Raw genomic sequence first — 72,089 nt, forward strand, 5'->3', positions numbered from 1 at the left:
TTGTTCCATGCTATACCGCGCATATTAACTCATCACTATGATTGAAAAATTGACATAGAGACACAAGATTCAAATTTAATTTTGGAGTTTATGATATTTTATGCTACGAAACGCTAAATCCGGGTACTATTGCAGGACATATTTGAAGACGATTACTAATATTCGCATGTTATGGCAATGAAATGAGTCTGATATGCGAGTACTTTTCATATTAGACAGACAAAAGTTGATTTGTTTTCAGAATTTTCCGAACGAACCTTAAACTATTATTGCAATCTGTGGCTGTATAGTCAGGATAGACATCATTTGTCAATCTGGTTCAAAATGACGAAAATACACATGGGACAGATATGCGAATTTGGACTGTATTTAACTTTGTAGATTATAGGATTATTAATTGGAAAATGCAATTGTGAGTTTTTTTACAGCTTGTGGTCTGAGTCCTTTTGCGTCGATTTTTCTTTAGAATGTGTGGGTTTCCGAAATTATGATTAGGTTTGGTTTGGAATTATTTTTGTTTTCGAAACTTAATTGTGAATAAATCGAATATGTTAAAGAAAATTTCACCTGATTCAGTCTAAAGAAGAGTCTGGGTAGACTAATAGCATCAATTTATCAATATTACTGTGAATTCTACTAAATATAATTAGAATGATCAATGATTAGAACGCAAAAACTGAATCAGAAATTATGTGCAGATTCAGTTTATACGTATTGATCTTTTTTAGACCGCGTGAAGTAAAAATTTGGTTATGTTCAGTGGAGTATCATGTAGTATGAAAAGAACCTATGTCATCATCATGTTTCTTTCATATGCATTATATTAACATCAAGTAATATTTGTTCTGCGCGATTAGTTCTTTCAATTAACTCAAGATATACCAACGATAGATTATATTTGATTTGAATTATAGGAGAAACACCTCGTAATTGCTATCGATTTAGGTGCAATTGACATTTCTAGTATTTATCGATGAGAAGAGTTAGCGTTGGGCTAAACGTAAAACGTATTATGAAAAGCAATGCAACACAACACCAATATATCGTCATGGAAAAAAATCATAGGAAACTGAAAGGACCGTTCGGTATAGTCAAGATCAAGGCCCAAGTTCATGACAATGCGCATCACATTATCACCGTCACCTATATAAGTAGTCCGGACAGCTGCCGGTGACGATTGTAATTTACTCAAAGATGTGTATAATATCTATAAAATTTTGAGTCCCATCACGAGGAGCTCAAGCGTGTGATGCTTATCGTAGGTAGATCCACGTTGAAGGCGAAGGGCGCATTTTATGGGATCAGCATTGGTACGGACTGGTCTAAATGAGATGATCTTGATGGGGCTAATCAAATCCGCCAGCGGAACTCGACGTTTGTTTTATTGGCTCGGGATATTTGAATTTAAATTTGTTTTGGTTTAAAGAAATTCATTGCCTAACCTATAACCGATAGAATTTATGGTTATTTGTCTGAGTAGTTTTGATATATTAAATATAAGTTACTAGAATAATCCATGGTGTAAAAATGTAAATGCTGTATGGAGTTAGCTAGCTTTTGAGCTGTTTTCGAAACTGAGGTAGTATATTAGCCTTTTGTAGCATTATTACTGCATAAGCTGTGCGATGGGATCAAAACAAAATGATAAAACGCTTGTGGCATACAACAATTCAAGTGACGGAAAATTTCATTTGTAATGACTTAATGTAGAACTTAAAGCTTACCAGCCCAGCAGATGTGTACTTATTGGGCTCAGTCGATAACCGGATGTACTTTGTGATCAAATGATTCTCGGTTCAAGTCGCCGCTGTCGTTAGCAAGTTTTATGTTTTTTTCATATGATTGAATTTTATGGCAAGGAATTTTCAATCCAGACAATATTATTACATGTTCTTGCACAAAAGCTGCGACGCTCCATTTATATGCATCTTATAAGATGTAAAATGACAAGGTTTTTCCGAACTGAGTAGTCTTTCTCGTTTCCGGCTTTACCGATGTTACATGAAAAATATTTATAGTCGTGTTGCCCTCATGGTAGAGGGAGGGATTCGAAGGTGGCAAAAACCAAAATAAAATTATTCTTATACATCATTCATATTATTTAATTACTCAGTAGATCTAGAGTAACAGTTCGAAATTTGAACATTTTTGAATGACATTTGAACTCAAAAATTATAAGTTCGGGTGCTTTGAGATATATTTTATTCCTTCCATAGAAAATGTTTTGTGGGTTGGGTTTTAAGGCCATCGTCCAAGTACCATGCGCGCTGGTGGTTTTGAGAAATTTTCGATAGAAATTTTGAAAAATTTGACAAAACCAAAAACTTACAGACCTTTGAAATACTTTTATCTCTCTACGGGGTGAAAATGACTGAAAATTCGGAGGATTTTCCGAGTCTTATCAAAAATAGCTCTGAAAAATGAGTGTTTTTGTGATCTTTCACAATTATCTGGAAAAATAATGCGATGAAATAAATTTTTTTTTTAAATAAACCTTATGATGGATACACAGATTACATTCGGACACATTTTTGGAAAAGCTTTTCACGCTTTTCATAGAAAATCCACGAATTTCAAAAATTTCCACGAAATCGGTTATATGAAATTCAATGATTTTTAATGAAAAGCGTGAAAAGGTTTTACAAAAATGTGTCCGTATGTGATCCTTGTTGCCAGCATAAGGTTTTATTGAAAAAAAATTTCATTCCATCGAATTATTTTTTCAAATAATTGTGAAAGATTACAAAAAAGCTCATTTTTTCAGTGCTATTTTTGATAAGACTCGGAAAATCCTCCGAATTTTCCAGTCATTTTCACCCTGGAGATAGATAAAAGTATTTCAAAGGTCTGTATGTTTTTGGTTTTGTCAAATTTTGCAAAATTTCCATCGAAAATTTCCTAAAATCACCCGCGCGCATGGTACTTGGACGATGGCCTTCCGTTCTGCGGACCATGAACCAATCTAAACAAAATATTAAGATATTTTGGATTAAACACAGGGAAATGAATTTATACGTTATTTTAAATATGATATAATGCAGAAGTGCGATTTAAGGTCAACAAAACGGGTGTAAACTATGTCATTATCTTGAATCAATTCTAATTCCAACGATATAAAAACAATTGAAGAAATTAATAAAATTAACCTTTCGGTGAAATGACATTTAGCGAGATGACCTTTTTGGCGTAATGACATTCGGTGAAATGACCCTGGTCCGTTTGCAGACTTTGGAATATCCAATACATATATACATATATTGATCATGAAACTATGCTCTTCGTTTTAGTTTACCACACAGTGTTGGTCATTTTGTCATTAGACAAACTTTCTGCATCCTCTTCTCTAAACAAACTCTTTTAGTCTTCACCTCTGGGATGCAAGATATATCTGTTTCGATTCTCATTTAGTTTGATAAAATTAATTAAATTCAGCTCTCTTTACTAAGAGCCTTTGCTACACCCCTCCCTCTCCAAAAATGCCCTTAAGATACTCTTTCAAGTGAAGGAAGCATGTATGCCAAACTTGATAGGAATCTGTTGAGTTATGCAGGAAAATACAAATAGGCCAAAATACGGCACTTCTTATATACATTAGGAGGACGACACTTTTAGGTGTATTAAACATTTTTTCAAGCATAACAAAATGAAAAATATATTCTGCGATATGGAATCAATGATAAAAACAGGTACTTATCTTCATATTTGGGGTTTTTGTAAACTTTTCTATGCGGTGGCATCACTCTGCTTTGGCCTGTAGTTATCGTAAATTATTTATATACTATGCACGCAATATTTTGATAAAAGGTGTAGTGTCTTGAATTTATTTAAACTTTTAACAGCTCCTAATGGGAAAACTGACTGGCAAAAGACTGACAATATGAATAAGGAGTGCATCGAAAAGTAGTTAGCAACATTGATTATTGAATAAAAAAGCGAAACAAACATATTTTGACATCAGTTATCGATATATTGTAGAAAAATTACATTTTTATGCATTTCACTGATTATATTGAAGAAAATCCTAGTTTCTGTGAAACGCTCGCACTGTGGACTTGACATTCTTCATTAAATTCTGCAAAGTTACTTTTGTGACTTTCCTGGTGGTAGCTGTCCAGATTTTTTTTAACTCCTGCATGTTTAGGGACACTGTACCTTCTTTCCGAAAGTGCCGCTTGACAATTGCCCAATACCTTTCAATTGGCCGAAGATCCGGGCAGTTCGGTGGGTTGATGTCCTTTTCAACGAATTGTACGTTATTTTTTGACAACCACTGTAGAACGGCGTTGGCGTCGTGGGCTGAAGCCAAATCCGGCCAGAAGAGAGGAGGAGCCTTATGCTTTCTGTACAGTGGCAGCATTCTCTTCTTCAAACATTCTTCCTCGTACACTTTGGCGTTAATTGGCCCTTCGTGAAGAAAATCGACGACCGCAAACCACAGGTACAAATTGCTTGCCAGACCAACACCTTCTGCCCAAACTTTTCCATCGCCACCGTGGTGTCAGCGTCGTCATGGTCCTGGTACACCGATTTCGTATAATATTGCGGTCCGGGCAGCGCTCGAGAGTCTTCCTTGGCGTAGGTTTTGTCGTCGATCAGGATGCATCCGTCTTTATTCTGTAGGATTCGGTTATACAGTTTTCGCGCTCTTGTTTTGGCCTGTACTGCTGTACCGGGGACTTTTTCGGCACCTTCTGTTTCTTGTACGTATTCAGGGAGTTCCGAACTTTGATCCGTTGAATCATCCTGATGCTGGCGTTGAAATGCTTGGCCAAATCCCGCGTCGACGCCAATTGGTTTTTCCTGATGTACTCAACGACTTTCAAGTCTCGGCCGGGCTGGCTGGGACCCGTTTTCCTACCGGATCGGGGATAATTCTTCATGGAAAGGGTCTTATGTTACTGAACTTCTCGATAATATTTTTGACACTGGTGTGGTGCACTTTCACCCGTTTTGCAATTTCGTTGTACTTGACACCACTTTTTGAGCACCAAGTGTGCAGAATTTTCTTTCGTTTTTCCGGATCAAATCGACTCATCATTGAAACGATAAACCGTACCGAAACCAATCGATTGCGCAGCTGTTATTGACATGTAAACAAACATGACACCGCAAAACACGCCGCAAAAAATTAAGCCATTTCAGAGTAATAACTGTTTGAATGTTGCTAACTACTTATCGATACACTCATTAGCAGAACAGAAAATTTACGAAAAAAAAAATCCACAGACACGGCACTTCGCCAATTAAACCACAATGCTCTGGATAGGAAAAGTTACGGTTCTCGTCTTTGTAGTAATTTTTTTCGTAAAATTTCCTCTTCTGTCATTCTTTTCATCAGCCTTTTTCAAGTCTGTTATCTTGTTGGTTACTGTTCCAATCGGGGTACAACTTGATATATTTTACTCGGGGCCTCCTATGAAATATTGGATTCAATGGAACCACCTATTGTAAATAATCAAATAAGTTTCGCCAGCACACAAAAAATGTTTAAATATCGTCTAAGTAAAAATTACATTTTGAATGGAGAGGCCAATGCGAAGGCAGCTCGCCTTAAAAACTGGTCATTGCCCACGACTTTGTCGTTCCTTAGCTTACTGATCTCCTCACTTATTTCTGATAGATCAGGTGCTGGAAAACTGTACTCGGAAGAGCATTCACCCAGATTGATTCCTGTGTCGTTCTCTGTATCTCGTCGTTGTACTGCTTTTACCTGTTGAATACCTCACATTCGTTCGTGAGAAGAGTACCACTGGTATATCTGCACATTTCGGCCTGTTGGACACTTTAGGTTATACACGGAGAATCCTTCGATCATAAAATTGCGATATCCCAGTTTTTGATTTTTGCGATAGTTGATTTAACTAATTTCTTTTTGATTCAACCAATATGGTTTTTGATTTGCATATATCCAAGTAGTTGAAAAATATGTTGTTTTGAATGCAGTGAAATGCCGGAGACAGTTGAAAGCAAAACAATAATCGCAATGCAAAATCAACAATCTTTTTAGTTGAAATCTGTTCGCGTCGCTTCAAAATGTCAATAGAAACAACATCGATGGTTAAAGCGTTTGGTGAAATTGTGTTCATTCGATTTGAGAAATTTATGATAACAAGTGTTTATCTAACAGCGGTGTTGTGATAAAGTTAACCTTGTTTAAGATGAAAAAGATTTGGTGACAAATTAGAAAATGTTAATGAATGATCATCTCGTAATCTTTCAGGTATGCGCAAAAATTTTATGCTTCAAATTCGATCATTGGTTTACTTCCATAGCAGAATGTTTTACTTCCAGCTGTTTGATACCGATGATGATGTACATGAATTTAATTTATAAAAGTAACAGGAGCGAAGGGTTTCAAACACACAGAACGCGCTGCGATTGAATGGCGCGTTTGAATTGCCGTCACAAAACTCCAATTCCCAGCGGTTGATGCACCCAAGCTCATACAAATTGACTAAAATTATCAGTGCATAACTTTAGTTCAACCGTTTGAAGGCATTATCTTTCAATACTCATTTTAGGTTAATTTAATAATTTCGCTAATTTACTCGCCTCTCCGGGCACTTTTGCTGATTGAAAACGTTTTTCTACATCAATCATTTCCGATCGAATCAGAAGTATTTTTTTAGAATTTAGATCTTTACTGATCTCGAATTGACATAAACATGATCATACAAAAATCAAAATCACTTAGAGATCAGTTCTGATTTCGTTCAGAAACTTAGCGATGTTTCCTCCTGACCATGCTGGATTTTCTACGTGAGTATGCAGTTTTTTCTAGTCTTCCGCGTTCAATACCATTTTATATTGATTGTGTGCATGAATTCAAATGAAATTTTCATCGCTGAAAAAAAAACAAACGTTTCGCATCATAACTCTGTCAATAATTTATTCGAAAAATGATGTTTTCATAGGAATAAATGTGTCCGAGCAATCAAATATTGTTCTTCAAGTTACGCTCAATGAAAAAGTTTATAGAGTGCTACTTCCTAAAAGTAGCCATTTTCGAAATAAATGAGAAACAAAATCGAGAAAATTGATATTTCATAAGAATACCCCTTTTTGCCTTTCTCATATAGGAAAGTTTTGCAATGACTGTGAAAACCGACTTTTGAACCGAGGTCTGCAGGGCCGAATTTCATATACCATTCGACTCAGTTCGTCGAGTACGCAAAATGTCTGTGTGTGTATGTGCGTATGTGTGTATGTAACGTTTTTTGCACTAACTTTTCTCGGAGATGGTTGAACCGATTTCCACAAACTTAGATTCAAATGAAAGGTCTTGTGGTCCCATACAAAATTTCTGAATGTTATTTGGACCCGACTTCCGGTTTCGGAGTTATGGGGTAAAATGTGCAAAAAAAATGAAAATATGTGTTCTAACTTTTCGCATGGATGGCGCGACCGATTTTCACAAACTTAGATTTAAATGAAAGGTTCTGTGGCTTCATACGTAATTCCTGAATTTCATCCGGATCCGGAAATATAGGGTAAAGTGTGTTACAAATTTTATACCATCACTGAAAAGAGTGAAAAACCGTAAATACATAATATTAATCGACCTCAAATCTTCCTCGACCTTAAAATTGATAGTTTTCATCAGTAGACGGTCAAACAAACTGATTTCGGTTATTCTATCAAGAATCAAAGAAATGAGAAAGGCATCATTACACCACTAGGTGGATTAAATCAGGTTTTTAAAATTTAGTCAGGGTTCTTCATTGCCAAATTCATTGTTTTTGTAATTCTCATGAAATGTTGAATGAATTATTCTTTAACATCAAGACGATGCGAGCAGTTTTTTTCGAGATATTTTGAAAACAAAATCGAAAAAAATGACTGGTTTATAAAAACACACATTTTTCATAAATTTTGTGTGGTTTTCCTTAAGCGTACTCAACAAATATTTCTTCGGGAAACTTATAGAAACTTCATAGATCATTTCTCTAGCTGTCTTTGAGATTCATTAGTTGCCTTGTAACTCGATGTTTTTCTTGGTATGAAATAAAAAAAAATCTTACTATGGAATAACTAAGAATTTTGAAAAAATAATTTTTTTGATTTTTCCAAAAATCAGAAGCTATTTTATTTTTGTGGAAGTTCATTTGATTGCCTACAACTTTTTCTAAGAGTTAATTTTCGTTGAAGCAATAGAAATAACTGTTTTTGAAAGAATGTTTTTAAAGCACATACTTTTTGCCTTTCTCATATAGAAAGGTTATGCAATCACTTGAAAAACCGACCAGTGAAAATTACCATTCGACCCAGTTCATCGAGCTGAGCAATGTCTGTGTGTGTGTATGTATGTGTGTGTGTATGTGTCAAATAATCTCACTAGGTTTTCTCGGAGATGGCTGAACCGATTTTGACAAACTTAGATTCAAATGAAAGGTCTCGTGGTCCCATACGGAATTCCTGAATTTCATCCGGATCCGACTTCCGGTTCCGGAGTTATAGGGTAAAGTGTGTTCAATATTGTACAGCGTCACTTAAACCGACGAAACAAATAACGTAAGAAAATTTCTAAACTGGTCTCAAAACTACATAAATCGATAGTCATTATCAGTAGGCAACTAAACAAACCGATTCCGGCTATCCTGGTTCCCGGTATCCGGTTCCGGAAGTACCGGAAATAGTGGTCATATATACCAAAATGGATCTCACTCACTTTTCTCAGCGATGGTTTGACCGATTTTCACAAACTTAGATTCAAATGAAAGATCTCGTGGTCCCATATGGAATTCCTGAATTTCATCCGGATCTGACTTCCGGTTCCGGAGTTATTGGGTAAAGTGTGTTCAATATTGTACACCGTCACTTAAACCGGCGGATCGGCCTAACATCCAATGAAAATCTTGAGCGATTACGTAGAAATAATGCAATCATAAAAATATTCGAAGCGAGAAGGGATTAGCAAGTGTTCATAACCACGGTAGTCCGAGACATTATTGATTGGATGTGATGAGGAACGTTAATTCTTTACAAGCACATATACTTTTTGCATCTCAAAGGTGACTAAGAAGATTTTTTGAAAAAAGAGAGATGTTTAAAGTTTCCTTAATAAAAAGTATTTTAATTGACATAACTATTTCCAGAATCTTTTTGCAGTCTTGTCTTTACGAAACATCTCCGAGTAACGCCGGGTAACTCAGCTAGTTAAGTATAAATTAATCAAATTTGCTTATAGAATCGAAAAAAAATGCTGGTAGAATCAGCTAAAGTTTACCTTATGACTTATCTCATATTATTCCAATTAGGTACATGTTTTCCAAAGTTCTGGACTTCTGCGATGCAACAACAGAAAGTTCCGGTCCGTTCGTTGTGATAACCGGACCATTCCGGATTCCAAGCACGAGCGCCCACTAGCCACATAAGGCTGGCGCCGAAAATGTTTATTCGTTAGGATTTAAAATTCCCCAACTTACTCATAAATTTTCGCGCTTCGCTTTCCTCCACTCATTTGTTTACATTTTTTCGCAAACTATTTTGACGGGAGGTAACGAGGGCGGTTTGAAAATCGCCAAAAACTGGCAACCGTAGAAGAGGATCCAGTTTCGTGTGCGTTTCGAGGTGCGCACACTGATTGGACTTGATGACGTCGATGTTCTGGTTGTTCATCCGCAGCAGCATCCGCCAAGAAAATTGCGAAGGCTTCTCCATCCTGATAATGATCATTCGTGTGGAACTGGCGGTAGTGGGGCCGGTTCGAAAGAATGCGCAGCCGGTCGGGGCTTGGTGCGTCACCAGCGTCGGCGTGCCGCTGTCGTAGCCGGGTGCAAACAAAAACAAAATTCATCGATGCTGATTTTCTTCTCGCGATCAAGTGGACTTTTTTGGACTGATATTTAAATAAGAGCGTGATGCGTGAGCCGTCGTATAGTCGATAACTGTCAGGCAACCGGCGCGGGGTTTCAACAAGAAACTAAAACATCGATCGGTTTGTTTAACTTTTACTTAGGTGTTGCAAACATTTCGAATAGAAGAATTTTTCGGAAGGTGTCAAAAAGAAGTGATCTAGACGTAGATAAATAAAGACTTTGAAGATAAATACGATCAAAATAAGGTGTTGTACCAGAACGTGTTGTGTGAATATAATTTTGAAATATTGTACAAGATGAAGCGATTTATTCTTATGGTAAGTAATTTGTAATTATAACATACATTAGTTTAAAAGTTTAAATCGGTCAATAAGTGATTGTAAGAATAGGAGTAGAAATGAACATTTACACAAATAGCGTTCTTAAGAGCCTACTGAACATCTTATTCAAATAAAAGAGCACTTAAATACAAGCAAGACTCTTTGCCAACATTTCGATCAGAAACATGAAAATTTTAAGTTTTTTATGCCGACTATTAAATCGAATCTACACACGGCTGTCCTAGGATCTTTTTTGCATAGCTCAACAATCTTGGGTTTAGGAATATGTTTTCACTGGGAAGGAATTCTCGGATTTTTGGAATAGACTTTGAAAAGCTGCTTAGAATCAAATTTCACATAGTTATTTAGTTTAAGGTAAAATTTCCCCATTTCAATATATAAAAACCGGTAGCTGTATTGAAGTATATCAAATTTGGCTTAAGACTACCAATTAATCATGGCGTCCATTAGTGACAGTTTGTTAAAGTATTGGTGAGCACTATTGACTTGTGGCAAAATATGAAGATCATCCGGATAAATTTTAAATGCACTTTCCCACATGTGCAGCTCGGAATGAATTCCAAATATTCTTATTCGGAAGTCTATGTAGAAAGCATTATGAATTCTGATACCATGCGGACTTCACTGTTACAAACAATTCTGAACGTAATTAATTTTGTCTCAATTTGGTTGATTCGGAAATATGTCCGTAGTGATTGAGAAAAAGCGAACAGAATTGTCTATATGTTTCCCTCGTCTTCTTTTTCTGCGATGTTTTGTTAGGAGTAAAATAGGTAAATTAAATATTTCAAGTTTTCAAGGCTGTATCTGTCAGAATGATAAAATTTCTGCAAGACTCTGGCAATGAGGCAACAATCGTTTCCCGCAGATAGTTTCGTCTAGCATTTATTAACGGCTCTGTTCTAGTCTGATTCTTGAAAATTAAGACTAACAGATCCGTTTTAAATCAGTTCGACACTACCAACGCTTACAGCTACAAAAATTTATAGCAAAATTTGCAAATGTTTAAATTTTTGAACAAATATTCAAACACTAGAATATGATTCTATAGATCAAAATCAATAAATTTGCTCATAATAAACTCTCTTCTGGAAGTGCCCTCGAGATATTTAGAAATAAATTCAAAGAACTCAGATTTTTATTGAACTGCACATTTTCAACAAGTTGTAGGTAATTGTACATTCAAATTAAAATAACTGTTCTTGCATATGTACAAACACAATTAACTTTTTTGGCTTAAGCTTGGCATACACTTTTTCAAATTTAATACATATTTACATCGTGACGGTAATTGGCTTCTGACAGCCTGTTACATTAACCAATTTGTAACTTCGGAGCCGAAGTTCTAATGTAGACAATATTCAATAGCAATCTGGAGATGCAACTTTACTGTCGATTGAATAGAAACTGAGAAATGTACACCACGTACATTATTCAAATGAACATCCCGAAAACGCAGTTAGTGCACCATTTCTTTGAATCTCACTTTGTGAATATCGATTTATTCTGCACTTATAGACTTTTTATTCGATAGAAAAGGCACACACATATGTACGCAGTAAAATTAAACCGATTATCGGATTTTATTGATATTTTGAAGGAATGGTAAACTACTAATGAGTTTTGTTGTTTATATCCAAACATTCCTCAATTACAGTTGTGTTTCAATAGTTTTAGGACGTTTGCGAAGTTCCATCTTTTAAATGGCCCAGAATTTTTCAATTGAATGAAATTCCAACTGGAATCTACTTGAGAATTTATTACACTGTATTATTCGCACTTTGTAAGGGGTGTATGCATTTAATTAGGGATCTAATTACCGGCAGATCTACGATGCGTCGGAAATACGGAGGGTTTTGTCTAAGTGGGGTCATTTTTCATCCGATGGGTAATCTGATAGTTTAAGCAGACATTTGGCCCCAGAATTTCGGAATTTGATTTCTCAACAGAATGGAAGATTTGCATAATTTCCTACGTATAGTAACTTGATAACTTAGTAACTTGAATATAATAAGTTTTATTTCAACAAGTCTTGGAAAACAATAATATCTTCACTAATTGGAACTAGAACTGCTAATGGAATGCAAAATGAAAGTACTAATTCGAAATACCATTAATATTATATTCGTAAAAATACGAAGCATAACAGACGTAATAATAGTACAGATACGTATTTCGGATGTTAATTACATCCTTCTTTAGTGGTACTATATAGAAGATACAGACTTCTAAATAGCATCACTGAAGAAGGAAGTATTCAACATCCGAAATACGTATTTCTTTTAGATTTTAGCTGACAAAATAGGTCACTGCTCGCTAGTAAACAGAATTTCAATCATATATAATTGGCAATACGTGGCTTGATACATTCAAATTGAAACTTGGAAATATTTCCAATCAAATGTTGAAATAATATTATTAATTGATACAAAATTGACTGAGCTGTAAGTTTTCAAAACCTGATACATTTCTACGAGTATTTTTCCAAATTTGCACACCTATAAAGAAAACAAAGATGTGTTCCACATCAAAACAAACCTCCTCCCGTTAAATAGATCTATCTCAACCATGTACTACGCTCTGTTTAATCGAATTATTTTCTGAGATGCGTTTCATCACAGCCCAGGATAGATAAAATGGTTGAACAGTTCCGGTGATTGGAGAACATTTGCAAGTTCGAGTCCTGTTTCTGAAGAGAGCTTTTTTCTTATTTCGAAATTTTTTCTCATCGTCCAGCGATTCCCAATTTGTCTTTTGTTGAAAATTGATTGAAAGTCAAGCTAAATTAAGGATTACTTTACGTCATAACGAGGCCCGAGCAGATGGCAACCCTAAATAAGCAGCAATTTTAGCAGTGAAATAGTTTCTTACGGGCACTTCAAATTCTCCAGTAAATCTATCAGTATTCATAATTCTCAATGTACACAAGTCAATGCGGAATTGAATGCGGATTGTAATAGCAAATTTAGTGTGGCCTCCTTTAGCATCGAATTCGGTTTCCAAGCCACGAGGCATTGAGTCCACTAGTTTCTTTGTACTAGATGCTGGTAGGTTTTCCCATAATATATTTATTTTCTGTTTTAGCATGTTTTGTTTGATGTGTTTGTATTCTTCAATTTGGTGACTGTGGTAGTGTTTTTGCCTTTCCCATATAGAAAGGTTATGCAATCACTGTGAAAATCGACTTTTGAACCGAGGGCCGGATGACCGAGTGTCATATACCATTCGACTCAGTTTTTATTGCATGGGAACGTTATATAATAACTTTTTTGATTTGGATCATTGTCCTGATAGAGACAATATCCAGGCGACAGTCCATTTTCGCTTTAGGATATCCATATACAAAATTTTATCTATATTTCGGTAGATAAACTTCTTACAATCCTACAACATAACATAACCACCACCATGCTTCACTATTGGGCCCAAATTTTTAAATTTGAGCACTGTATTCGGTTCTCTCCAAACAATTTGTCTGCCATCAGACCCGAAAAAAAATATTTTTTGAGTGTATATATCATGGTTTCGAAAGATAGAGAAACTGTCATTCGCATCGATTCAACCCCTTCGAAACCACATGTCAGAAAAAAATATTTTTTAAAGTGACCGTTACAATGACAAATTTCTATTAGCGAAATAATTATTAGGTAAACTTCAATCATAATGAATTCATTTTGATAATGCGTATGAGATCTGCCATCGGCTACAATTTGCACGGATATTTCAACCGTGTGCTATTACCTAGATTTTTTAACTGCAATGACCTCAATCCACCAGCCGATTAATTTTTCTTGTGGCTCTAATGCTAAATAATTTGAATACAACAGACAACGAAGGGGTTAAAACAACTGTCCAAAACTCTGGCAACGATGCCAGGTGAAATTTTTGGGGGTTTGCGTACTAGAAATGCCCCTATGCGAGCTAAAAATTTGAAAGTATGACGAGAAAAACCAAACAAAAACCCTACGGTAATAGAGAGAGTCATTAAATTGGACGATTGTTTATAAAAACTGCTACCAAACGAAATTGCAAATTTACATACCAATCTGAAAACCTGGCATCTGTGGTTCTAGCGCTCGTTATTTCGCTATTCTACGACGATTCCGTCGCATTCTATGTCCAGCTGAAAACCACTATACTGCTGAGATAAATAGCTTTTTACGATAATGCAGGTTAGAACTCGCGAACAATTTCTGGTGAAATAGGTTGGGTAATATCTCGTGACACAGACTCCGTCAATTTCGGTATCCTTATTTTAGGGTTTTTACGTACTTCACATGCCGTAAGCCGATCCGAAACCGATTAACTTCCGATAGGATTCCTTTTCTTCCCCTTTCTACCGCGTAGTTTGCTCGTATTTACGGTTGACATGTTGTACAATGGAGTGTGATCGTTTTTCTTGCAGAAATGTCAATTTACTTTCTTTTGTCTTCCATTGCAGAAAATAACGGTTTTCTCAGTATTACAGTTTAATAACTCGCAAAACGGAAGCTAAAACGAATTGTTGTTGTTTACTCTAGCACTGACAGTTTACACAAAAACGAGCTCATTGCAAATCGTTCACTATTAGTGTACACAGAAAATAAAAACTACACTATACTTTAATGAAGCATAACAAACGTTACAATACAGATACGCGTATTTCGGAATGTTATTTACATCCTTCTTCAGTATATCGGTTTTATAACTTATAAAACCGATACACTGAAGAATGATGTAAATAACATTCCGAAATACGCGTATCTGTATTGTAACGTTTGTTATGCTTCATTAAAGTATAGTGACTTTGTGAAAGTGTAATAACGTGACAGTGAAATAGTGGAATTAAATGGTACATAAATAGTGACACTATTATATATTCCGCTAACAGCTCCAAGTGAAAAACAGTTCGTTTTATTAGTTATTTTTGAGTTGTAGCAGGAACCTTTTCTTTCAATCGATATAGGCATTGTTGTCAAAACACAAATAGCAAAACCACCCAACGGCGTGAGTTTCGTTCAATTACCTAAAATTAGGTAAACCGCATTTAACAAGGAAATGAGTGAATTTAACTCACTTGCTGAGTAAAAATAACTTATTAGTAATTAGATATAATTTAGTTCTCAGTATAATTTTGCAACTGTTTTATGTAAACTACTTAGTGCACAGGTGGAAAGTACTTAAAATTAGGTGCTGTTGGTATGGAGTCGAAATTGAACTATTTTTATATCCTTATATAAAAACATCTATGATTGATTCACGGTTTAAAAAAACGGCAATGAAAAACGATGTATTCATGCATTCCTAAATTCGATCAAAATATTCCAAGAATGAAAACGTACTTAAACGAGTTAAAAGAAGTATTTTTTTCACTTAAATATTTGAAAACTCTACGCTTACTCTAATGTATGAACCAATCCATACTCAAATTTCGACATATTGCTTTAAGTTTATGAATTTGAGTAATCGCAACTCAAACCAAGAGTTACGTTCAAAGAGCGCGTATATTTCTCGATTAATTGATTATTTCTAACAACAAAATACTTGTCATCAAATTTTTCATTCAGTTATGCTTGAAAACAATTTTCGTAGCAAAGTAACTTTGAAATTATTAAAAAAAAATCGGTTAGTTTGAAACTGAAATGAAATGTGACATAATACTTATGTGCGATCAATTTTGTGAGTGATTGTGTACTAATTAATTCATTGTAAAACCTTTTGCTCCATATTTTGTGCCCAGCAGTTTTTGTTCTGTAACTTGAAAAGAAATCGAGTGCGGTCTACTGAAATAGCTTGATTTTATGTAAAAATGTCTAAAATACCATAAAATGGAGGAAATGGGGGTAAAATAGTCATCAAAACGTTTCGTGCGACCAGTGTAGGTTCTTCCATTCGATTCTCCAGACTTTTTTAAAAATTAGATAAGCTAGATTTATCAAACTTGCCAAAAGTTTTACTAAGATTTTAGGACGATTTACAGTAAGGATCTCATGAAATGGAGGAATTGGGGTAAAATAGCCACCAAAACGTTTCGTGCGGCCAGTGTGGGTTCTTCTAATCGATTCTCCAGACTTTTTCAAATGAAGGTAGGCTATTCCAGAATACCGCACTCGACTTCTTTTCAAGTTACAGAGCGAATGTTATAGGAAACCCTAAAACTGCTGTACATTTGGGATAAAACGAGCAGGATTGGCGATTCGTGCGGCCATTGTAAATCATTCCATTGAATTCCTTGGACATTTTTACATAAGAAACGCTTTAGTTTGTTCACCTATCTCAATTAGTTCATAAGTTACATAATTCTTTGCGGCTTTTCATAGATTTTTTCCCACTGTGTGACGGTTTGAAATTGCTTTGGAAAATTTTAAAATGAAACTACGTTGATGAAAATATTTAATCCGCTTACATAAAATAGAATTCTTGAAAAATAAAGTAACTATTACGTCGTATGTTATGTATGGACTGATGAATACTCAATCCTGCCGTAACTTATCATTTACAAGAGTGCATTAAACGTTGACATTGTTTCTTGCTATATAGTGGTTTTCAGCTGGACATAGAATGCGACGGAATCGTCGCAGAATAGCGAAATAACGAGCGTCAGAACCACTGATGCCAGGTTTTCACATACCGATCTGATTTTGCAATTTTGTTTGGTAGCAGTTTTTAGAAACAATCGTCTAATTTAATGCCTTTTCCTATTACTGTAGGGTTTTTGTTTGTTTTTTCTCGTCATACTTTCAAATTTTAACTCGCATAGGGGCATTTCTAGTACGTAAACGCCCAAAATTTCACCAGGCATCTCTGCCAGAGTATTGGACAGTTGTTTTAACCCCTTCGCTGTGTGCTGTATTGAAATTAATTAGCATTAGAGCCACAAGAAAAATGAATCGGCTGGTGGATTTAGGTCATTGCAGTTTCAACTGGTAATATTCCTTAGCGACAAATGTTATTTCATTGTTCATTGAAAGCATCAACCAATGTATATCTGTCAATGACGACCAACTTTTTAGAGTGGACTATTTACGATTTTGTGTAATAGTTTTTTTTTATAGTTAAAATTAACAATGTTTCGAATAAAGCACGAGGTTTTGAATACCAAGGCGTCGATTAATACAAAATATGAATGAAAAGAAAAAAATACTAAGCACAAAATAACATGTCAGATAAATAGCACATGGTTGGAAAATCCGTGCAAGTTGTAGCCGACGGCAGATCTCATAGGCATTATCAAAATGAATTCATTATGATTGAAATTTACTTAATAATTATTTCGTTAATAAAAATTTGTCATTGTATCTTTCGCTATCTTTGCGGCATTTTGTCGCTATCTTATCGCATCGCAATCTTTTCTAGCCGACAGTGGAAATTACAATACCATAATATGTACATTGTTTGCATTGCTGTACCATACTGGCTGCACGATGATGTCCTCCGCCTGGTTGTTTCCATTCGTCCACTCAGCCTTGCATTGCGTTTAGTTATATGGGCTTAGATACCCCGGAGAACAAGTCAAAATCGAAGCCGGTTGAAGCGGAGGTTTGGTTAACAATTAGCAAACTAATCTTGCCAACGAAGCTTTGGTCTAGCTGTGGGGAAAATCAAACGCAATTATCACTCGGCGCCCTTGCTGGCGCTATTTGCTTCACCATCTAAATATCAAAGTGATTATCAACCAGCGGCAAAATGGCTCAAGAAGCAAACATTCTCGGATCGATCTGCTGATAAAACAGCTCCGCCCAAGGAACCGATAAAACTAGATCAACTTGTCTCTCTACCAGCGCTTGGCATATTGATTTAGCAAATTAATTTGTAATTTGATGCGTTCGAAGAGGATGAACCTGATAGAGAGAGAGAGAGAGAGAGAGAAAGAGTGCAGTGAGACAGACAACCATTCACCGTTTTCACTAATGCTGGGGATCGACAGTCAGTCCGCAAATGATCACGCGAAGGTCATTGCTGGCCGCAGTTGTGCAGAAGAAGACACACGACAGGAAATGGTTGACGATAAACTTGCTAATGGACCAGGTCTGTTTGCGGACTTTTGCATCTACTTTGCTGGAGAAATGGATACGGCACGGCTCCTACCAGTTCGGCACGTTTTGAAGACCGTAAACTGCCGTGACAGTAGACTTTAATTTTGTAGATATTTCATCAGTTTAGATCTCATGATTAAATCACGTTTAGATGTCAAGGGATAGTGACAAAAAAAGAAATTTGAATTGTTATGAGCTTGGTATGGAAGATAAGAGTATTCCCTCAATTTGAAGCGTTGGTTGATTACTACAGAATACTTTAACAGTTTGTACCTTTATTCGTCCGGCTAATGATTGTGAAATGTAGTTATGTAAACAAGTATATGTAAAATGTTGAAAAAATGATGGGTTTTTACGCGCATTTGATGAATCTCAAATTGGATTTCCCACTAAACCAAAACTTTATTAAGATCAATCTACATCAGATGGAAGAAAAATTGATAAAAAAAATCAGAATGAGAACGATTAAGTTCCTTTTTAGTTCCTTTTAGATATCTTAAAACTGAAAACAAAAATTACTCGATTCTACCTAAGGGTATAACGATACCTTCCTTAAATTACCCTTATTCTCAAAAATATATTACAGTTGAATTCTTCAAAATGTCCCATTTGAGACTTAAATAAAAACTAGAAACCTGGTTTGGGCATCCCCACGCGAACCTACAAATTGGAACAGTGTTAAGACCAATTTAGATCTTTTTTCTGCGTTAAAATGACGGTATGAAATTTTAAACACTTACCACCTTGCAATTCCGGAACCGGATGTAATTGGGGAATTTCGATCAATACTCAAGTGGGAGAAAAAAAGGAGTGGAATGAATTCCGGAGGTTTGCAATATTCTATCCTGTTTTTGAAAGATTGTTTTGTGTAAATTTTATTATCGCTTTTCCATTTGTTCATGTTACTCATTCGGCTTATAGCTAGGTATTACTAAAATCTTTTGCTAAGTTTGTTCAGACTTTACGACATGATGAAAGGAATTTTATAGTGTAATTGGAGCATGGCATAAATTAAACTAGTGATTGAGAGCTCTGCAATTTGTTACCTTTATTGAAAATTAATGAATCTACAAATTGTGTGTGTGTGTGGTTGAACCGATTTTGACAAACTTAGATTCAAATGAAAGGTCTCACGGTTCCATATGGGCTTCCTGAATTTCATCCGAACCCACTTCGTTTTCTAATGGATGGCCTAACCTGAGAACTGTTTCATTCTATATGTTATACTAGTTAAGGCACAAACTCTCTTTTTCGTTTCAATGTTTTTTTTTTCAAATAAACGGTGCAGTTTAATTCCAAAATCTTTTTCAAAGAAGCGTCTATAACAATATTTCAGTTTTGTCAACTATGAACTTTTGGTAAAACAAGTCCTTGAATTCCGTAAAAAATCACATTTTACCTTCATTTTCCTAGGGTGTAATTGTATTCCTGAGAACGTTCAACAGTTAACTAATGAAATTACTTTCCAAGAAGTAAAATATGCAACGTGCAACTCACTTGCAATTTTTATTTTGATTCGATTCGTTTTTTGGGATCAAAGATGCATTTATTTCAAAACAAAAAGAATTCAAAGATTAATCAAAGTATCGTCCAACGCTAGTTACTACTTTTTCCCACCTCTCAGGTAATATTCGAATTCCATCTCGAAAAAATGTCTCGTCTTTCAAGGTGATCCAAGTTTGAAAACTAATTTTCGATTTTTGCGAAAGAAGTAAATCGATGATCAACCAGATCGTGCTGCATCCGTCGGAAATTTTAGGAAAACACGCGGCGCGTGCGGCAAAATGTCCCACTGGGGCATTTCCAAAAAAAAAAATTCACGATTTTCGCGACTTGAGGCCGAGCGTTGTCATTCTGGAGAATAACTTTATCGTGTCCTTGCTTGTATTCCGGTTGTTCTTCTAGTAATGCACGCATCAAACGCATCAATTGCAGCCTATACCGATCGCCCGTTATAGTGTCGCCTGGTTGTAGCAACTCATAGTACACAACACCCTTTAGGTCCCACCAGATGCACAACATTACCTTCGAACCATGAATATTCAGCTTTGGTATTGATGTTGAGAGCTGTCAACTGTTAATTCGATCTAAGAAACCCTTTCTTTGTTGGCTTTGAATCAGCTGCTCGCAAGTGATTAATCGCTGTTCAATGTCTCTCGGTTTCTGTTCATAAGGAACCCAACTGACTTGCTATTTAACCATTTTCATGGATTTTAACCGTACAGAAACTACATATTGATTCTGCAAGCTTCTCTTGCGTTTGACTCGGATCTTCATCGAGTCATCTCATAATGTCACAGTTTAGTTGAATCGACTTTGATTTCCATTACGCATTTCGAATCGAGTCCCTCGAAATGATAAAGTTTTGAAGTTGATTCAACTAAACTGTTACATTATGAGATCCTAACTTTAAGGTTCTGGTGTCACAGGTTGCTAATTGAAATTTCTGATCCAACTTCTCAAGCAGCGTTCGTTATTATACTTCGGCTATTCAGTAACTTATATGAAACAAATATATGGATCACGTTGAAACAATAGGAATAACGAATATTGGATTTGATATAGTGCACATCAGTCACATTGAAACAGAAAAGTATAAGTTTGTGTCAAGAGGCTGTTTGTTCATGTTGCTTTGCATTAGACATCTATGACTAAAGTTTGGCAACTGTTTAAGTTGACCAAACGAAATGAATAATAATACATTATTTTTATTTCAAAAATAACGGTAGCCATGTGAATAAGTTTTGTCAAACATACACTGTCGTAACAATGCTTACATACACTTTTTCTTGTACTGACAGTCAAGGATGGCTTTTATCGTATCAAAGAACTCTCCCTGGCAACTCTTCACACGATTGAATCAGTGCCATCAAAGAGAGACGGATATCATCGCAACAACAAAAACTCGGCATGGCTCATTTAACATAGAATCGACACTAATGCGAGAACGAATTTCTCTCGATGACATTTCTGAGAATCAAAGGTTAGCACGCTGCTGTGAGGATCCTCTCTGAAGCAACAAACGGACGCTTATTCTCGTTTCGCGATCCGATTCTGTATGAGCAGTTGATAATTGCGATAGAATCATTTCACTATTGCCGCTTATTCTAACTATGTGCATATAACCTTTGTCTATGAAAATGTATGTGAATGCTTCACACAAGGGTTTTAAAATATTGCAACCTAGTATGAGAATCATCAAGTTGAATCATCGATTCGATCTTCTGCGATAATTGTCAACTTGCGATTCTCTCTTGGGAAATTCCACACAGCAACGATCATTATCAGACTGTAAATTTGTTTAAGGGCGTGAATTACTCAGAGTATGAAGTGGAGCGAAGAAATGTAGCAAAATTCTCTCATGGTTCATGCATTGAGACACTCGAGTTCTTGTAGCATCTTCTACCGGATTGAAACTGTTGTATACAATATACCTTATGATCAAAAAAGAACCGGAATTTTCATTTTAAAATTCCCGCGCTAGTCCAATCGGTAAACTTTTATTCTCTCAACGTTGGCAACACCTTTATACACATTCTGTCAAATTTGATGCATATAGTACGATTAGTTTTTGTTTGGCGTCTATACAAAGAAGTCTGAAAAATTTTCGTGTGGCGATTTTTATAATGGATGAAAATTTAGAACAACGTGCGTGCATCAAATTTTGTGTTGCAAATGGATTTAAGTGTTCCGAAACGTTGAAAATGTTAGAAAAGGCCTTTGGTGAATCGTGTCTAGGAAAAACACAGGCATACGAGTGGTATAAACGCTTCAAAGGTGGTCGTACAAGCTTGCATCATGATGAGATCCCTGGCCGCCCAACAACATCTCTTACTCAAGAAAACATTGAATCGGTGAAGCAAATCGTGTTGCAAAATCGTTCTGTACCGATTAGAGAGATTGCTGTGTTGTGGGGCATTTCTTATGGATCAGCCGAACACATTTTAACTGATGTTTTGGGTTTGAAACGCGTCGCTTCTCGGCTGGTGCCAAAAAAGCTGAATTTCACACGCTCACACAGCGTTGGTTTTGTCACATTTTTTGGCCAAAAACTCAACCAATATCATCAACCAAGCACCGTACTCTCCAGATATGGCCCCGTGTGACTTTTTCCTTCTCCCCAGATTTAAATTGCCATTGCGGGGAACGCGTTTTGAGACCATAGAGACCATAAAAGAGAATTCGCTGCGTGAACTAAAGGCCATACCTTCGGCGGCCTATAAAACTTGTATGGAAAATTGGATTAAGCGTTGGCATGCATGTATTGCCGCAGGAGGAGAGTACTTTGAAGGCGATAATAAAGAAATTTATTAAAAATTGAAATTTTGCGTTTTACCTTTTTTATAAATATAAAAAATAGGTATAGAATTCGCTCAAACTTTAGAAAAATTTTCCGAGTCCCGGAGGGCCGAATATCATATACCAATCGATTCAGCTCGACGAACTGAGCAAATGTCCGTGTGTGTATGTGTGTGTGTTATCAACTAAGAGGTCGAGATCTCAGAGATGGTTGGACCGATTTTGATCAAACTGGTCGCAAATGAAAGGTCTCTCCATCACCCAGAACGCTATTGAATGGATTTGAGATCGGATGTTTACTTTTTGAGTTATACGAAGTTTTATGTCAAAATTTTCAGTTTTTTGACAGTATCTGTCACAATTGACCTTGAAAACAGAATATATTTTCAGACTTAGATTCCGCACGGTAATACCTATCCAACAAGCCAGAGATTGTTAAAATCCGTCCATTTTTAACGGAGATATCGAAATTTTTGTGTAAGCGACTTTTTATCCTATTCCAGCAGTAGAAGTTTTGAGCGCTGTCTGGCAAAGAAATGCTTTGGAGCAACATAAAACACGATTTTTATACTGTTACATACAATTGTTTCTAAGTATCCAAAAGACTGTGTACAGCATGATATTTTGTCTCGGACCGATTTTAGCACGGTTCGGTTTTGGCAACATAATCATTTGAATATGCCATATGTAAACCAGATAATGGCAGAATTTTCGAGTTGAAAGCAATTCCATAATTATATTGATTTAAACTACTTACAGCAATAAATGCTGGAAGAACATAACAGCCATATACCATTCGAATCAGTTCGTCGAAATCAGCAAATGCGTGTGGCAAATAATTTCACTCAATTTTTTTCGGTTTTCTTCCAAACAAGGTTCCTGAATTATGTTTGGTTCCGACCTCTGGTTCCGGAACTACAGGATGATATGTGAAACGAAATTAAAACTGTGTAACTCATGTTTATCGTAGATGGCTGAATCGATCTAAGATTCTAATGAAATCTAAGAATCATCTAAGATTCAAATGAAAAGCTTTAAGATTCTATAAAACATCTTGTTTTCCAGTCAGATCCAACTTCCGGTTTCAGAGATACAGGGTGATTAGTATAAAAATGTCTATTTCACATAAATTAATTAGGTTTATCGGTTAAGCAAATTTGGATAGTCGATAACCAAATAAACTTATTTCATTTTTGGTTGTATTGGCACCCAAAAAATTAATTCTCACTACGATTCCTCGAAGATGTCTACACTGATTTTCAAACATTTTGAAACAAATATAAACTATACAGCTACCAAGGGGAGAGTCGCTTAACACAAACTATATTGTGCCTCCAAAAAAACACGTGAAATACTGCGAGTCTAAGTGTGCCATGCTGTGCCCCATGAAACAGCTACTTGTCAAAACTGAGCCCTTTGTGTGTCGCAACTGTGCAACTGTATGAAAACGAAAGTGCCAATATTGATAAATGCACCAACGCATTGTGTTAATGTGTGATTGGCACATTGCTCTAAGCGTCCTCCCCTTGACAGCTACTCAGGTGAAATTGTCTGACTTCGGCTACACCGATTTTCGAATTCCGGTTCCAGTATAGAATCGTTTGTCAAAGCTCAATCGTTTTCTCAAAAAAGCCATCGAATTTCAGAAACAAAAGTTCAAATTAAAATCAATCTAATTTTATCCAATTCTGACTTGCAATCCAATTTTTAAATTTTTAAAATTTGAATTTTTAAAATTCAAAGCGATATAGAAGATGACAATCCCGAAAAGCTTTAAAGTTGGACTCAAAAATATTGCAATTTATTCGTCATATGGCCATACGAATCGGTTTGGGTTATGCTGGTTCCTGAATACCGGCTCTGGAAGTACCTTAAACTCTAAAGTGGAAATAACTTCGACATAGCATGGAATGTTTAAACGATTGTTACACTTTTAGATTCAAATTCGATCCGATTTGCAGTTTCGACATTCCAGAGTTCACGGACATTACGGACATTAGAATAATGTCATGAAAACTGAAACACCGAAAAATATTCATGCAAAAAATACATGCGGATTGATAAAAAAAGGTATCATCTTACTGCTAGGTGGATTAAGTACGTTTTTTAATAAAATTCCGGTTCTGTTTTAATCATAAGGTAGATAGCAATATAGCAGCTTCTGTCAAATTTTCGGCAATCACCAACACTGCTGACAGTATACTTCTCTAAAAGCAAAGTTTGTTTCGCTGAAATGTTGGCAAAAATTCTTTAGAATTTCAATTGCATTTTCATATAAGCTCAGATTTAACCATACCCAATATCTCTAATTTACTTTACCATCTATTGTGTCACTTTTTCATTGTTACATTTTTTCACGGTGACCAGTTTGCAGCCAAAAAACCTCAATAAGATTACGGTAAAGTTTCGTTGTGACATATTGTAACTCAGTATGGTGAGAAGTGAATTCGTAATATTATTTTGACTTCATTGTCACAATTATAACCCGACTTGTTTCGCTGTGTCCATCATATGATCATTATTCGGATTTTCTTTTTTCTCTTTTTCTTGAATATGTTACAGGTGCTACTTTGGTTTCTGGACCGAAATCATCATGAGTGTTAAAAATATTTAGACTGTTTCCACTTGTATGTCATATTTTTAAGCATCTCAGTAATATAAGTAGTATGGGACAGGCATCACTACACCACAAGGTGGTTTAAAATAGGTTATAATTATTTTATCTCGTTCTAACTTTTTTCGTTTACAGTTAAGGAAGCTACACGTTAACTACCTAATTCCTTAATTTATGGTTCTCACGAACACTTGCGTGGGTGCTGATATATCTTTTTTCAAATTTTTTGTTTGTTGAGCCTCTACTGGAGCGGTTCGACAAAAACATGAACTGGTAAAATGAAAATATACTAAATCGTTTTGATGGTAGCGGTCTACTGATTGGAACATTAGGATGCCACAGAAGAACAGCATGCCAAAGGTGTGACAATATCGAAAGAAACCTACGCATGAATGTTTGTAATGGTGGAAAATTGATTCTTTGAAGGTACTGCGGCTTATGATCAATGAGGCAGTTTTGGGTATCATAGTGCCAGCACTAATAGGTATAACCAGTTAAGGGAGGTGTGCTCACGTTTTCCTTGAAGATATTTTTGTGACTGTAGTCAATCAAATGTTGAGGCCATAATAATTTGGCCCGATAGTGTATTACGCGGGTGATAATTTAATTTTCATTTCGTATAAATTTATGAAGGTCTGTTTCGCATTAATAGATAATGGATGAAAGATTCACGATCCGTGGTTAATTATGTACATACTTGTACATAAGGTTGTATTTATTAAAACCAACGTTATTCATTTTCAAAATTTTTTAAACTTTCAATCACAAACAATTTCAAATATTATTTGAACTCTATTTTTTTAAAAATTTCTTCAAAACAAACCATTAAAGCAGATTAATCGTTTAATAAAAGTCAATTCAATAAAAGCTTAGATTTGTTTTTCAAATTAGATGTTCAATTTTAAAACTTTATAACAGATTACTTTACTGTTTCCAACTACAAGTAAAGTACGGATAAACGGGAGAAATTCGACCAAGAGAAGATGTGTGTTTAATAACCACATAAAAATAACTCACGCGCGACCTTCGCGAATGCCTGTTATTTTCTCACGAATCAAACAGGTTTGTCTATCAAAACTCCATTAAAACTAAGCCGACCGGCAACGATAAGGATGCTCTCTAGCCATCATCACACTCCGCTGGTGATTGCTGATGTTAGCGTAGGCGTCAGACCAATCTCCGACCGATCTGCGCCATCTGTGCGGACACGATCGATGACTAAACTGGGCTGTCATAGTTCTAAATCCGTTCGCTCCGTTGTGCACCACCATCTGTATGCTAATTCTAATCGTTTCAATTTCAATCGCTTCCAAATTCTAGCTGGCCTTTGTCACATTGACCCAGGCGCTCTCGATTGACGATCGTTCACTGGACATCAACATCAACGTTGAGAAGAACTCCAATCTCTACCACCATGGGCAGCTTCGGCAGGGCGCTTTTGAGTATGGATTAGACGTGATGAAACAGGTGGACAATCATTTCCAGCACAAGGTCAAGGGACTAGACGGTGTCACGTATGGATGCTACGGATTCGTTGATCCCGACGGAAAACCACATCTGGTGCATTATGTGTCCGATCTGAAGGGATATCGTGTTGTGCCACCGGATCATGCTACGAAAATATACATTGCCCGATTGGAGAAGAGCATGTAACAAACGAATGAAATTTGGAAATATTTTCACACCAAATAATGATGTCTTATTTTTCTAGTACCAATGTGTATCAAGCTTCTGTGGAGAAGGATGTACAATGGAAAGACCTATTCTTCCCACCGGCATGCAGAACGTTAAAGGCGGCACTGGATAAAACTACACGGCCCACAACTCCACGACCGACCACTCCTCGGCCGACGACCCCCAAACCAACAACAGCCCGTACAACACCGCGCCCAACTACAACCGCTGCCCCACCGGAGCCCGAATTCGTCGATTCAAGTAATGTGCACGCGGCCTACGCTCCCTGTCCCGATTCCGGCTCGTGCTCCAGAGTTTGTGACGAGTTGAAAGTGGAACTGAAGGAAATCAAGGCCAAACTGAAAGTGCTGGTTGATAGTCTGGCCGGACAACAGCAACGGAAGAAGCCAGCGGGAGGAAATGAAACCTTTGCCTACTTTCCAGTTATGTTAAGCGACAGTCCTCCGGAAGGGTTCGATGCCCGATCCGGGAAGTATGCGTTCCCGATATTTGCCCAGCCGCAATGCGGCAGACAGTAGGACGGTTCCTTGGGGTCAATCTGTGGTACGAGGGTACTATTTTGGAGTGCAATGAATAGAAATAATCATAATTATTAGAAATAAAAACCAGCGAACTTTGAATGTGATTAGTATTCTAGTTATTTTTTTTAACTAATAGTGCGAGAAGCAGGAAATAAACGAGGGTAATAGCAGAAAGAGAATCAATTAGTTATCCAGATGACTGCTATACAAATTGTTGTTTATTCAGACGATTCGCTTGAACCCCAACGGGTTTAATTAAAACGAAATGAAACGTTGTATCATCCTTGTTTGTGTGTGTAAACGAAACAAAATCACTATTGGAGTTTGAGTTTGCAATATTACACAGTGGTAACAAATTGAGGTCAATAGATTAGTTTACATTGGTATCAAACACATTTATCACGATGTCGGCGTCATCATTTGTACACATTGGGCTTAAACATAACACCTAAGAACAATACTTGAAGCTGGTGAAGTTTTATCAATCAATTTGGTTATCGTTTAATGTAGCTATGGGTTCCGAATGATTAACACAGTGAGACTTGAATGAACATTACTGGTAATTTCAGCACCTATTGAAGAAGAAATATTAACCTGATACTAGACTATTACTGTTACTATATACTATGTGCCTTCCACCAGATCCAAATCCGGAAATATATAGCAACTTTAGAAGTAATATCGTTACTACTAGTTCAGCCTAAGATGAGAACTGAGAGTGAATTGAAAATTGCAAAGAGCATATAAGTTTGTAATTTGTTTTGATCAATAACTTATTAATATATTATAATATATATAATATGATTGGTACGAAATTACGAAGTTGAAGTTGAGAAAACATGTCGTTTAATGCTTCAAACATTGAATTTAAGTAATGAAAACATTATAAGCCGAAATAAAGTATGATTCGTGAATTCAAGCGATGCTATACATTATTTGGCTTGAATCTTTTTTTGTTCCATATATTAAAGTTGTGATTGTAAGAGGTTTTCTCTGCTCGAAATAAACAAATAAATGAAACAAAAAATGAGAGTTAAGTCCAACGAAGAAAACGATAAATGAAAGCCTGTTTCAATCTATATAGTGATGCGATGATATCTTTCTCATATTACTCATATTTATATACATATTACAAAGGGATTCTAATAAAATTTCATAGAATAAAAACAAGAATGAAGTTAGCTACGTTTTCAGAGTTTTTGACCATTATTTCAAATACTTCCGAATAAGAGAACTAGGGACTGATGTAGCTGAAACCGGTTCGTTTGGCCAGTAACTAAATAAAATAAACCGATTTTCGAACAGAGCCTCGGTGACCCATAGTGATCTATACCACTCGACTAAGCTCGAGAAATGTCTGTGTGTGCACCTTTCAACGAATTTTTTTCGCACTAAATTTTCTCGAACATGGCTGAACCGATTTTAACAAACTTAGGCTCGTTTGAAAGTTACTATTGGGCTATTAATCAAATGACTGTGGCTTCTAATTCCGGAGATATAATGTGATAAGTAACGTAACCGACAAAGCGCACTTTTTTTCTTTCCACTCAATTGTCTCGGGGAATGCTGAACCGATTTGAAATCGGTAACTAAGGCTTGTTTGAAAGCTACTAGCTAGGCGTTCACATGACTGTCACTAGCGGTTCCAGTGATATAATGGCATAAGTGACGTAAATATTGCCGCTCAATTTTCTTGCATGTGGATTAACTAGGATCAATAATTTATAGTTCGTTCGAGACTTGAATTGGGCTGTGGGTCGATTTCAAAGACCATATGGCTAACATTTCAGTAACTAAATAACATTTCAAGTTTCAGAGATATAATCGTAAAAGTGACGTAATCAACAAAATATTTTTCTTCTATCCGTATAATTATTTCAAATAGTGACCTATGATCACATTCAAATCTATTATTGCTGATATGCTTGGTCTGAAAAATGTTGTCGAATATGTAACATTAACGCTGAAGAATCTGGATCTGAATGAATTGGTGTCAAAAATGAACCCAAACTACTGTCAGAAATTATCTCATTATAAAGGGTAAACATATTTTAGTGTGCCTGTACTGATGAAAGAGAAAGGCTTTATCACACCACTAGGTGGATTACGAATAGGTCTTTTTTGCATCTAAATGATGGTTTGAAATTTTGAACACAGTTCATTCTGTAATTCCGGAACCGGACGTCGGATTCGTATACAATTCAATAGCAGTTTTTTGGACTATAATATCTTCCACTTGAATTTAACTTTGCGAAAATCGGTTTAGACATGTTTGAGAAAATAAATATGTTCCATTTTGGAGATTTCTATTACTATTTCCGGAACTTCCGGAACTAGGAATTGATATAACCGGAATCGATTTGTTTGGCCAGTAATTAAAACGAATATCATAGTCATCAAAACATTTCGTGCGGCCAGTGTAGGTTCTTCCATTCGATTCTACAGACTTTTTTACATAAGATAAGCTAGATTTAGTAAACTTCCAATAAGTGTTACCGAGATCTAAAGACGATTTACAATAAGATATTATGAAATGGAGGAAATGGGGTAAAATAGCCACCAAAACGTTTTGTGCGGCCAGTGTAGGTTCTTCCATTCGATTCTCCAGACTTTTAAACATAATATAAGTTAGTTTTCGTATGCTTTTAACGCGGTTCGTTTAAGACTTAAGGGGATTTAGATGAAAGTTTCACATATTGGACGAATTGGGGTAAAATAACCACCAAAACGTTTCGTGCGGGCAGTATAAGTTCTGGCATTCGATTCAACAGACGTTTTTACATAAGAGAGTAAACTTCCAATAAGTTTTACCATGATTTAAGGCCGATTTACAATTAAATACCATAAAATAGAAGGAATGGGGTAAAATAGTCATCAGAACATTTCGTGCGGCCAGTGAAGGTTCTTCCATTCGGTTCTACAGACCTTTTTTACATAAAATAAGCTGGATTTAGTAAACTTCAAATAAGTTTTACCGAGATTTAAGGACGATTTACAATAAGATATCATGAAATGGAGAAACGGGGTAAAATAGTCATCAGAACGTTTCGTGCGGCCAGTATAAGCCCTGGCATTCGATTCTACAGACTTTTTTACATAAGATAAGCTATATTTAGTAATCTTGAAATAAGTTTTACCATGATTTAAGACCGATTTACAATAAAATGCCATAAAATGGAGGAAATGGGGTAAAATAGTCATCAAAACATTTCTTGCGGCCAGTGTGGGTTCTTCCATTCGATTCTACAGACTTTTTTACATAAGATAAGCTAGATTTAGTAAACTTCAAATAAGTGTTACCGAGATCTAAGGACGATTTACAATTAGATATTATTAAATGGAGGAAATGGGGTAGAATAGTCATCAAAACGTTTTGTGCGGCCAGTGTAGGTTCTTCCATTCGGTTCTACAGACCTTTTTTTACATAAAATAAGCTGGATTTAGTAAACTTCAAATAAGTTTTACCGAGATTTAAGGACGATTTACAATAAGATATCATGAAATTAAGAAACGGGGTAAAATAGTCATCAGAACGTTTCGTGCGGCCAGTATAAGCCCTGGCATTCGATTCTACAGACTTTTTTACATAAGATAAGCTAGATTTAGTAATCTTGAAATAAGTTTTACCATGATTTAAGACCGATTTACAATAAAATGCCATAAAATGGAGGAAATGGGGTAAAATAGTCATCAAAACATTTCGTGCGGCCAGTGTGGGTTCTTCCATTCGATTCTACAGACTTTTTTACATAAGATAAGCTAGATTTAGTAAACTTCAAATAAGTGTTACCGAGATCTAAGGACGATTTACAATAAGATATTATTAAATGGAGGAAATGGGGTAGAATAGTCATCAAAACGTTTTGTGCGGCCAGTGTAGGTTCTTCCATTCGGTTCGGTTCAGACTTTTTCACATATGATAAGGTAGATTTAATAAACTTGCACCAAAACTAATTTTACCAAGATTTAAAGACGATTTACAGTAAGGATCTCCTGAAATGGAGGAATTGGGGTAAAATAATCACCAAAACGTATCGTGCGGCCAGTGTGAGTTCTTCTTATCGATTCTCCAGACTTTTTCACATGAAAGTGGGCTATTCCAGAATATCAACTCGACTTTATTTCAAGTTACCGAGCGAATGCTATAGGATACCCCAAAACTGTTGTACATTTGGGGTAAAACGAGCAGGATTGCGATTCGTGCGGCCATTGTAAACCATTCCGTTGAATTCCTTGGACATTTTTACATAAGAAACGTTTTAGTTTGTTGACCTATCTCAATTAGTTCATTAGTTACAGAATTTTTTGCGGGTTTTCATAGATTTTTCCTAATCAAATATGTTTATTTGTGATCATTCATGGAATAATAGGGCCGGACATAACAATTGTCGACGTGAGGCACAACAAAATTTATCCGATATATGCATGATTACATGATTGGGTTCTTTTATTTGATTTAGTATATAATTAGAATCATCGACGACTAAAGAAATCATATTTTTGAATGCAAACGATGCTCTGTGAGGTAAGTGAATAGGAATTTTTTGCAATGTTCACTCCCTATAGACGGCAATCAAGCTACGAATGTGCTTAGAGATGTCTTCTACTATTTCAGATGCATGACCATTTAACAACAAACAACAACAAATAGATCCCAAAATAGATAGCACTCAAATGATAAAAATTTGTTGGTGTTTGTGATCAACCCGTAATCGATTCATCTTTCGATATTCAAATTAACCCACACGTGATTGAGCATAATAAAATTGACTCTTCGCAGTAAATCAGTGTGCTACAGGCTCATCTTTAGATGCGTAGTGCGACCAATAGTAAATCGAGGACAATTTTTAAACCATTTTGAGTCATCGGGGCACGCTTGACATACTAAACATTCGTGTCAATGTTTAAGATTTATCCCAAACATTGATCTGATATTTTTGGAATTAATGTGACAAAAAAAAGTTGCATTTCTTAATACAAAATCAGTCTAAAATTTTGAATAATTTTAGTCTGAAGAAACATACAAACTACTACGCAACTATTGAACATACAAAGCCAAACGGAAATCACTCCGAAGAGAAACTTCTGTTCGCTCTCTATAACAGCAAATTTAAAATTCGATTTAAATATTGACTGGCTTTGCGGTACCACTGTTGTTTATTCAGGTAAGAAACTTGGATATGAGGTATTAACGTTCTTACATCGAAGTTGGTCCTTCTGGTTACGTTACTGTAGTTAGCTTCAATAAATGCGAATATATTACTAACGGAGATTTAGTTAGTTTTAGCATGTGAATGTTAAACGATTTCCTGAACCAGTCTCTCAGATGGAACATAAAATGTTTGGCTAACGAAGCCGAAGCATAAGAGCAGACAGATGGGAGAAATTGAATCCGGTACAAACAAGTCATATTCAATATTATTTATTCGAGTCATCGGAATGCAATCGTTATTATCTAAATAATTCTGTGTTCTGTTTGAATACGTAGTTCTCACAAATAATTACCGAATAGGAGGCGTGACGGGTAAGTCACACAGCTTGTCTGAGTTCGACGTACGTTGGACCAGAAAGTACTCCTGGTCCAAAAGTTCTAATCGCTGACAGAAATCATTTTCCCACTTATATGGACATAGTTTTCAATGTATAAATAAAAACTCCAAACTTTCCACAAAACGTCTGATAAATTATTCCGCAAAATTAATATTATAATACACCAGCATTTCGATTTCAGAATCCATAAATTATAAGCTTGTAGGTTATTCAACTTACCCTTCTTTCTTGCACACTAATGAAGAACTGCATCACCGATCTCGAGTTCCGGTTCAAAGGAGTTGGAGTTTTAACATGTCTTTAGCGCATCAAGGCCGTTTTGTGCAGCGGAGATAGTGTCGAATAACAACAAACGGAACATTAATTGACCCATCGAGAACAGTTTAATTAATTCGACAGTTTCTGTTCAGTTCCGGTTGCTTATTGTTTGATGACGGGCAAACACTTAAAAAGAGTTTCAAATTTGTTTACTGGCAGTAAAAATTATACCGAAATAAATTCAGATTTATTTAGCTTAGCAAAAGGAATGTTTGAATTATTAAAACTCAAGAGATCAGATGATTCAATCATAACATGTTGTCAGAGTCCGTTGGAACTATTTAGTTAGAGTATATAAAAAATGCCATGGAAAAACAACACCCGATGGTGAAACAATAACAATGGAAAAATCCGTCTTTATGTCTGTTACTAGAATGATAACGCCGTCGTTCATAAACGCATTTGGTTGGGATTATTCAAATATTTGTTTTGAAACTAGAAATCATAACCAACACAAAACTAAATCCAGCAGATGTCGCTAAATGTATCAGAACTCAATTCATCCTGACTTGTTTTTTTTTGTGTTACCAAGTCAGATCTCATGAAGCCATAGCTGAGAAAACCAAATGCTTATTGAGAGTGACGCTCCACATTCGAATGGAACGAATTGTTTAAAGCCAAGTATGGCTAGCTCACTGGAAACGATTGGCGTCTGGAAGATTATTTCCATATGAATTTCCATAAGCTGGCACCATTGTAGTTGTGATTTCGCGGTTTGTAACCGGATCGAAGTCTACTGAGATGTTGATCCAAAACTAGTTCTACTTAATCTGACCAGAATTAAGAATTCAAAAACAAGAGTTTCGGAAATATCGATTCTTTTCAGAGCGCTTTTAATTAATGTCTGGTCGGGAGCCTGCAGCATAATCTGGGGTGTTTTGCATATTTTGACATGATTTTTTATGCGATTCAATTTACTTACCTATTGTTTCAGGAAAACCAATGAACAGTCACGAAACCGCAAAGTTTTTGAATAATTAATTAAACTTTAACGAGATTATTAACTAAGATTGTTAACTAAAAGTACAGAGGCACAAAAAAGAAAAAAAAGTAAATCTGGTTTGTGCAATCTTAATCAAAAATTTAAGGAATATAAAAGGTAATTCTATAAACACATCATCTACTCAATATTTTCGACGGAGAAAGCCACAAACCAGAGCTTTTAATACTACATTCAGTCTTTAAATAGGGTAACGGCTCTCTATTTCACCTGAGCTCTTAATTCCATCTCAGCTCTACATTTCATAACTTTGAACATGAATCATATCTTTCAACGTACCTGAACCAAACTGTGAAATGTTTAAAAAGATTTTTGAAGTTTTTGTCACAGTTTCGCATTAAAAAAATGGTTTTTAATCCTTCGGTGCTTGTTTTTTCCATTCAAAAATAAATTCACTTTCCAATTTAGGAAACATTTTAGTCTCGAGTTTCACAGTTCGTTATGTTTCTAAATATATACTAATTGATTCGTCTAAAAGCATGATCACTGTTTCACATGATTACACTACTATTTAATGTTGGATGGCTTCATAATTAGTAATGGTTACTTTTTAATTGTTTAATCAACGATTGAAAAATTCTAAAATTACCCGCTAAGCAATAAAACTCCTCAAAAAGATGAGATGAAAATTTGCACTTAATTCACTTGATTGTGCTTTGTTTTCATTTCTTTTTATATCGCAAGGTTGCCAAGTTTTATCATAATGTTATGAAAAAAAATACTTTCCTTCTTTAGGTTACCGTTAACATATATTTTTTGTATCAGTGACGTTAGTTTTATTATATTACTGATATTTATATTTCAATAAAACTGTTTCGACTTTGAATATAACTAGAAAGTGCATGTTAAATACCTTTGAAATAATCATTATGGAAAAGTGTGTTAAGTGTGTGTGTTTAATCGGCTAAGCATTTGTTTTTTTTTCATGGTTTTAAATGGGCCAATCCAGATTAATCTTACAGTAAAGATTTAAATGAAAAACAAAAGGAAACAAAAACGACCCAATAATTTTTAAAAGTCGTATTGATTCGAAACTGGTTCTAAAAATATTGTGTGTTGTCTAACAGTTGGTATTAGGCCCTTTAAGAAGAATTCTGATATTTTGAATCTGAGAGTGTAACAGTGCATTATTTTGTTTTGATTGCTCTCGCAATTGCCAATTAATAGTATGAATATAGAACCAACGATAGAATAAATAAAAATCCATTGAGATGGAATTAGGAACAGAGTAGTGAACATTTCAGAAGTGTTTTTTGCTGTTTTTTGAATATAAGTGTAATTTCCAAGACGTGTGAATCGGTTCACAATGTGGAGCAATTGACGGTGTTGTTACTGCAGCAAGTCTGCAACCGATGATTTACTTAAAAATGCAGTTGGTCGTTTCAAAATTCTATGTTTGAGGGAGTTAAGATACTCGAGTGCAAGCAATTGTACACAGCATCTATTGTTGGTGGAAATAAGTCTTATCGTCCCTCAGATTCGTTTCGAGCAACATTTACCGGATCTGCGTTGTCTAGCCATATCTATATCGATAAAATTCGTCTTCCTGTTTGGCTTTTCGTAGCGCATGTTATGAATTGCACGAACTGTAAAAAAATCGGACATACAGCTATTTATTGTAGTAATAAATATAAATGTATAAAATGTCCAGGGCCCCATAAGGATAATCTTTGCGATAAAGATATTGAAAAAATGTGTTTATTGTGGGGAGAGTCCTCATGATCTCAGTATGCGCTGCATTTAGGTTGCGTAAAGATAAAATGAAGCTTTCTTTGAAAGCACGGTCTAAGCGCACATATGCAGAAATGCTTAAAACAATTATTGATGTCCCCTCACTCGAAACAAAAAACGGGTATTCAAATCTAGAGCCAGAGAAATCTGACTCTGATGAAAATAGTGAAGTCACTTTTAAAGGATCTGTTAAGAGGAGGAAGTCCTCCTCCAAATTACCAAAAAAGGCACACCTTCAAAAAAAGTGTTAAGTCTAAAAAGCCAAATTTAAAACCAAAAACTATGCCTCCTGGTTTGTAAAATTCACAAACCAATCCAGGAACTAGCACAATAAAAAACAATAATCCAGTGGGCTTCGTTTCACATTCACCAACAGGATTACTGCAGTTTTCAGAAATTGTAGAATGGATTTTCACAGTATTCAATATTTCTGAACCTCTAAAGACCATCATAACGGCATTCCTTCCAATAGCTAGAACTTTTTTGAAAAGGTTATCAGCTCAATGGCCAGTTCTCTCAGGATTTGTATCATTTGATTTAAAATTTATCATCCGCCGCAAATGATTCAATCACTGTCCTGTAGTGGAATTGTCGAAGCATCATGTCAAAACTTGATTCATTTAAAGTTTTGTTGCTTAGTCAAAAATGTGATGTATTTGCTTTGTGTGAAACACGGCTTACATCAAACGTAGCCTTAAATTTTAATGACTTCAACATTATACGTCTCGATAGATACGCTCCGTATGGCGGAGAGCTTTTAGGAATTTAGAAATGTTATTCCTAGATTATAGATAAAACATTCCTTTGACTTCTGATATAGAAGTTGTTGCTTGTCAAATAAACATTAAAGGAAAGGACATTTGCATTGTTTAGGTATATATTCCTCCAAGAGCTCAAGTTGGCCAACGACAGCCTAATGAAATGGTCGAAGGCTCCACAATTGATTCTGGGAGATTTCAATTCGTACGGAATTATGTGGGGTTCCGTTTGCAATGATAGCAGATCATCTCTAATATATAATATTTGCGACAATTTTAGCATGACGGTACTAAATATGGGTAGCATGACACGGATCCCAAGACCTCCTGCACGTCCAAGTGCATTAGATTTATCTCTTTGCTCGACTTCAATTCGACTAGATTGCACCTGGAAAATATTTCCTGATTTACACGGTAGCGATCATTTCCCAATCATCATCTCAATTAGCAGTAACAAAGGCATTGCTAATTCAGTTAATATTCCATATGATTTGACAAAAAAATGTTGACTGGATTAAATACTAAAGTAGTATCTTAAGTACCTTGAACTCAATGGAAGTGCTCCTCCCACTTGAAGAATATGTCTCATCGTTTGTTCGATTCTGGAGGCCGCAGAACAAGCCCAAACCAAACGATTTCTTGGTCCATGTCTAATGCTTGTGATAGACATGTGATATCGGAATCACTGTACGCCATGAAATCACTTTTCTGTCACCCTGAATCACGGTGGTATCACGTTAGCATCATGATACAACGATGATTTCTCGTTGTACTGTGCAAAATCATATCCCTATTCACTACTACCAGCGCCATTAGTGAGCGATGGTGAACTCATGATACAATATTTCCTTCTTCTGAGCATTAAAAAATAAACAACCATCGTTAAATTTGGCGAAGTTTTGAAATACAAATAAGGAAAACAATATATTAGTATTTGTACATAAAATCAGCACTATTGAGTAATTGTTTTCTATTCAATAACAACACGGAACGACCGAAATTATCATTTTCGCGAAAAATTTAGTTGATATGCTGATTTTAGTTAGTTATTTTTTGAGACAACTAAAAAAATCTTACTTTTGCTAATTTAGATTTTTTATTCTCATTCCCTTAATAATAAAAAAATATTTGTTGAAATGACTATTTATTTTTCACAAATTAAACGTGCTGTCATTTCTTAATTAAGGCACATTTCATTTCCATTAAACTAATTTTTTAGTTGAATTAAAGACATAAAATGTTGTTTTCAACCAATATGAATGGTTGAATTGGCTTCTGCAATCTGCAGCTATATGGCGCCCTGTCACCGAAACGCTAACACCGTTATGACTACTAACCACTAGATGGCACACTACTGCCGAAAAAATTTCAGACGCGGTTGTCTTTTCTATATTGGCAGGTATAGATACGATGTTGTATTGGAGAAAAAGACATAAACGAAACATAAACATCTTTTTGAATTTTTTTCTTCTAAATCACTGTTTTCTTCATTCTCACTGAAAACTTTGAGCACTCGGAAAACAAAAACCGAATACAAGTAGTACACCGGACGGCGCAGCTCGGAAGGTTTGAAGATACAAAAAAACTTCATCACAATTAGAGTGAAATATTCGAAATTCACTTCACTGTTCCGCGTAAAAACATTATTACGCAGAATCGCTTCAAGTGCGCACAAATTCTGAATAAATACGATTTCCACTAACAGTTTACGACATTTTTACATATCGGTTTAGAAATTTAAATAAAGATATATCGAACACATGCGAAAAACATCAAAACAATTTTCAAGCAGTTTCAATAAGACTGTCCTTTTTAGCGTTTTAATGGATTGTTTTGCTTTGACACTTCTCATGAGTGTTTGGCTAATAAAGTTGTTAATAATACCCATTTCAATTTTGTTTTCTTTGTGCTGTCCTTCAGTAATGATGGTGATAGATAAATAGAAACAAATTTTCTGATTTTAATAACAAAATTAGTTGTCAATGAGAATTTCGTGTTGGATTGAAATATTGCTGGTTTGTGCCCAGGATATCCACCAACTAAACACATTCTCTAAAAATAAGAGTTTTTTCAGCAAAGTAAATTCTCAATTTTAACTAATTTTATAGTTATTTTGGAAATTTTGTTGTTAAAATCAACTAATTCAAAAACAGTAATACGAATTAGGCGCAGAGCTAATTTCGGTCGTTCCGTGAAGTAATTTTATTGTAGAAATGATTTAAAAACCTAATGACTCATATTTTGAATGCACATGTGGTAATAATAAACGATAAATATCCAATACATCAATAAACCACTTGCTAATCACAACTTTAAACTCCTCAAAATCCTACTAAAAAGCATTATGAGATTATATTCCAGTAGACCATTTTGCATCAGATTTATGAAACAGAATGAAGCATCGAACCTATGTCAAATCTATTTCGAAATAATTTCAAACTCAAGAAGGTTTTAAAATCAGCTTTATGAAAATTTCGTGATGAATAAACTGTTACGTTGAAGGAAAAAATTCTGTATCCCATACGTGTCATAAATGTACCTTAAAACTATAAAATTTGATATTAGTGAAACTGTCATCCGATAACACAAAAAACTATTTCAATAATTCAGAGAGGCATTGATTATATCTGTCATAAATGAGTTACTGGGAATACACTTCAAATCACAAAAATTTTTGGTTTTTATATTATCGATCATAGGAGCTGGAAAATCAAGCTAAGTTTTGAGTTGTTTCATTTCACTGTATATTCATTCTGTGCTCAAACATGTCTGTCACCTCATCGTTGTACGCGTACAGCGTTGTACGGAAATCATTGTACGGAAATCACATGTCTGTCAGCGGTATAACAGAAGGCCTCCAAACCGTTGGTGGGACAAAGAGTGCTCAGATGCTAAACATGCGAAACAAAATGCTTTCAAGACGTTTTTGAAATAAGGAGGAGAAACTCCTCAGAATTTTGAAAAATTATTGACTTTAGAAACCAAGTTAAAGAGCATACTTCGGGCCAAGAAATGTAGCTATTGGAGACATTTCGTCAATGAGCACTCTTTGGAATACGGCCTGACGAATGAGGAATTGTAACGTGCGAAATGAGAGTGAGAAATACTCGAACCGATGGATATTTGATTATGCGAAGAAAGATTGTACAGATTCTGTTCCTACGCAGAGCATTATTTGGGAGTCTTCTCCAAATAATGGTAGTATTATTAGCCCCTTTTCAATGATAAAATTTTCCATAGCACTCATGTCTTGTAACAATAACGCTCCTGGGTTGAACAGAATTAAATTCAACTTGGTGAAGAATCTGCCCGACCTTGCAAAAAGACGTTTGTGGGAATTGTTCAATAAGTTTCTTGAGCAAAATATTGTCCCACCTGACTGGAGGCAAGTGAAAGTTATCGCCATTCAAAAGCCGGGGAAACCAGCTTCCAATTACAACTCATATAGACCCATTGCAATGTTGTCCTGCATCAGAAAATTGTTCGAAAAAATTATTCTTCGACGTCTCGACACTTGGGTCGAGACGAATGGTTTGTTGTCAGATACTCAGTTTGGCTTCCGTAGAAATAAAGGAACGAATGATTGCCTTGCATTACTTTCGTCTGACATTCAAATTACCTGCGCTCAAAAACAACAAATGGCATCTGTATTTTTAGACATTAAAGGAGCATTTGATACAATTTCAGTTGATGTTCTTTCAGACAATGCATGTATTTTTCATTTGGCGTTTTGGTTGGGATAAGTTTGAATATGTTTGAAAATAAATATTTTTTTAGGAGTTTCAATTTTGAAACTATATGATTTTTTTTCAGCCAATTGAAGAATACATTTGGGACAACTTTAGTCTTTGGTTTGGGACGAGTTTGAACTTCAGCTATATAATGTGTTGTTTCTAACTAGACCCATTCATCTCCGTGCAGTTAATACATGCCAATTTATTACGGGAGAATATTTTGAGGATATATATGAGTAATATTCATCCGATCAACTATCATCACAATTAACGATAGCATTAAATCTGTCACTATCCGGATACTCGAGCAATTTGATGGATGAGAATCGCACAAAAACATTTCGGTGACCGTAAATTATCAACGTCTAAATTTCTGGCGGCAGAATATACGAGATTGTTACCTACTCGACAGCAATGGATTTCCCATGCCCAATATGTTTATGGAAACCCATAAATCTGATGCTCCACTATAGCGAAGCCAATCTGTTTGATATGTGCGACCTGTCCCTCGTTGTCTCTTGAACCGGTCAGCATCATCTGCCGCAGTTATGGTATGTGTATGCAGAGCAGCTTCCTCCGCCCGGTCAGATCAAGTCTTGCAATCGCCGAATGATGCTGGATTCTTGCGAGTGTGGTCCAAGTCGAATGCTAATCGTTGAAGAAGCCACTTTTTCGGCTGGTGAAAATGACTTTGAAATCTTTTCCGTATTTAAATGTTATCTTCACCGGGGAGCGTCTTTAGTTGGCGACTGTTTGGCTTCGGATCTAGTGCTTCATCTTTTGGTTAGCTTTGATTGAATACAAAAAGAGGAAGGAGATCGGTTTATGCAAGTGCTTAAAAAAAACATTTATGCGAAAGGTTTTGCAATAATGACAGTAAAAATTCGAGGAGTTTGTGCATAGATTAGACGTCGGGTGATCTCAAACGATATGAAAACCATCGGTGCCAAGTTGTGAACTCTTCCGTCGGTAAATAATCTTCAAGAGCAAATAATAATAGCGATAATGAGTTCCTAATTGAACATGCATATACAACATAAACATTGATGGTGTGCTTGAATTCAAATGTTATAAACAGATTCGTTAGAAAAGAAAATTTGTTCACATCCGATTCCAAAAATAGATGTTTTAAATTGAACTAAGGTGAAGAAGCAGTAACCGGATCTGAAGATTTCAGTCATGGGTATATTCGCAATTTGGGTGAGTGGAGAAGTAGATACATAGCCTTTAACTTTAACAGTTATTTCTGAGCACGTGAAAGGGTTATTGTACCAATAGTCATCTGATAACCGGTGTCACCAAATCGCACTTTCATTACTACGGATCTAAGAAACATCATCATATTAAAATCAGTGTAGAATACATGCAACGCTTCTATTACACAAACATTTGAAATTAATGCACACATGCAACTGACTAGAGATAGCGAATTCCGCTCTAACTAATGATTGTAATACATGGGATGAACGATGGAGCTGAGATGAGTTGGGATACAATAATCCTAGTTAGGATGGAAATATTTCAATAAAAAACTAGACGCTTGCCCAGGTACTTTTTCACTATTTGGCCGGTTGCTTCAAGCTCCTGTCTTGCGGCAAGAAAGAGACGGGGCACCTTACCTTTGGAATTTACCCAAAGTTTCTGCTACACTTTACGGCCGCACACACCATTAAGCGACCGGAACCAGGTGGTCTTAATGCGATGCTATCGGCTAGTGGTGTGAAGATGCCTTCCTCATATTTCTCATATTCTGATATGTATATATATATATATATATATATATATATATATATATATATATATATATATATATATATATATATATATATATATATATATATATATATATATATATATATATGTATATATATATATATATATATATATATATATATATATATATATATATATATATATATATATATATATATATATATATATTGTTATGTTTTTTTTCATTAAATCTTGTAAACTAGCATAAGCTATGAATTGAAACAGAATTTAGAGAAATTTTTCATTATTTTGGATTTTTAGAGATATGGAGGTGTTATTTTTTATCTAAAAAAATCTATCTCCGGTACTTTCGACATAATCAACATATCGAAACAGTTTTGAGTCAAATTTAGTAGAATCGTATCACTCTGTAATTTCGAAACCGGAAGTCGTATCCGGATGAAATTCAATAGTGTCCTATAGGACAGTATGATCAGCCGAATTTGGTAAAAATCGGTTAAGTCATCTTCGCGAAAATTAATTGCCACATACACACATACATATATACACATATATACAGACATGTGCTTTGTTTGTCGAACTGAATCGAATGGTATATGTCACTCGGCCATCCGGTCCTCATTTGAAAAGTCGGTTTTCACGTTGATTGCATAGCTTTTCTAAATGAAATATGTAAAAGAACGACAATTTTGGAAATACCTAACGGGAAGTTAGCGAAATAAAAATGTTTTCGCAATTGAATATAATTTTTTTGTTGTGTTCACAAAAGTTATTTGTAAACGTACACTTCACTGCAAAGTTGTAGAACATTTCGTTTTGAGCAACTTTGTTGAAAAAGTAACTTACTCAACTCCTTATTTGGATGAGATACAACGATTTAGTAACTGACAAAACGTGTTGTTTATTTTACCGCTCAATTTTCTCGGAGTTGGCTGAACCGATTTTAACAAGGTTTGTTTTGAAAACTACTGTTGAGTTTTGGATGAAGTTACAAAATCAAATGCTTGTCACTCCTTGTATAAGAGACGTAACTGTCAAAATGCGTTCTTTTTGTCCTTATTTTTTCAGAAATGGCTGAGCTGATTTTAACACGCCTAGTCTTCTAGTATCTCCTAGTATCTAGTGAATTAAATTCGAAGATCAGATGGCTGTTACTTCCGGCTCCGAAAATATCTCTTTTTACCTCTTAATTCTCTCAGAGATGGCTTCGCCGACTTTTACAAGTCACGTTTGAAAGCTATTATTGAGTTTTCGATGAAGTTCGAAAATTAAATGGTTGACACATCCGTTTTCGGAGATATAATAATCTAAGTGACGTAACCGACAAACTGCACATTTCTCATCAGCTGAATTGAATCTCGACGAATTTCGTTAAACTTAGGCTTATTTGAAAGCCAACAATGATAATCAAATTCGGAAGGGTTATGGCGCACAGTTCCGGTTCGAGAGACGTAATCTTATGTGTGACGTAACCGATGAAAAAATCGATTTTGAAAGCCTTAGACTGGTTTGAAAGGTGCTAGAAGGTGATTTTTCAAGAGGTATAGGTTTTGATTTGAAAAAAAAAAACAGAAAAATTCAGAAAATTAATGAAATCTTTATTGGAATCGATGGAACGATCAATATATATTTATGTTTGAATATGATTTCATGCAAATGTTCGGTTTCACTTTAGATGGCCCGTGCGCAAGATCCAATTTTGGTACACACTCTCCAACATATCGGCCGGTTTTCACGAATAATGCCACCGGCCCAGAATCCACACAAAACAGTGACTTTTTTGGGATGCATTGGTAGCTCTTGCAATGCTTCTGGCAGGTCTTCACTACAGATGCGGAAATTTTGCTTGTTCCATTCAACCAGACATGAGCTACGTCGCGGAACACAATTTTTCGATAAAAAAGTGGATCTTGCTCCAACTTTGTCAGCGCCCATTAATGATCAAATTATAGACCAATAGACGATTTATGACGAGTTTTGTTATGACAAGCAAAGCCTTGGTATTACATTCCTGTAGTGGAGTTTGACCTTCTGTTTCAATAGACTTCACTTTTTTCTTAGACTCAGTCTGAGGGTAATGATTACATTTACAATTTGAGTTGCAATGATTCGAAGGAAGTGCATGCAAAAATACATTCGTCTTTTTCAATAATCAGTCATGAGTGGAATCAGTCTCTTCATCCATGCAAAACCAATAATTTTCTAAATAGAAAACGTATGAAAAGTTTCCCTCAAATCGGAGTATGTAAAACCTGAAGTCTTGTTATCCATTCTCATCTTAGAAGTTATTCAACAGGACCTTTAACAAAAGAGATAAAAAAATCTAAAAAGTCAGTCAGTAGAGAAATTGTGTTTTGTGTATTTTCTCGTTTGCTTCGCCTTATTATATGTAAATTTGAAATGACGTAAATATTTATAGAGAATCCGGTTCGCGCAACTAATGTCAGTGTTAAATTATTTCTCTAATAATTAAGTATAAGTAATTTTGAATCTATAGAATTTGAAATCCAAAAGACTTATCTGAAAATGGCTACCGCTCTTTGTTTTATTTTTATATTTTCATTTATCCGAAAAAAGAAACCCCTCTTTGTTTTCCATTCTTTACGATTCTTTCTGAATCATTATAAACCTATAACTTATTTCTCCGTATTACGCAAACGCAATTATATGTGTTTGGATATGAATGAAGATTGATAGCTGAGTCCTAAAAATCCTGTAAGAAAAAGTGAATGATGGAAATATTCTTCTGTAGATTAGACGTAATCAATCGATTTTTCCATTTTCCTATTCAACCCAACACAGCACATCACCTACACAATGTACTGTCTCAGTTTCACAAGAACGAGACGTTATAACTACACTAGTTGCCTTCAGATAGCATATTCTTGGGCGTTGGCCTGCCTGAAATTGGTTATTGTTAATTATTTACAAATTTATTCAACCTCGGCCCGAACGCGAAAGCGATACCTCGTCCAGTCGATAAGCGTGTCCCCGATGACACCTGGCTAGAAGAATTTAATTGAGGGTGGCTATGACTCAGCCGCCCCACTCACCATGCGATATGGTTCAATAGTCGAGTCGGGTTTGCTTAGCGCGTACTGTCGGAGTGGGTTGATTTTGTAGGTACACACATAATCGATGAATATGAATTTTCCGTGGAAAATTAGTTTTTAAAATGCCAGTAAACCGTGCGTAAACATTTATGATGCGATCGAAAATCATAAGCCATATTATTATTTTATTTACTTTAATTGGTGGCTCGTGCAAGAGTACGAATAACACGGAGTGAATATTCGGTTTTAATGATTTTGTGTCTGATGAGCTTAAAGTTGGATATCATCATGAAATGTCATCCACCTCCATAGTTCAGTAATTTCTGTAGCAGGCAAAGAAGCACTATGATTCAACTTCTTTAGTTGACTGTGAGAATTCAACAAGTTGACCTAATAAATGTCAGTTCAACTTGATGTTTACTAAACTTGATCGACACATGTGAGGACTAACTCCGAAAATAGAGACTATTAGTATTCAAATACACAGATAAAAATATTTTGTGATTTTACATTTATTTTCATGCACATATTTGGAGCAGGCAATTGAATGGAAATTTACATTACAAAACGAAGCGGTTTGTGAATATACAGTCTTTTTCAATGAAAAACTAAATGAATTTTAATGTAATTTTACATCAATCATGGTTTTAAATCAGATTTTCGTTTCAACTGATGTCCATTTCATTACACTATCGGTTTACATGTCGTGTAAGTTTCATCATTTCTTTCTGTGTAGCTTTTACGTCTGTCGGAATATCAATCAATCGTTCGGATGTGTTCAATACTGATGATGTTATGGAAGAGAACACATTTAATTAAATTGATTTCGATAAAAATGGCAAACACATTATTACTGACAAAAAGTAAACAGATTATTAGATTTTCTTGAAAGATTTTCAAAATTTTGTTTTATTCATTTTTCAATCCCGAGTTCCCGCATCTTCCTTATTCACTAACAATTGAGCGAAATTTCGGTGAATTTAGTGGGGTCATAACTTTTGGTACGAAATCAATCACTTTGACCACTTCAACACGTTGATCGTTTATGCTTCCCTATGAATTGTCGCATTCTTCCGTGTAAATCTCGTTATGCGTTTTTTTTATGCGGTGCGTAAACTCACATAAAAAAAGACTTCAGTGTATTATATTAGGTTAAAAGTTCTATGTTTGAGTGAGGCTACGGCAAAGAAAAATTTTCTTAAGAAATAAACGTAACAAAAAAAAGTATGCTGTTGCTTTAGGTGCAATAACATTGCTTCTTCTGAAACAAAATACCAAGTTTGTTTTCAATAAAAGTCTGGAAAATATTTCCTTTCAGAACGTCTATAGTCACATTAAGATGGCGCCACCAGAAATATCCCTATAAATAAATCTATTTACTTGGAGACAGACCAGAGTGAATAAATTTCATTTTAGTTTACTCGAATCCGACGGAAAAGACAAAAAATAAATGCTTCTCTCAACTTCGCTTGGAAATTATAGGAACGATATCCATGACCAGTTAACGACATAAGCGGAGCAGTAGTTTCAGCCATTTTAGGTTTTCAGTATATGGTGCAGTATCGATTTTCAGAAAACGTTACACCATGATTTTTACCTGTTGGGCCTTGTATCTATAGTAGTTTTGGTTTCCAAAGAGGTTCTAGGGTGTAATTACTTCGATGTATAATATTTAAGACATTCTTTATGGCCAAAATTCACAGATTTTCATTACATTTAAGAAAAACTGACAGTTGAAATTCGACTGATTCACCCTGCAGACATTATTTTGGTTTCATTTTGTCGTAGAAAAACGAGTTTCGTTAGCAATGATACTCTGTTCTCGTGGGTTTCCTACATCTATTTTACATTGGTTTTGCTCGATCAATTTTTAATGCAACAGCTGAGTACAAATTGGCATACGTACTTGACATTCTGAATTATGTGGCGACTTGTTTGAACGAACCGTCTGAAGTGACTCTATTCAAAGCAAGAAAAGCATAGTAAAAGTCCCGGGTTGGCGGTTCAATGCATAGGGCACTGGTCTTACAAATCAGTTGTCGTATGTTCCAGCCCTGACCTGGAAGGATTCGTAGTGTCAGTAGAATCGTAGCACCAGCCATGCAATGGTTCTGTACACTGTGGAATCGGCTGCGAAGTCTGTTGAAGCAGAAGGTCAAATTCCACTACAGGAATGTAATACCAAGGCTTTGCTTTTTGTAACATAGTAAAGGCATTATTCAATATCTTCTGCCAAAATTTTAGCTCCAGTTTGATACTTTTCCCGGAAAGTTACATGCCCACTTTACCTCACTTACCTCTATATTGCATCTGTGATACAGTGTAAATACTCATTGAACCTACCTGAACATTCTATTTTTAATTCCAGATATTTTCCTCAGCGCTACTTGCCTGCTGCATAGTTTCCGCTGTGGATAACGAAAACATTAATATTCTCGTAAATGTTGATCCCGACTCGAAAACGTACCATCAGTTTAAAACACGTGAAGGATCATTTAACTATGGCTACAACGTAGCCAAGACACACTTCAATCAGTTTCAGCATAAAGTTAAGGGACCAGATGATGTCACGTATGGGTGTTATGGTTTCGTGGATCCCAAAAATCATACTCATCTCTACCATTATGTTTCGGATCTGAAAGGCTATCGGATTGTAGCGTTCAACCAGACAACCAAAATCTACCGAGAACGAGTGGCGGATAGTGTGTAAGTATATTCAAGCATCAATGCCAGAAACTGAAACAGTCTAGAATAGAATTTTATAATTGTTTTACTAAAGAAAACAACTACTGCAAGCCGTCGAAGAAAGCCTCTCGTGGGACCAACTTTTCTTTCCAGAGGTATGCCGGTATCTCTATTTGAGCCAGAAAGAATCGAACCAATTCTTGCTACCGGAAGGGGTCACCGTTCGCAAAGATGGCTCAGTAATTGTCGCACCAATTCCAAATACAACTTCAAGGCCAATCGTACCGGCAAGACCTGTAGTGACTAGTCCGAAGACTACCCAAGCTCCGAGGCCAACACCCACTCCGAAACCCAGTCCTAAGCCCACTCCGAAGCGCACTTACAGTGGTACAGTTTCATATAATTCAGTCAACTATGATTTCGTTAATAATGTGAAGACTTGTCTTATTCTACAGATTTTCCGTCAAATACAGCAAGCAAACCAGTTGACAACTATCCAAGAGCTCCAACTAAAAACATAGCAACGAGTCCAAGGACGACCCCGGCAAGTCCGAGGACAACACCCAAGCAAAACCTGAACGGTAAATTTTTAATTTCTTAGTCTGGAACTCCTATTTCAAAACAATATGTCTTTACAGCTCCTCCGTCAAAAGTCTATCCCAAGCCAGCAGAAATTCATCCGAAAGCAACCCAAAAACCACATGAGAATTCGATCCTCAACTTGGCAACAACACAGTCGGAAACTGTTCTAGATCCAAGTATGTGCTTAATAAACTACTTTAAAATACCGTTCGCATCGTTCACTTTGTTGTACTTTCAGCTGACTTGTACGCAATCGGGCAGGACATACAAGAGGTCAAGTCCACACTGAAGAAATTGTTCAATCATCTTCTCTCCAGGAATGTAGATTGCAACCAACCTTCCGCACTTGGACCAGGACCGGGCTCCAGTTTTGGTTCCCATCCCAATGATGTTGGGCCTGTTTCGAATGCCGACGTAGGTGTGCCAGGTCGAACATTGGCCGCATATTTACCGATAATTGTGGGGGAATTCGCACACGGGGTAGCATCGTCCAACTTAGGTGCCATTCCCGAAGGTGGCTCTGTGAAATTGGCACTTCCAGCCTATCCGGCCTTCCATTCACCACAGTGCCCAGTGTGTCGTAGTGATAAAAACAAGAAGTGATTTTAAAGTTTAATTATATTTTCCACCAAAAATGAACGAAGTTTGTTTTCAATGTCAACCGCCATCCGTAATCATGAATCAAATATAAATTTGAAAAAAAAACTGGTACGTGATCTTGACTCGGTAGGTTGAATTGTTTTCCACGAAATAGAAAACCCATTCGTCGGAACCGCACCGACCGATGCGGTTGACGAGAACGATGATTAACGCTGACTACTGACGCATCCATTGTCTTGGACCAAGCTTGCTCATCGAGACCAGCCGTCGAAACAAACGTTTCAACTTCGCCATGTACAAGAACAACAAATCGTAAATAATTTCATTATCGCCGTCTATTTTCTCAAGCCCTTTCCGGTGCGAACACAGAATAAGCTGTCTTCTTCAAATGTTTTCACACGCTGTCCCTAAGTGCCTGCGGGGCATGATGCCACGCTGACAACGATCATCGTGTGGTTAGACGGACCTTGACATCATTCCAAATAACATGTATCGATATCACAGTTGGAAACTGATTGGGAACTAGGTGTATGCTAACAATGGAAACAATATTGACCAAGACATAGTGAGATTAAATGAGAATGAATCGACCGCGTAGATTTCCGAGGCACAAGGCCGAGTTCTTTATTGGGATATAAGTACACATCTAGCTAGACTCAGCTTTGCTCGGGAATTATGGTCATATTAGGAGTAAGATAAATTTTTAACGAAGAATTTCGTATTCATTTCTATAGGATTATATTCACTCATTATGCCTGTAATAACTTCTTTCCCAGAGAGTCTTTGTTCAAGAACAGGTCACAATGGTATATGGGAATGATATTTTCTTTTTGTTTTTTTAGATTACTGCTAACTAGATTAAGGCACTTCGTACAGCTAAACTAGTTCTTTTTAAATAATGAAAGTTATTTATTCTATTAAAAATGTGGATGGATAATGTCAAAGACCTATCCGAATTGGCATTACATTACACTTGGATTTGCTTATTTCAATGGAAAATATACTAATCAACAGTTTCATTGTTGATACTTAATAGGATCGAATTGATGAGTGTTTTCAGTGACAAGTTCTTTTTCTTGGTAAGCAAAAGGTTCTGTTTTTGAGTATCGATCAATTGCCATTTGTTCGATACGCATGACGCTTAAGACGTATTTCGCTCCAAATCATATTCGAAGTAGGTAATACTCTCTCGTATTTAAATGAAATTTTTTGAACTCATAAAAAGCAATAATGTATACTTTGTTTTTTTTTTCAAATGGTAATAGTCGAAAAATGACAAATTCTACTAAAGTGTGTTGTACATACGGCATAATTTCAAACAAAAACTTTGTTGGTCGGCATAATTTCTAACAACTTTACGTGTGAAAACTGATTTTTTAAAGAGTCACGTTCTAGAAAACCTAACTAAACTGAAAGTCATAATCTTCCAAGAATCCAAGAAATGGGATTTAATTTGTGAGGAGATTTTACAGAATACTCTATCGCCAGTTGACGGATATTTGCAAAAAGTATCAGGCTGGACGAGAAAAAAATTAGGATATAAAAACGTTTTTTTCTCAAAAGTTCCCATTATCAATAATGTTTTTCTGTGAATAGATTTAAAATTTTCAAAACCGATTTTTTCCAGAGCAACTTTCTATTAGTAATTTTGTCAATAGTTTGTTCGAAAGGTTGACTAATTTTATTTACCATAGCTACACTGAAATGAAAATCTTACTTATATTCATTAGATTTGTCATATGAATCGTATGCAGAAAATAATTTATAGAGGTTATATGGAAACTTATAATTTTTATTTAAAGTGTACGTTAAATCTAAATAGACGTTACCATAATGAAAGTTATATCCCATATAATGTATATGGAAATCCGATGAAACCCAACTCGTTACATAATTTAATAAATATATATTTTAACTTAGACACATAATGGGGTTTGTTTTTACGAAAGAATAGTTGTGAATCGTACTGCTTGAAGCTGAAGAAAGAGTTGTGTCCTCGATATTCATCGACTGCTACAGACAGTTTTTTATGAAGTTCTGTTATTTGAAATCGCTGACAAGACAGCTCATTCAACTTCGTTCAAGGATATGCCCTAACGGACCATGAAATAAATATCCGGTACGTTTCATTACTCTGTCTGTCTAGTATGAGGATTTAAATTTTTCATTTATAGTTTTTGGATCCCACGTCTTCTCCGCAAATATCAGGAGGTGCTCCCTTACGGAACTGATGACTAGTATAGCTTGAATCCTCGAATAAATGGAGTAGTTTCCGATTATCAGCTTTTCGGAGAGCATCTGATTCGTCTGGTAACAGTAACTCTTTATATACGAAAAATATAACAATACGTTTTTGAAAAGACAATTATTTTTATTGTTGTTTTTGATTCCCTTAAGCACCATAATCCCAGTATTTTTTTTTAAATTTGAATCTTATATGTATCACGTATTCAATCAAATAGCAATCATTTGATCTATATATAACTGCTATATAGAACTATGATGACCTTCATTAAAAGTTATATATAAATTTTATAAAACTAGTCATATGCTATAGATAAACCTATCTATAGTAATTCGAAGTGAATATAATATGCGCTTCATAATTTTTTTCAATGTATGTTGTGTGGATATCTAGTAATGGTAATAGGGTGTGCCAGTAAATTTTACTCAGACTGGAAATTTCATTCGGTATATGAAAATCTTGTAAAAATAACGTTACGAAGAGTTTTATGTTTCATAAGATTATCTTATATTTTTGACATGATGTTTAATATACTTTGTAGCTATCATTGGAATTGCTAATAGTGAAAAATCATTAGAATATCATATAATGTTAAAATGAAAATTTAGCTCGCTTAACGCTTTTAAACGTTTTTTTTCTAAAATTTGTATTTGGAAAAAAAAGTATGAAAGTTTGGTCGAGAACGGCCGTAGCGTGATTGGTAAGACAATCGCCTCTCACGCAGCCTATCTGGGTTCGAATCCCAACCCCTCACTTAGGGTCAAGAAGTTTTTCTGACCCGAGAGGCGAATGACCATGATGTTAAAATTTCTATAATCGAAATAAAAAAAGTTCGGTCATTTTCAAAAATCAGTTTAGATCAATTTTGAAAAAATAAAGAATGACAAAGTCTACATGTCCAGAAAGTTTCGTTGAAATCTGAGAGACTGAAAAAAAAAACGATTTTAAGATCAATTTGAAGTCTGTTTTCTGTTTTTATTGGGAGTACAAATTAGTTCGGTCCTTTTTCAAAAAATGACTTTGGCTGTTATGAATATTGAACAGTAACAGTGTTAATTACAAACAATTTTGAGTTAACTGAGCAGCATTTGCGGGAAGTTTTAGTTTAATTAGAAGTGCATCTGAAGCCCATCAAATGCTTGTAAATTTTTATAGTGATAATGCTTCAACTTAAAAATCGTGTAGGGAATGAGTTTAACCCTTCTAGAATGGAGATTTCGGCGTTACAGACAGGCCTCGCTCTGGACAACCAAAAAAAAAATCAATGACAAACAGTTGGAGGCACCCGAGTCACACGCAAAAGGAGCTTCAAGAATCATTGAAAGGGACTCAAAAAGCAGTTTCTGTACGATTAAATTTCATGGGAATGATTCAGAAGCAAGGAAGTTGGGTGTCTTACAAATTAAAATCGAAAGACATTGAAAAGCGAGCAGCTGATTCAAAGGCAACAATGAAAGAATTGTAAAAAAGACATGCGTGGAGTATCGTGATGTCAGATCTCAACCAATAAATTCCTTGCGTACCCAAGGTAGACTATCCAATGTCCCAGTTCGCGACATTCTTGCTTGTTGTGACCTTCCTTTCATGAAACTTCTTTATCATTTCATTAAGTCCATTGGAGTTTCAATTTAAATTTTATTTTATGTTAGATCCCTTTCTCTTCCATAAGTTCAGCTATCTTATATTGAATAAAAGTAATGAACTGATTCAAACAAACTTGAAATAGTTATAAGATCATGTGCAAAATGAATATATTTTATTTTATGTAATTTATAATAGTAAATCGCTTGATAAAAACAGTGTTTAGATTAGCTAATGAATACCAACATACTAATATGATATTCGAAATGTATTAGGTTTAGTACTTCATACTATGTATTGTGGATGCCACGGCGAAGAAAAACTTATATATATATATATATATATATATATATATATATATATATATATATATATATATATATATATATATATATATATATATATATATATATATATATATATATATATATATATATATATATATATATATATATATATATATATATATATATATATATATATTGCCTATGAAATAAACATATTTATGGAAAAAAATAATCCCAAGAAAAAAAAAAATTACGCTATGCCCTGTGAATTGTTGCCATCGACCAATTGATGCGTTTGATCCGTGCATTATAAGAAGAACGACCGAAATACAAGATATGACCCAAGTAGCAAATGGAACTTATTAAAATTTCAAGATATTCTAAAATTGTTATTTATGTTAGATATGTTCAGAAAGATTTTTTACGACGTTAAAGTCGATTGTGCAACTTATCACTGTAAAGTTCGCTGCCGTCGTAGAACAACGTTCATTACATCTAAAAACAATTGTGCAGCAAATCACCAACATGTCCATGTTGCATTAAAAAATATAAACGTTTCACAAAAAAATCTCATCGCCATGTTAAGAGAAAGTAACTGTAACAATATTGTAATTTATCAACACACTTTGATTTTGCTGTAAATAATTCACAAGTGTTAGATATTCAAATTTTTTTCGATCTACTGATAATATTAGACTACAACAACAGAATATTATTCTCAACATTTGATACTTAGGCATTGTAGACTAGCTGGCGCACCTTCTTGCGAACGTTCCTCATTAAATTCCGTATAGACTTCTTGGCGACAAGTTTTGACACTTTTTTCCAATCTTTTTCGAACTGTTGAATGGTTTCGGCTGCCGAGACATGTCGTTAATGTCCAAAATTCCTCAATTGGTCGAAGTTGTGGGTAATTTGGTGGATTCATGTCTTTTAGAACGAAAGTGACAATTTTGGTAGTATACCATTCTACCGTTGATTTCGAGTAGTGGCAAGAAGCAAGATCTGGCCAGAAGACAACAGGATCCTTGTGGCTTCGAATCATGGGTAGAAGTCGTTTTTGTAAACATTCCTTGATGTATATTTCGCTGATCATGGAAGCAGTGGTAATGAATGGTTTCGAAATCTTACCGCAGCTACAAATTGCTTACCAGACCATAGCTTTCTACCAAATTTTTCGACTTCAATCGATGTCTCGGACTGGTTTAATACTTGCCCTTCTCGCACCGTATAATATTGTGGTCCCGGCAAGGATTTGTAGTCGAGTTTCACGTAGGTTTCGTCGTCCATGATTATGCAGTTGAAATTTTCAGCAAGAATCTTATTGTACAGCTTTCGAACCCTCAACCTGATCGAATCTACTTGTTTCGGACTACGTTTTGGTTGTTTCTGCTTCTTATAGGTTCGAAGATTAAAACGTTCTTTAGCACGAAGAAAATTTGACTTCGAAGTGTCCACTTTTTCGCCCACATCCCGAACTGAAACCTCCTTCTTTTGCTCGAACGCCTTCAGTATACGTTTATCCATCTGTGGGTTAGCAGGACCTTTTTTCCGGTTTATCCACAAAGGTGTTATCTTCACCGAACTTCCAGATTGCGTTTCTCAGGGCTTTTTCACTTACCACTTCCATTTTTGCTATCTTTCTCAGTGACAGTCCGCGTTCTGTGCACCATTTGTACACAATTTTTCGACGTTGTTCAGCTGAAAGTCCACGCATTTCGAAACAAACTAATGAAAACGAATAAACAACTGCACAAGTGGTTAGAGAAGAGTGTAAACAACAGGACGCAGTCATAAAAATTGACCGATTCTGCACCATTGCGAAATGGCAGCGGTTTTTTGTTGCGTCCATACTTTCTGGGACAGTCTTTAGGTGGTTCGTTCGGACTATTATCTGTTCTTAAGACCGATTGCGCGCAAGGAGATCATCGTCGCCGTCGTTATCTGGTCTGCAGATCTTCCGGAAAATTTCTTCTAGAACAGGATCAGAAAGTTGAAAAATCACTGAAATAAGGGTATTTTTTTGGATCAATGACAACATTGATAAGAGAAGTTTACACAAAACATTTTTTTTAGAACCCGGTGCTTTTTTAAATAAATATGATATGGACCACATATTCACAAATATCCCGTACTGTTTCACATTGCGATTGAGTATATTTGACGTTTACTTTTCCTGAAATAATCTGTAATCTTGATACCTTTTTTTGCAGTAGATCTATTTTCACCGAACATTAATTGTTTTAATATTCATAGAAAAGTGCCGAAATCTGCAATATATTTCAAACGTATACTATTCTGTATCTATCGCAAAGATAAACTTACTTAAGAAATAATGTAACACATACTCTAAACACTTTGAAAACTCATAAATTTATTATACGTTACAATTTCAGTAGAATGTTCCACATTTATGATTCAGAGCGTACTTCAAGTTGGTTTCGTAACGCATCGCATATTGGCTGTAACTGACAGACCACAATTGCATTGTCGTTGGGAAAAACCTCAATTGTCATCACCATTGTAAGCCGGCGTTTCAATGTCAGGGTTAGCTAATAACCAACGATGAGTTCGTCAGCAGAGACAAAGCGGATGAGTGACACCGAAAAGTAAATTTGAACTAAGTATTATTGTTGACAGTGCAACGGACATCAAAGATGTCAAACATAACGCTACAGATAGCAGTTATTATTTCTTTCATCATTATCTTCACCATTGTCATTAGTGCTGTACTAATTCCGATACACGACAAATTCACCTAACATCCGACGAAGGATATTTACCGTGAAAGAAACATCAAGTTCATTTAAAAAAAGATCAACCCAACCCAGTTAGAGCATAGAAATGTCAAGCTCGTAGCCCACGAAAAAAACAATATGATCCATTTAGCTCGGAAATGTTAGCTGTGCACAAACGTAGTACGTTACTTGACATTGAATTGACGCCTTTTTCACCCGGCCCTCAAATTAAGCATTATAGTCAGTTCACATCATCTAGTTCATGCGCAATACTGGAAAAAAAAGAGAAAACAAATAGAGAAGTAAATTTTAGTGCAATAGCACTCAATAGCAAAGTCATGAGTCAATTTCCTTAGCGTAGAGTCGATAAGTGAATATCTAGTGGATGGTAGGATTCGTCTTTTGTATTTCAATGAAATAATTCGAAATTATGGAATAAGGTTTCGAATTTTTACCCGAAATAATTTATTTTTTAGTGTAATACAATTTTCTGAATAGCAGTAATCTTTACACCACTAACATAATTTCTATTACTTTGTTTCTCATCACCGATTTCATAAGCGGCCAGCATTTAAAAGACTCGTAATCGAACACCCCGCTTTGAGTTTCCAAGGTGTAAATTCCGCACTCATTAGACCTGCATAAAGCTGAACGTAATGCATTATGCACTTTTCAATGTTTCTCGAAGCATGGCTAGACGTATGTATATGTGACAGAGAATTAACCGCCATGCTATTGTCAAAAGTAGCATCATCTGTGGATGATTGCATAATATTTTTTCCCATCCCATTCCGAGCAGAAAGAGTACTATTTTTCTGCACAATGAAGCATCATTCAAATATGTATGCATGCTCTGTCATGATGTTACGGTAAGAATATATGTCTATATAGGCAAAACAATTTGGTCGGCAACTGTGCGCTTGATTGCTCGTTTGACATGATCTCTGTAGCATACATTCTACGAAAAAAAGATAAAATATAGGGTAATGGTATCCCAATTCATTTCGTCCAGTAGTCATCTCATATACGGAAACCATTAGTTAGAGTAAGATTTGTTGTCTCTGTTCGATGGATTGACTTAAAGAATAGATTGAAATTAGGAGCATTTGCTTCGAGTTTTCGCGAAGCAATAACAGCAGTGTTGAACAATTTTCGAAATATTTTTTTGGGGTTTTACATGTTAGAGCCGAAGCAAAGATATTGTATTTGTTTTAAACACAATTCGTTTTTAGAAAGTCGAGTAATCGATAAAATAGCATGGTGACTATTGGTACAATAACCCTATACGTTCTTCTGCTTGTTAGTTTGAGGTATGTCAATTAATTATACTGAATGATTTTTTGGGTCAGAATACATTTGGCCACAGATAAAAATTTCTTATGAATAAAGCCACAGATTAAAATTTTGTATAACAAAGGAAATCAAGGAAAAAGTGTAAGATAAATGAAAAAGAATTGTATGGAACCGTAAGTAGTATCATCCACGGGCATTCTAATTTACTTTTCTGTTCGTATGATAGAGAGAGTATATGTTATTTTTCGGTGTATTCATTATTTTACTGTGGTTCGATCGCATGATATTCAGTCCATGATTCCAGTATGATCAATGCAGAATGATTATAATTATTATTATTATTTTTACACTGATACAAGTATACAAAGAGTAGGTTTAGCGCAACACATTATTTGGTTTATCAATTATTTATCATAAGAAAACTTGCCTCTGAGTGCACTCCTCTGTAACATGGAGGACCGAACAATTTCTATCGTTTTTGCTCAATATTCAAATGCTTCCTGGTTTTGCTTCGGAAAACAAAGATACCGAGCCTCATTCACGCGAAAAACTTCATGAATGCTTCATGATGCATCTCTCATACTTGAACTTGGAACTAAATTCAACATCCTTTCCGAAATGCGGTATACACCAGGAGGTCCGAAGATTTAATATATCTAAGATAATATTAAAAACCTGTTTTTGAACCTTTTGCTGAAATGGTTCCTATTTCATAAAAGCAGTAACATTATTCCGTCTATATTCATAATGATAATATATATTTTTCGATACATGAACCTTTTTGCATATTTTTTCCTTTCTCATAAAGAACTGTGAAAACCGATTTGCTATATACAGTCTGTTACATAAAAGCGTGGTCACGATTACTCGCGATCGGTAGAGTGGAATGGTGCACGGAACGACCGAAATTAGCTTTGTGCCTAATTCGTATTACTGTTTTTGAATTAGTTGATTTTAACAACAAAATTTCCTAAATAACTATGAAATTAGTTAAAATTGAGAATTTACTTTGCTGGAAAAAACTCTTACTTTTAGAGAATTTGTTTAGTTGGCGAATATCCTGGACAATAATCAGAAATATTTCAATCCAACACGAAATTCTCATTGACAACTAATTTGTTATTCAAATCAGAAAATTTGTTTCTATTTTTCTATCACCATCATTACTGAAGGACAGCACAAAGAACACAAAAATGAAATTGGTTTAATTAACAAGTTTATTAGCCAAAAACCCATGAGAAGTGTCAAAGCAAAACAATCCATTAAAAAAAAAAGCTAAAAAAGGACAGTCTTGTTGAAACTGCTTGCAAATTATTTTGATGTTTTTCGTATGTGTTACGATATATCCATATATAAATTTCTGATTCGATTTGTAAAAATGACGTAAACTCTTAGTGGAAAGTGTATTTATTCAGAATTTGTGCGCATTTGAAGCGATTGTGCGAAATAATGTTTTTGCGCAGAACAGTGAAGTGAGTTTCGAATGTTGCACTCTAATTGTATATGTCAAATGATGTTTTTTGTATCTTCCAAACTTCCGGGCTACGCCGTCCGATGTATTACTTGTATACGGTTTATGTTTTCAGAGTGCTCAAAGTTTTCAGTGAGAGAGTCGATTTCGCGAAGTCGAATGAAGAAAGCAGCGATTTAGAAGAAAAATTTTCAAAAAGAAGTTTATGTTTCGCTTATGTCTTTTTCTCCAATACAACATCGTATTTATACCTGCCAATATAGAAAAGACTACCGCGACTGAAATATTTTTCGGTAGTAGTGTGCCATCTAGTGGCTAGTAGTCATTACGGTGTTAACGTGTTTTCGGTGACAGTGCGCCACATAGCTGCAAATTGCAGATGCCAATTCAGCCATTTATGTTGGTTGAAAACAACGATTTAATTCTCTAATTCAACTAAAAAATTAGTTGAATGGAAATGAATTGTGCCTTAGCTAAGAAATGACAGCACGTTGAATTGGAGAATTCAACTAAAAAAATAGCCATTTCAATAAATATTTTATTATTATTAAGGGAATCAGAAATAAAAAATCTAAATTAGCAAAAGTAAGATTTTTTAGTTGTCTCAAAAAATAACTAACTAAAATCAGAAAATCAACTAATTTTTTCGCCAAAATACTAATTTCGGTCTTTCCGTGTGTGTTATTTTTTTTAACACAGAAGGCTGTTGTGTCCTTGATGCAATGCGGGAATAAATCAGCTGACTATTGTTTACAATTCGATTTCAGTATTTTTCCAAAGTAATGCTCGATGCCATTATTAACGCTGAAGGGGATTGGACTTGCTATTAATGTATTTGCATGCAAGTTTTTGATCTAAGAAAACAAAATGTCTATGTGTTTGTGGAGAGAGTTTGTATAACAGGGAGCACGAAGCGGTGTCTAAGTGGTGTTCTCAAAAAAGTCTTATTGCCATGTGTATTAAACAACTTATAGTGAAATATTTGGACGAAATAGTTGGATTCTAAGTGATTTGAGAAACTGAAAAATGTTCGAACAATGTACAAATATTTTTGAGAAACTGAAAAATGTTCGAACAATGTTCCTGCCCAAAATTAAACGATTTTAGCCGATCGAAGCATCATCTGCATATCATTGTCGGCGTTATTAGATTTAAGTATAACGAAAATGTATTGTGGTCGTTGTGCCAATAGAGTCAAATCAGAAGATGATTAAATCGAATGTTTGGATTCTTGCAATCATGTAATACATATGTAATGTGTGAAAATTTGGAAGTCGATCCTGTGATTCCGGCTGAAAATCTAAAATCTTATTTATGTCACGGTCTCCATGTTTTGTTTACAGCTATTCGAATAGGAAACAGGATAATAATGAATCCTTTATACCTTAAACACATTAATATACAAGTGTGATCCGTTGTATTTGGCATAGAAAGTTTTCCTTACTCTTTTCGAGACTAAGAATACTCTTCACCTATAGGTTCGACACTAACATCCGCCCGATTCTCCCAATCCTCCGTCTGTCTACCATCTTTATCGATACTAACAAGATCTTTTTGCTGTTACTAACTTTTCGCTCCCCTTTCCCCAGTCTCTTCACCATCTCGATGTCAACTAACTAAATATTTGTAGTTATTAGTTATTTCGTTCCCATACCCCCCTTTAACAATCCGTTTTCCACAACAATTACTTCTCTATTTTTTTTTCTTCATACCATTCGGCAACATCACCGCTCCAGTCGATGATTCACATGCGGGCCACCCGCCAGGTCTTTGCAGCCTGGGGGTGTTTTCCGCGGACCCACTGAAGGATGCAGCAATTTTTGATACATTTTCACGTCACCTGGCTGATTCCAAGAACGGAGGACCACCCTGTCGATAACTAGCACGCGGGCCACTGGCCGAGTCTTTGACTCGGGGGTGTCTTCCGTGGACCCATACGGACAAGCATACGGCCACTACCATTGAGTAGCAACGTCACCAGTAAAACATGAGAGTCCAGCACCTACACAATTCTTATTATTACAAAATGCCTTTGGCATCATAGAGCTAACGCATTGTGCCTTAATAAATATATTTTATGAAAAAAAAAAAAGGATAATGATGAGGTCGTTCTTTAAAGATGTTTCATATTTTTGCCTTTCTCATATTGAAATATAGGCTATACAATCACTGCGAAAATCAACTTTTGAACCAGAGTCCGGACAACCGAATGCCATATACCATTCGACTCAGCTCGATGAATTGAGCAAATGTCTGTATGTATGTGTGTGTGTGACAAATATTGTCACTCACTTTTATCGGAGATGGCTAAACCGATTTTCACAAACTTAGATTCAAATGACAGGTCTTATGGTCCCATACAAAGTTCCTGAACTTCATTTGGATCCGACTTCCGGTTCCGGAATTACAGGGTGATATGCACCAAAATTATGAAAATGTTACTCACTTTTCTCGGAGACGGCTGAATCGATTTCTACAAACTTAGATTCAAATTGAAGGCCTTAAGATATCATGAGAATATCCCAATTTTCATTCGGTTTAAGCCCCTGGTTCCGGAGGTGGGGTGCTTAGTGTAAAAATGTCAATTTCAGGAATATTTTTTGTGAAATTTGTGAAAAAATGGAGCTCACTAGACTTTTTCACATGTGATTGAATAGATTTTCACTATCGTAAATTCAAATGTGCAAAAGAACTTTTATTCTGTAAACTTTTTGTGTTAAGTTGTAGTATTTCGGGGAATATGTAATATATATATATATATATATATATATATATATATATATATATATATATATATATATATATATATATATATATATATATATATATATATATATTTATACATATATATATATATATATATATATATATATATATATATATATATATATATATATATATATATATATATATATATATATATATATATATATATATATATATATATATATATATATATATATATATATATATATATATATATATATATATATATATATATATATATATATACATATATATATATATATATATATATATATATATATATATATATATAGCAGAAAATGAAAATGAGAAAGTCATTATTACACCGATAGGAGGATTAAAACAGGTTTTTCTAATTAACAATATCCTTATTAACAATCGGGAAAGACTATGCTTCGTCGATTATTCGCGGAATGTTTGATTAATCAATCCGTTTTCTTTTTTTCAATTACGGCTTTTTTCGGATTGAACTCAAAGCTGAAGACGTGCGTGTTAAGTCTACATCTGTGCAAATACTTCTTGCGACCTTGTTTAACAAAAACGTATGTTGATATAATTTAGACTGCATGGAGGATCCATTTGGTTTTTTTTTGTTTCGATTTTAGAGGTTTTAACCTTAAGATCATTCGCCTCTTCGAGCGAGCAAAACTTCCTGACCCTATGTGCGGGGTTGAGAAACGAACTCAGGCAGGCTCCGTGAAAGGCTAAAAAATTTGATATAGAATTTCATACAAACCATTAGTTTTCGAAACTTATTCCACTTCATCCGAAAAAACAGCTAACCGTCAGTAATTTAGATTTGCAAATCATCTCACCTTTAATTTAGACTTGCAAGTCACCTCGTTTTGAACCGATTGATAGGTGAAGATTTTTTTTAACAATTATCTCCACATACTAATAGACAGGGGTGCGATATCATCGAATCTCGGAATAAAGCCTTTTTTAGAGAATTTTAAATGTGCACAATATTTCTGCAGATCTCCATCTTTAGCCTGTCGTTGGACAAGATAAGGAGATCGTGAGAACTTCCGACATCCCATATTGTGTTTAAACTTCAAAAGTTTGCATATGGAGCTCAAAAGTGTTTGTCCTTATAAAATTGATCGAATTGCAATTGCAACTTAACTTGATCATTATGCTTACTGCAGTCGGTGTTGAACAGTCGTTCGCACCGCACGCGTATAGCTCTTGGCTCCTGGAATTTTTTTCTGGCTACCTAGAGTTTCATTGATTCAAGGCTTCAGTCTTTTTCAAGGCTACCTGAATCACTAACTAAGTGACTAAGTGATACAAAGAGTGATATTAGAGTGACTAAGTGATACAAAGAGTGATATTAGAGTGACTAAGTGATACAAAGAGTGATATTAGAGTGACTAAGAAATTAATCAGCCTTTTTAAAGGCTAGCTATTCAAAGAACTATTATTCAAAATTCAAAATTCCATTCATTTCAAAAATGCCTGCGTCCAATCGGAAAGGCAACAAGCCTAAGGCTAAAAATAATTCAATACGGAATAAATCACAATCCGTTATTCAACATTTTTCTAATAACATTCACGATCTTATAGAATCTGAATGTAAAAATAAAAGACAACGGACGGATTTCCCTTCCGTTGATCCTATGCCGTCTAACAATATTTACGAGATTCTTCCTGAATCCGATTGTAGCGACATAGAAGAAAATTCTTCAAAAATTCCCAAAATGGACGCTTGTCGTTCTGGGAAGAAACATCAATCTATGCCACCAGTGACGGTGATGATTTCCGACTTCAAAGCATTCCGTACTGAGCTTTCTACTTTTCTCCCGGAAGTAAAAGTCTCATTTCAAATCGGACGAAGAGGAGAATGTCGAGTCTTGGTGGATGGATTGGAAGATTACGAACGTCTTATTCGATATTTGACCGAGAAACTTCATAAATTTTATTCATATGATATAAAATCAGACAGACCCTTCAAGGCTGTCTTGAAAGGATTATCAAATGATCAAAGTATTGATGAAATTAAAAATGAACTAAAAGAATTGCTTGGTTTTGCCCCTTCCCAAGTAATACTTATGAAAAAAGAGCGAATGGTACTTCTAAACCACGCTCTGGAATTTCCCATGAACTTTACCTAATACACTTCAATCGAAGTGATGTAAACAATTTGAAAACTTTAGAAAAAGTACGTTTCATTTCCCACATTAAAATTCATTGGGAACATTATAAACGGCATAATCGTATTGCAAACTTAACGCAATGTCGTCGTTGCCAAGGCTTCGGTCATGGAACCAAAAATTGTCATATGGATATACGGTGTTTGAATTGTGGTAAATCGCATTCGAAAGACGTTTGTCCAATGAATGAAACCACTGATAAATTTTCATGTTCAAATTGCAATGGAAATCATAAATCCAATTATTTGAAATGTCCTGTCAGGGAAAAAATTTAAACGCTCGTTCGCTTCGACAACAAGTCAAATCAACGACCTTAAATTTACAGAACATACCTGAAAATCAAAAAAACCGTTACAAATGCCACGCCTAATTCTTCTAAGGCACTGATTTCTTCGAAACAAAAAACAGGTACGCCTGCCAATTCGTCTTCTAACGAAAACAATTTATTGACAGGTAGATCGACCTCGTCATCATCTTCTTCTAATGTCAGTTATGCTGGTATATTAGGTAGAAATCTATCACCTATTTCTTCTAATGTAAATAATCAAAACACAGGACCGGCTTGCATTTCTTCTTCTAACGATAGCAATTTATTAATAGGTAGACCGGCCAAATCATCTTCTTCTAATGGCAGTCTACCTACAAATATTCCTTCAATGCCATTCGCTTCTTTAAATGAAGTCGATTTAGGCGATATAACTGAAAATAAAATGATCTACCTACAAGATCAACTTTTTCAAATGATCATCCAAATGAATTCGACTTCATCACTTTTTGAAGCATTTCAAATCGGATGGAAATTTGCAAATAATATTATAATGAATTTAAAATTTAACAGTGATGTTAAATAATTATTTGAATATTTTAAATTGGAATGCTCGATCTTTGAAATCGAGTGAAGATGAATTTTATAATTTTCTCAAAGCTCACAAAATTCATATTGCCATTGTGACAGAAACTTTTCTTAAACCAAATGTAAAATTGAAAAGTAATCCACATTATGTGGTTCATCGATTTGACAGGTTTACTGGAATGGGTGGCGGAGTTGCCATTTTTGTCCAACGGCAAATTAAACATCGAATTTTACTTTCTTTCAATACTAAAGTTATTGAAAGCTTGGGAATCGAAGTTGAAACCATTCATGGAATTTATTTCATCGCTGGAGCATATTTGCCATTCCAATGCACCGGCGAACAATTAAATTTCTTTAAAGGCGATTTGCAAAAACTTACAAGATATCGATCGAAATTTTTCGTAATAGGGGACTTAAATGCTAAGCATGTCCAGTGGAATTGTAGGCAAAATAACAGTAATGGTAAAATACTTCATAATCAACTCTCAGCTGGTTACTTCACAGTTCTTCATCCCAGAATCCTACTTGTTTCTCTTCCGTGAAAAACCCGTCTACAATTGATCTGGTTCTAACAGATCAAAGTCACATTTGTAGTGAACCGATTACTCATGCTGACTTTGACTCAGATCATCTTCCAGTAACATTCAGACTTTCCAACGAAGCTATAATTAATCCAATTAGTTATATTTTCAACTATCATAGAGCTAATTGGATGGATTACCGATCTCACATTGAAAATCATGTGGATCATGAAACTATTTTAGAAAATTCTGCGGACATCGACACAGCAATTGATAATTTGAATCATTACATTATCGAAGCTAGAAATCTTTCAGTTCCCAAAGCTCAAACTAAATTGAATTCTCCTATCATCGATGACAATCTTCAACTGCTCATTCGGTTGAAGAATGTTCGTCGACGACAATATCAACGTTCTCGTGATCCTGCTATGAAAAACATAGTTAAGGATTTACAAAAAGAAATTAAACATAGATTTACTCTTTTGCGAAATGAAAATTTCGCTAAAGAAGTTGAACAAATTAAACCATATTCTAAACCTTTCTGGAAACTTTCTAAGGTTCTTAAGAAACCTCAGAAACCAATTCCTGCTCTCAAGGAAGGAAATCAAATACTTCTTACAAATGGTGAAAAAGCTCAAAAACTTGCTCAGCAGTTCGAGAGTGTCCACAATTTTAATTTAAACGTTGTGAGTCCTATTGAAAATGAAGTCTCACTGAAATATGATCATATTTCAACCCAAGTGTTATCACACGATGACATTATTGAGACGAATTTTGATGAAATTAAATCAATTATTAGGAAACTCAAAAACATGAAGGCTCCTGGTAATGATGGAATTTTTAATATTCTTATTAAAAATCTTCCCGATGTTGCCTTGAGACTCCTGGTTAAAATTTTCAACAAGTGTTTTTCATTAGCTTACTTCCCAAAAAGATGGAAAAACGCTAAAGTAATTCCTATCCTAAAACCTGATAAAAACCCAGCAGAAACATCAAGTTATCGCCCAATTAGCTTACTTTCTTCTATCAGTAAACTTTTTGAAAAAATTATCTTGTTAAGAATGATGACTCATATAAATGAGAATTCAGTTTTTTTACCAGAGCAGTTTGGATTTCGTCATGAACATTCAACTACTCATCAACTTGTCAGAGTAACGAACATGATAAAATCAAATAAATCTTCTGGGTTATCCACTGGAGTTGCTCTTCTAGACATAGAAAAAGCATTCGACAGTGTTTGGCACAAAGGTTTAATAGCAAAAATGTCTGATTTCCAGTTTCCTATTTATTTGATCAAAATGATTCAAAATTATTTAAATGATCGTACTCTTCAGGTTAGCTATCAGAATTGTAAATCTGAATTGCTACCCGTACGAGCAGGTGTTCCGCAGGGTTCGAGCGTAGCTCCAATCTTGTATAATATTTTCACTTCTGATCTTCCAAATCTACCCGTTGGTTGTCAGAAATCGCTATTCTGTGACGACACAAGTCTGTTAGCCACAGGTAGAAATCTAAGAGTGATCAGCAGTCGCCTACAAAGAAGTTTAAATATTTTCAGTGATTATCTTTCAAAATGGAAAATTAAACCAAATGCAGCAAAAACGCAATTAATTATCTTTCCTCACAAGCCAAGAGCTTCTTTTCTTAAACCAAACAATAATCACATTCTCAAATTGAATGGCTTGGAATTGACATGGTCTGATCAAGCTAAATACTTAGGTTTAACGTATGACAAAAAACTCACTTTCAAGGATCACATTGAAGGAATCCAGGCAAAGTGTAATAAATATATTAAATGTTTATATCCTCTTATAAACAGAAATTCTAAACTCTGTCTAAAAAACAAATTGTTAATTTATAAACAAATATTCAGACCAGCCATGCTTTATGCGGTACCAATTTGGTCAAGCTGTTGTTCCACCAGGAAGAAAACGCTTCAAAGGATTCAGAATAAAATTCTGAAAATGATTCTGAAGCGTCCTCCCTGGTTTAGTACAAATGAGTTACACAGACTCACAAATATAGAACCATTAGATGTAATGTCACATAATATTATATGCAAATTCCGACAAAAATCGATGCAATCTACAATTGAATCGATTCGCTCTCTGTATTAGTTAGTAAGTTAGTATATAAGTTCCTTTTCCCCATTACACAATACAAGTAGGTTTAGGTTTTTCCCTACACAAAAATCTCAGAATCAATGTTGCTCGAATATCAAAAATACAACGAATGTCTATGATCATCGCTCGCTTTCCTTCGCCTTTGTTCGATAATCGTTCTGGTATTCGGACTTGTCCGTATATTCGGGCGCGAACGAAGCCGACGCTGCTTCGTTACTTGCACGAATATCTATTCCTTGCAGTTGTTATTCGCATTGGACATACCCCCGAATGACTTAACGCGAATATCGAACGAATATTCATACAGCGATCATCGCCAAACCTAATTCACGATGATCGTTCGTGCTGTCTTTGAAACATGCAAATTAAGATGTTTCCCCCCGCACTATTACCATAGTCTTATGTGTATGTGATGAACCATATTCCAGCATTCTCCCATTACTGCTAGCGAACGAGATATGATGATTTTATTAGATGAAAAATGCTTCGCGAAGAATGGAAATCAACGATCTTCGCCGTGACGCTATTCGAACCAATTCGAAGAATAAAATAAATGAACGAATGACAAACGAATGTATAAAATGAACATGCACGATGTATACCAGCAGCGAAGAATGGATTAGTATATTCGGGTTCTCTACGATTATTGCTTATTCCTTTTGCACCCTTCTCTCTTTCGAGCAGTGAATAGTTCAACGTTGTTCGAGACTGGCATATTCGAAGGCAGTATAATCACAGCAAGGATGCGTGAATGAATTAGTTACACGAAGAATATTTGCAACATTGCTCAGAATTGCGGAAGCAAATGATGTCTTCATGGTAATAACCAAATCATATATATAACAGGGCTGAAAAATCACCACTTGTGGCTGAACACCCAATTTAAATCTTAATAATTTAATTTTAACTCATATTCCAATAAATAGTTATTAAAAAAAAAAAAAAAAAAATAAAAAAAAAATAAAAAAAAATTATGCTTACTGCCTACTGACATTGAAGCAAGAGTAGCAACGTGTCAAAATTTATTTCGTCTATCGCGAAAATCCAAACTAAATGTGGCAAAATAAGATGGGTTTAAATCGATCGCCGAATGTCGCAAAATTATCAAAAAGAGTGTTCGTCATCTGTTTCAAGCGGAACCCCAACTTTCCCATCCAAGTTTTCTCAAGCATGCTAGGTCTATACTGTCTAAAATCGTGCATCGAATTTGAAAACTAGCAGGACTGCGATCGACAAATCAAGTTGGGCTGTCGTACTAATGAAGTTTGATTTGACAATGAAACCTACATCAAGTCTTTTAGATTTCAAAGAGCTTCCTGATCAGGAATATTCAACGGCTATTGGAAGAGAAATTTTCAACTGACTCGAGCTGTTCCAATGACTTGATGAGCAACATTCAAATTGCGACCGGAATCATCAACCAAAAAATGTATGTGCCGGAGCGCCAGAATAAACTTTGCTTTCCTTTCTGCTCAAGCAGTACAAGAGCTCCACTCTGTTTTGGCCGAATTTGTTATCTCAGCACCATGTGACGGTATTCTACGAACAATCCTGCTCAAGGAAATTAACCCTCATCCCAAGACGCCAGAGCCATGCCCAATAGAAAAACCTGTTTTAATTCACCTAGTGGTGTAATGATACCTTACTCATGTTTATTGTTTATTGTTTATTGGAGCAGGGAAAAACCCTCTTGAGTTGACCAACTATTAGTACTTACTCAAAAGGGCGCAAAACCTCCTCATCTTTTAGTACCAACAGATAATACAAAATCCAAATGATACAATTTTACTTAAAACTAATACGAGCTATACTTTACATACAAACATTAACTACATTACACTTAAGCAAAATTAAATTACATACGAAGGTTCTTTTTTTTTTTTTGTTTCGATTAAAGAGGTTTTAACCTTAAGGTCATTCGCCTCTTCGGGCCAGAAAAATTTTCTGACCCTATGTGCGGGGTTGGGAATCGAACCCAGGTGGGCTGCGTGAAAGGCATCGACTTACCCATTACGCTACACCCGTCCCCTACGAAGGTTCTTAAATACATTCAATAATAGGTCAAGTTTTAAAAAAAGCAATAAATAAACGTTTGAGAGTGACACGAGATAGATTAAAATCAAATATTGTATAACACCGATTAAATATGCGAGCCATACTAGACAGGGGTTCATTCTTCGCGTAATTTGTTCTAGAAAACTGGATGACGAGGAAAGAGTTGCTCCGGAGAGTTCTGCGTCGGATGTTTATATCCATTTGTTCAAGAAGATCAGGACAGTCTATATGACCAAGTATCAAATCAGAAATAAACATTGCTTTAGAGACGTTGCGTCGATCGCTAAGTAACTCAAGTCCAATTAGGTTACATCTGTGTTCATATCTAGGAAGATTATAAGGGTCTCTCCAAGGCAGCTGACGTAGAGCAAATCGGACAAATTTATGCTGCACAGCTTCGATTCGTTGTACTCCATTACGGTAATAAGGTGACCAGACTACTGCTGAGAACTCAAGTACAGAGCGAACCAGGGCAATATATAATGCTTTTAAGCAGTGGATGTTTTCGAACGACTTCGTCATTCGGAAGATAAAACCGAGTTGCTTGGATGCCTTTGAGACGATGTACGATATATGCTCACAAAAAGTTAATTTGCTATCAAGTATGACACCAAGATCTTTGATGCAGCTTACTCTATGTAGCTCAACACCGAGAAGCGAATAGTTGAACATTATTGGATTTCGTTTACGGTTGAAGCTTATTATGGAACATTTTGATGCGTTCAGTACCATTCTGTTGACCTGACACCAGTTTCCGAAAATATCAAGTTGTTCCTGAAGAAACTTAGCATCGTGTCCTGCGTTGAAGAATAATTTGAAGTCGTCTGCGTATGAGAGCTTAGAGTATTTCAACGAGAGATTGACGTCATTAATGTAAATTAGAAACAGAAGAGGTCCTAGGTGACTTCCTTGTGGTACGCCAGATGTGATAGCGAAGGATTGAGAAGTGATGTCTCCGATTTTTACCGACATTTTGCGGCCAATAAGGTACGACTTTATTCAGTCAAGGAACCTTCCCTGGAAACCGATGTGCTCAAGTTTTGCTAGTGCAATTCTATGATTAATCTTGTCAAATGCAGCTGATAAATCAGTATAAATAGCATCTATTTGATGACCTTTTTCCATTTCACGGATGATAAATGATGTATAACGTACTAAATTTGTATTCGTTGAGCGCCTAGGAATAAATCCATGTTGATCGGCAGAGATGTAATGTGAGCTGCAGCGAAACATGAAGTTCATTACGATCAACTCAAACAACTTGGAAGCTGCACTCAATGACGCAATACCACGATAGTTCGAGATGATATGCTTGTCGCCTTTCTTGTGCACAGGAAATAATATTGACTTTTTCCAAATGTTAGGGAATCCGCCAGAAGACAGCGAACAATTGAACACATAGGCTAGTGGAGCTGCAATGCTATAAGCACATTTTTTTAGTACTATTGATGGAATACCGTCAGGACCTGGATTCGAAGAGTATTTGAGATTTTTACACGCTTCAATAACATCGTCAAATGAAACACTGGCTGGAAAACCCACCGATGGATAGTAAGGTACGTTATTAGCAGTATTTTCGATTGCTTCGTAGTCAAGGTTATCGTTACTGAATACACTGCCAAAGTGTTCACGGAAAAGGTTACAAATACTCTCAGTCGTAGTTGCTTCGACATCACCGTAGACCATCGAGCTCGGAAGCCCACTTTCCTTTCTCTGCTCGTTGACATACTTCCAAAAAGCTTTAGGATTATTTTTCAGATTGTCTTGTACCTTCTTCTGGTAAGCTGCGAATAATTTTCTGTTAAGCCGTTTGTATGAGATATTTAAAGCTAAATATCGAGATTGAAGGTAATCGGTTCGGTATTTCGAATATTTTTTCAGAGCGGATTTTTTTGCAGTTTTCAATCGTTTGAGTCGCCCGCAGGCCCATTTAGGCTGGGGATGGGAGTTTGTAGTTTTTGGAACGAATTGGTCGATGGCATAAAGCAATACGTGGCTCAGTTTTTCAGCAGCTTGGTGAGAGTCACAATGGAGAAGTACATTGTTCCAATCAATGCTTTCAAAAAAATGATTCATTGATATAAAATCAGATTTACGGAAGTTGTATGATATTGTTTCTGTAACTTCATTATATGTGACAGGTTGGCTGCAGAGAAAGTTGATGTAAAGCGGTGGATGATGAGTGCTGCTTTTGACTAGGGGAATGAGAGCTTTCTGAACTGAAAAAGTATTTGCAATTTCATTACTGCAGAATCAAAGATCCAGAATTCGATTGTTATCATTAGTACATCCATTCAATTGTTCTAAACCGGCTGTGCTGTGTACATATAATATTGTGGTATTCTATTCAAAAATTTCCACTTCGATTTTTTAAAGATACCAAGAGATTGTTTGTACATTAACTAGTATAACATACAGAATAAAACAGTGCTTTGATTGCGTAGGCCATCCTTAAGAAAACGAAGTGGTTTCACTATTATATGCACTTTCGGCACTGGAACCCGAGAACCGTTATAATCAAAGTCGGTTCGTACGGCCATCAACTAACATGACATACAAACTCTAGTTTTTATTCTAAACGACGATTTAAATTTTTGTTGTATCCGAAAATATGTAGTAAGTCTGGGTAGGATCATAAGACCTTTCAATTGACCCTAAGACTGGGAATAACGGTTTAGAGTCCAGTTTATAAAATTTTTTATGGTTTTTGTTCCGCCAGTTTAAGTGATGGTGTACAATATTGAATACACTTTACCCTATAACTCCGGAACCGGAAGTCAGATCCGTATGAAATTCAGGAATTCCGTATGGAACCGAGAGACCTTTCATTTGAATCTAAGTTTGTGGAAATCGGTAAAACCATCGCTGAGAAAAGTGAGTGAGATCCATTTTTGTATATACGACCACTATTTCCGGTACTTCCGGAACCGGATACCGGGAACCAGGATAACCGGA

General features: G+C 35.4%; 2 protein-coding genes across 2 annotated transcripts; both read left to right on the top strand.

Moving 5' to 3' along the window:
• The first annotated feature begins 9,890 nt into the window (after positions 1–9,890).
• LOC131438620 (uncharacterized) lies at positions 9,891–28,481 on the top strand. The gene is made up of 3 exons (XM_058608750.1): positions 9,891–10,135; positions 26,408–26,736; positions 26,799–28,481. The coding sequence occupies exons 1-3, from the start codon at positions 10,115–10,117 to the stop codon at positions 27,298–27,300; spliced, it is 852 nt and encodes a 283-aa protein (XP_058464733.1). The 5' UTR covers positions 9,891–10,114; the 3' UTR covers positions 27,301–28,481.
• A 12,665-nt stretch (positions 28,482–41,146) lies between these two features.
• LOC131437195 (probable serine/threonine-protein kinase nek3) lies at positions 41,147–49,105 on the top strand. The gene is made up of 6 exons (XM_058606374.1): positions 41,147–41,594; positions 47,550–47,887; positions 47,961–48,253; positions 48,322–48,447; positions 48,505–48,624; positions 48,687–49,105. The coding sequence occupies exons 1-6, from the start codon at positions 41,574–41,576 to the stop codon at positions 49,049–49,051; spliced, it is 1,263 nt and encodes a 420-aa protein (XP_058462357.1). The 5' UTR covers positions 41,147–41,573; the 3' UTR covers positions 49,052–49,105.
• The last annotated feature ends 22,984 nt before the right edge of the window (positions 49,106–72,089 follow it).

This window comes from Malaya genurostris, chromosome 3 (genome assembly GCF_030247185.1).
Source record: "Malaya genurostris strain Urasoe2022 chromosome 3, Malgen_1.1, whole genome shotgun sequence".
Classification (NCBI taxonomy): Eukaryota; Metazoa; Arthropoda; class Insecta; order Diptera; family Culicidae; genus Malaya; species Malaya genurostris.

Excerpts from the sequence above, each read along its gene's own strand:
- LOC131438620 (XM_058608750.1), top strand. The coding sequence starts at position 10,115 with ATGAAGCGATTTATTCTTATG. Across the intron at positions 10,136-26,407 it reads TGAAGCGATTTATTCTTATG|CTGGCCTTTGTCACATTGAC; the intron begins GTAAGTAATTTG and ends TCCAAATTCTAG. Across the intron at positions 26,737-26,798 it reads GCCCGATTGGAGAAGAGCAT|TACCAATGTGTATCAAGCTT; the intron begins GTAACAAACGAA and ends TTATTTTTCTAG.
- LOC131437195 (XM_058606374.1), top strand. The coding sequence starts at position 41,574 with ATGGGTATATTCGCAATTTGG. Across the intron at positions 47,888-47,960 it reads GAACGAGTGGCGGATAGTGT|AAAACAACTACTGCAAGCCG; the intron begins GTAAGTATATTC and ends GTTTTACTAAAG. Across the intron at positions 48,448-48,504 it reads ACCCAAGCAAAACCTGAACG|CTCCTCCGTCAAAAGTCTAT; the intron begins GTAAATTTTTAA and ends ATGTCTTTACAG.